Source organism: Dermacentor silvarum, chromosome 10 (assembly GCF_013339745.2).
Source record: "Dermacentor silvarum isolate Dsil-2018 chromosome 10, BIME_Dsil_1.4, whole genome shotgun sequence".
Lineage (NCBI taxonomy): Eukaryota > Metazoa > Arthropoda > Arachnida > Ixodida > Ixodidae > Dermacentor > Dermacentor silvarum.
Genome location: NC_051163.1, coordinates 121578782 through 121644242, shown reverse-complemented (window position 1 = coordinate 121644242; position 65461 = coordinate 121578782). Strand labels below are relative to the sequence as shown.

The 65461-nt window shown below is 42.9% G+C and overlaps 1 protein-coding gene, 2 long non-coding RNA genes and 1 other non-coding gene across 12 annotated transcripts; 1 reads left to right on the top strand and 3 right to left on the bottom strand.

Moving 5' to 3' along the window:
• Positions 1 to 5514: 5514 nt before the first annotated feature.
• LOC119431808 (putative zinc finger protein 702) lies at positions 5515 to 20862 on the bottom strand. 4 transcript variants are annotated; one of them, XM_049657125.1, is made up of 5 exons: positions 20702 to 20862; positions 19253 to 19353; positions 14919 to 15059; positions 11807 to 11860; positions 5515 to 6180 (listed from the first exon to the last, which is right to left on the bottom strand). In XM_049657125.1, the coding sequence occupies exons 3-5, from the start codon at positions 14938 to 14940 to the stop codon at positions 5636 to 5638; spliced, it is 621 nt and encodes a 206-aa protein (XP_049513082.1). In that variant the 5' UTR covers positions 14941 to 15059; positions 19253 to 19353; positions 20702 to 20862; the 3' UTR covers positions 5515 to 5635. The 4 variants fall into 4 exon arrangements, with proteins under 4 accessions (XP_049513082.1, XP_049513084.1, XP_037555199.1 ...); XM_049657127.1 differs by lacking the exon at positions 11807 to 11860; XM_037699271.2 differs by lacking the exons at positions 19253 to 19353; positions 20702 to 20862 and having other exon boundaries at positions 10822 to 11860; positions 14919 to 15835.
• Positions 20863 to 29564: 8702 nt separating this feature from the next.
• On the bottom strand, positions 29565 to 41011 carry LOC119466549 (uncharacterized). Of its 5 annotated transcripts, XR_007463892.1 has the most exons (6): positions 40556 to 41011; positions 39655 to 39947; positions 38198 to 38275; positions 34123 to 34321; positions 32134 to 32341; positions 29568 to 31067 (listed from the first exon to the last, which is right to left on the bottom strand). It is a non-coding gene; the product is annotated as an uncharacterized LOC119466549 (long non-coding RNA). The 5 variants fall into 5 exon arrangements; XR_007463890.1 differs by having other exon boundaries at positions 29565 to 31067; positions 32134 to 34321; XR_007463894.1 differs by lacking the exon at positions 38198 to 38275 and having other exon boundaries at positions 29565 to 31067; positions 32134 to 34321.
• Positions 41012 to 41978: 967 nt separating this feature from the next.
• Trnaa-agc (transfer RNA alanine (anticodon AGC)) lies at positions 41979 to 42051 on the bottom strand. Its single transcript has one exon. It is a non-coding gene; the product is annotated as a tRNA-Ala (tRNA).
• Positions 42052 to 42601: 550 nt separating this feature from the next.
• Positions 42602 to 63546, top strand: LOC119466548 (uncharacterized). 2 transcript variants are annotated; one of them, XR_007463895.1, is made up of 2 exons: positions 42602 to 43132; positions 57520 to 63546. It is a non-coding gene; the product is annotated as an uncharacterized LOC119466548 (long non-coding RNA). The 2 variants fall into 2 exon arrangements; XR_007463896.1 differs by lacking the exon at positions 42602 to 43132 and adding an exon at positions 56940 to 57024.
• Positions 63547 to 65461: the final 1915 nt, after the last annotated feature.

Genomic DNA, 65461 nt, shown 5'->3' with positions numbered 1-65461 from the left:
CTGTATTACCGCGAGATTTCGAGTGGTCAAGCTCTCGAGTTTAAGTATGAGAAACAAAAACAAGATCCAACATCGACGAAACCAGCCCTTGAGTGCGCATTGGTTGTGTAACAAGCCGGGTCAGCTCAAAGCTAAACATCGTAATTAAAAGTGCTTCACAGCTCGAGGTTTCCTTATCCCTAACTGTCAGATTAGTCCAGTCTATTCCCGGTAGGTTAAAATTGACAATGAATATAATTTTAGTGCACTCATTTACATTAGCATTAAGATAGTCACGCAGCTGTAATAAATATTCGTCAGGGGCACCAGGTTGTCTGTAAACACCACCAACTAGTATGGAAGAATCGTCATCGGCAATGCTACACTAAATGCTCTCATGAATGTCGGTGTCAGCTTTACGAGGAGGTGGGCTTTACTTAAGAGCTACTGCAACACCACGAATGTGGCGATCCATATGAAAAACTGAGCAAGAAGAGGGGAAAATGTCCAAATTATGTATGGAAGGATTCAGGCGCAAGTTTCTATGATCACCAGAACATCAGGAATGTAGAGTAAAAGCAGTTCCTTTTATTTATCAACTTTATACTTGCAATACTTCTGGCATTAAAACTATTTCTTTGCTGCCTCAGCATTTCATGACGAAAACCCCGAAGGTTGTTGACCTTTTATTTAAGCACAGCAGAAGGCACCACCATCTTGCCTGCAAATTAATTTTGATGCAAAAGCATCAAATGGCCCTTTGAGTGAAAAAGCTGACGTTTGTAGTCTGTAGCAGCAAAACAGCACTTAAATTCCCATTGGCTGCGACGCCATGTCACGAGCGCGCCTCGACAGAGCAGAGCGGGCGAAAGGGGACTCCTGCTGCCACGATAGTGCATCAGGTGTTGTGTGAGGGGAGAGGGCCACATCACTCTCGTTCTCAGAAGCTGGCGCACAGTCCACATCTCTCTCTCTCACCCCCCCTGGGCTTAGCTGCTGCGCGCACCTGCTGGCCTTGGTGGCCGCTGCTGCTTCCTTGATCTCATCGAGTAGGATGTCAGTGGCACGCAGAGCTGGCACCGCAGACTGCTGCTGCTTGCTGGTGCGGGCAGGGCAGCACGTACTGCTATGTTACATTACTCGGAACGCAAAACTCAAAGGACCGCTCAGGGGCATTTAATTGGACATTAATTCTTTCGCATTCACAACTCATAAGAAGTGCATAGGTGTCCTCAGATATTTTAGCTTTCTCTCGTCAATCTTCGTGCAACCAAATTTACATACATGGGGGTGTTACAATATATGATGCACACCTGCCAACATTAATGTTTGAACAATAAGCAAAAAAAGTTTGAAGCAACAGAAACCATAAGAATTCGGCAAATAAAAGTACAAAAAATTGTTTCAGTGGGTACTTCATATACGAACAATTTATTAAAATGTTCTTATTTTGTTCGGCATGGCCACTCGATCAGAACGGCACTTTAGAATGATATGTACCAAAGACAAACAGAGATACTAATTAGGTTTATTCATGAAATATTTATCTTCCGGCAACCAAAATTTTGTTGGCATGGTTCATTGGTTCTGTGGTGTGGGTGGCGCAGTTCTGGATAGGTACAGTGCATTGAGTTGGTCCAAAAAATCGGGACCCACCTTGGTGGCATAGTGGCTTTGGTATTGTGCTGCTAAGCCTGAGAGCGTGGGATCAAATCCCGGCCATGGCAGGCGCATTTCGACAGGAGCGAAATGCAAGAAGGCCGGGGACCTTGCATTAGGTGCACGTTAAAGAACCACAGGCGGTCAAAATTAATCTGGAGTCCCCCACTACAGCGTGCACTTCATAAACATATTGTGGTTTTGGCACATAACCCAGAATTTAGTTAGTTGTTTTAAATCATGTTAAAAATTGGTTCGCTATCGTAGCTGGGTTATTCTATGCTAACTCTCCCAGCCATGGCGCTCGAGCAATATCCGTTTCGCTAAGAAAATTAGAAATTACACGTATATAAGCATTACTTGCACAGTAGTTTCCCAGAATATTTTGAGTGGGCAAACATTTCTGTGCCCGTCAGGGCCATTGGAATTCAATGAAGCGGTGGTAAACCAGGTATGAAACAAGACCTTGCCAAAAATCGACCGTTTCGTGCATTCTTTCAAACATTGCATTTTTGTGTTGCCCAACACATTGTCCTTTCATTATAAAACAGTTTTACAAAATGCTTTTATCTTTTCCAATCCTTAGCCCCGAGGTAAAAATGCACAATTATAGCGTTTTTGAGAAATTGTTCACGAAAATCGGTCACCGAGTGGAACTAGAATGGCCCCTTTCGAGATGTGAATCCACCCCACGAGAAGCCGAACGCTAGGCCAGGGAACATCGCTACCCATTAGAAAAAGACGGTGGGTTTCCGGTGGCATCAGGATTTGAACTCGGTGCGTCCCCCGCATACGAGGCAGGTACTCTACCGCTAGGCTGCCTCGGTGGGCGCGATCTGCACAACGTGCACTAGCACTCATAACCATGCTATTATGGCCTGACCTTCTTGCAATATTTTATTTATTTATTTCAAAATATACTGTCAATCCTCTAGTGAGGATTGTTACAGGAGTAACAGGATATATACTTGTTTATAAGCGATTACTGACAAGATACTGTCCACCAGGAATGTTCTGGGAATTTGTGAAATGAATTTTACTGCTGAAGCTTTAAAACCTCGAGTTAACAAAATTAGGCACTTAATGGAGTTTTTCAGCTGCAATTACAACTTCATTATATCGAAGTCCGACTGCATATATAAGCAGCATCCTCAAACCTAGCCTGAATGAATGCTCCACACCGTCAGCAAATCTTGTTCTGTGTTATCACTCACACGAAGGTCAATGACACCAAGTCCAACATTCCTAGACTAAATTTAGCTTTAAATTAACATGTTCACTGCAACATGGGCCACGGGTGGGTCGTGGCAGCCATTCCCCAGTTCGGGTGTGCAGGGCTTTCCTGCAGTGTACAATTAACTGACAGCTGTGCTAGAAATCAACAGAGTGGAAAAAGATTTGTTGCTTCTTACTTGATGCATTGTGGTGCCATCTCTTTGCACCTTGAGGAAGTTTCAAAGGAGCAAAACTATCTTGTGACTCACCAGTGGGTCACGTCGCACCAAAGAAATATGACAAGTGATCACCCATGTTGATATAAGTGCTTCCCTTGTTCCGTCCTATATGCATTGGCCTGTTTGGGCAATACAGGGTCACATTGCCTAATTTTTTGCTGAAAATGTTCGAGAAAAAATTTAGCACTTACCTCTGCACTGCTCTTCCTCAAATTTCGCAGAAAGATCATATTTTGGAGTCTGTCATTCAGTGTAACACTTGGCACAGTTAATTGCCTGGTCTTTAAGGGGAAAAAAATGCAGCAGATCCAACGAATTGGAATCTATATACTAGTACAGTGAAGCTTTGTGCGAGTGCATAAAGGGTACAATCATGCATACACACACACACATATAAGTGCGAGCACACACACATTATACCGAGTCTTTCTTAAGCGGAGTTGCTGACTAGCGACCACCCCTACACGGCCTGGCACCACCGCTGCCGTGAATGCACGGAGGCGAGCGCCATCTGGTGGTGGTGCAAAGAACCCAGCGACGCGCCTGCTCCACTGTAATTAGTTGGTTTATTCAGCGAGAGAACAGCCAGGCTGCAGCCATGGTCATGAAACCCGGTAGGTTTGCAAAGAAAAGCTTCGCTTTTAAAATGCAAAGATGACTTCGTTTATGAGCATGCAAGTTGCTGCAGCGACGGTGCGAGCGTAAACTCTTGTGCCGCCATGGCAGCAGCTTGCGTACTCATCAACGAAGGCAACTTTGCATCTTTTTTTCTTAAGAACCAGGCAAATAACTGTGCCTAGTCTTACACTGAGGATGTAGACTTCACAACACAATCTTCTGGCAAAACTTTAGCAAGAACACTGCAGCGGTAAGCGCGAAATATGCACATCCCTGTATACTACACACTCCCGCAAGGGGAATTCTGTACACCGCACAGGCAACATACGACCTAGCATGTTGCAGCAAGCTGGCATACAACTACGTTTCTAAGTCAATTACCTCAACGCACTCAATACTTGCCAGAAATGTCTCGGAGCATAAGCATCCCACCCTCTTTTTTTCTATACCCTGGAGAGCGGGACTGCGCCACTGCAAGAACGCCTTGCTATACAGCTCTACTGCTGGTGGCCCACAGAAGACACATCAACGGGACAAGTGGCAATGCGACTGGGAAAGTAGCTGGACTCCAAAAGCGATGACTCGAGACACGAGTTATTCAAAAGAAATTTTGTCTATTTCGTATGTGTCTCCCTTTGTGCACGTGTTTTTCTGAACTGTGCGCAGCCAAAATGAATGCAAGCTGTAGCAAATAGCTAGCCCACCTCTCTGCCTTAAAAGCTTGGCTTCAATTCTGCAATTTGTCAGATTGTTCATCTCGCAGAAAATGAGAAGATATCAACAATTTAGCACTTTGCAATGCCATGATGTGTATCAAAAGCACTGGTGAAAATATATAAAGATGTGTTGTACCTCTGATTGGGCCAATTCTGCAAAGTTGCATATATGTGCAAAGTTCTTTTTCTTTTTTTTTCGTCATTTGGGCATTACATATATAGAACAGCTATTATTCTTGTAGGCAGAGGGGTATAGTTACGTCAATAATGGAATGAAATATGTAGTCTTATTAGTGTTCAGGGACGTAAGCCAAGTAGCACACCAGTCTTAAGTATGAATGAAATCATCCAGAGGGAAGAAACATCAGTGAAGTTATTGAAAGGGTGGTAAGGAACCCAAGCATCGGCAAAAATAAGGATTTTAGAGGTTACAGAAAGTCGCATGCCATTAGTACATAATAAATGAATTAGTTCCAGTAAAACGAGGTGGAAGGTAGATGCCTGTGTCTTTGGCCTCTGTATATCAGTAAGGCATCATGTAACAGGTTAATTTCTTTGACTGTTGTTCAGTGCTTTACATCCAGCATACATTTGAAGTCGGAATGGGTGCTTTGAAAGTATGCTAGACATGAAATAGTTAAGGTTCTCATATGTGATCCTGGAGAGGGTTCCCGCATAGAGTCTGCATCCTTTAAACTTGACAACTCTTGCTGAAGAGTTGAAAATCCTTAATTCATTCTGTAGCAGTACGCATTTTCCCGGTTCTAAAGATGAGGAAAACGTGGCAAAACTAAATTTTCAATGGACTGAATCTAATTGCCGCCAGAAGGGGATATGAAGCAGACAGACAGTGAAGAAAGATTGCTTTTAAATGTACTGTCTATTGTTAAATGCATATCTGTTCTTTCTTAGAAACATACTATACATTTTAATAGCCCTGTGGCTGACCTACAGTGACCTTCTTGCATTGGGCCAGATACTAGCTGGAAAAGCTATTGGTCCAAATATTTTTGTAGGCTTCTTTTCAACATTGTAGAATAAGGCTTTAATTCAGTGATTGATTGAAGCCACGGGAGGCATAAGGGAAATTGACTTATTTTTTATTGAAAAGGACTTTCTGTCAGGTGGGAGCCGAACTCACAAGTTCCACATTACACGTGCAGTGCTTTGAGAAAGTTCAGTTGGGCAGGAGCGTCACAAGCCTCGAGATTATGCGAGGTCTTTGTGCTGTATTGTATGGCGATGGAGCTGCTTTCTGTAGGTGAAGGCCTTTGAGCAGTGGGCGCACTGAAACGGCTTCTCGCCCGTGTGGAGACGCATGTGGGATTTCAGGGACTGCTTCTGTACGCAGGCGTACGAGCAGACGCTGCACTTGTACCGCTTCTCGCCCGTGTGGATGCGCCGGTGGTACTCGACGTGCTCCTTGCGCTTGAACCCCCTCCCGCACACCTCGCACAGAAAGGGCCGCTCATTCGAGTGCGTCCGCAGGTGGAATGCCAGATTGCTCCTGTCCTTGGCCACATAAGGACAGTACTGGCAGCTGGCAGTCCTCCGGCCCACCAATTCAGTGCCGGCAACCTCCCCTGAAAGGACATCGACGGTCTCGATCGGAGTTTCCCCAGATACTACTTCAGCCATGTTTGCTGGCTCTGTTTCATTTGGCAAGCTTGACGCCGGAGCTGAGAAAGGGCTACCGAGCACATCATCGACGACTTCCAGGGATAATGATCGGCTGGAGACAATGACGGGCAGTCCTGCAAACACGGGCAAGTTTTGCTCAGTAGGTGAAGCCAAGAATCTTGCACAAACAGTTGGAAGGCAACTCAACCTTCAGTAGGAAGTCGATGAAAGACAATGTCTTCCTGAGCAGGTTGGGAATGAGAATGAGGCGGAGTCAATGTGCATGGCATTCTTCTTTTTAAAATTAAATTCTGAGGTTTTACATGCCAAAACAACAATCTGATTATGAGGCACGCCATAGTGGGAGACTGCAGATTAATTTTGACCACCTGGGGTTCTTTAACCTGCCCCCAATGCACGGGACACAGGAGTTTCTGCATTTCACCCTTATCGAATTGCAGCCGCTGTGGCCAGGATTCTATTGAGGGACCTCGTGCTGAGCAGTGCAAAGTCATAGCCACCAAGCAACCATGGTGGGTATCTCACTCTTTGCGTCACCTCCTTGTGTGAGGGGAGTAGAAGTGTCGGACTGCTTCAATTTTTTACCGCACTATCATTGAGATCGGCCCTCAGTTTTAGACTGCACATACTCATGGAAACAGCCCACCTTTTTAGAATATTGCACTACCTTTGAGATCGGTCCACATTACATTTTTAGCTATCTTCAGGGTTGGCCGACGATGGCCCACGAAAAGCATTTCCTGGCCAACCCAATACGGAAAAGTGGGGCAACTTGCCAAGGAAGACACTGTCCTCAAAAAGCAATTTGAGGATTGGGGCGGTACAGAAACATAGACATAACAAACACAGATATAACAAATTATCGAATATAACAAAGTCAATCTGACATTTTTCTCGTCAATATCAGTAGGTAACAAATGTATGCTTGCAACAAATATCATATATAATGAGGTTCAACTGTAAATGGCTGTGCAGTGAGTAAAGATGCAAGTTACATAGGCAATTAAGCTATAAAGATTAGTTCTGGGGCTTTATCCTCAAGTGATAAATTACAGGTATATCAGTTGAAGTGCACACTGATTAACCAAGCCAGCAGAAGTACATGCAATGAAAAGAAGTGTGCAGCTAATGTCAGCATATTTTCTATGAAAAAAGCCTGTTCTATTGGTCCACTTCGATTTCAGCCCCAAAACATAATTCCAACTGAAACAGATACACAAAACTAATAAGAATCAACTGTGACATAAATTTGCTATAAAGTGTGTAAGAAATATGCTGGCAACGTGTATCAGCATTCCGTTTAAAGGTACACCTTAATAATTCTTGTGGTAGCAAAGCACTCTTTTGAATAAAATTACTTTCAATTGATGCCTCTTTCAGGAAAGCACAAATACTCTAGCACATATCACGCCAATGAGGCACACCAAAATGTGAAAACACATAATGCTAGCCACAATGCCTCAAACCATCAGTAAATCCAGCCTCATAACATTCAAATGTTAGAGTAACAAGAGCAGTTGACTTAGAAAGCACACACAACAACAGTGGTGGCATATGATCAATCACTGTGAGAATGATTAGACCCACAAGCAGAAGTGAGCAACCCAGACAGTGCACAATGTGTCGAAGTGATTCGTGAAGCCTTGTAGAGCAACTAAAATAATGCTGCTAGCCGAACAAACCATTAACCCCTTAAAGGTTCTTGACGACCTCACCTCGTCCTGAGTGATCATCACATTTGGGTTATGACAAGCCCGCTTCGGACAATAGACAATCTATCATTGCTTTGACAAAATGATATTTTCTATACTATCTGCAGGCATATTTCTATAATCTAACCATGTTATTAAAGCATATCACATGAAATAATTAGCAATTATGGCAGTTTCTATTTTAGAAAAAAGTAGGCCTTCAAGGGGTTAATCGGAAAGCATGAAAACAGGGTTTGAAGAAACTCGAAAACCATGCATGAGTAACCACAACTCTTGTATTGTGCCTGCAGAAGGTTCTACTTGAATATACCCACATAAAGCCAGCAGACCATGACAACAAGGAAAGCATAGGGTATTACTTCTTTATATAATTGAAATGTGGAAATTATAAATTAAAATAAAAGTGGACAAAAACACAACTGGCCGCACAGGAGATACAAACTCATGTCTTAGCATTACACATGCGATGCTCTTACCAATTGAGCTGCTGTTTCGTCGTTTTCCTGTCCACTTTCTTGGTTATATACGTATGTGTACTAGAGTTAACCCTGCGAGTGTTAGCCAGCGCGTGGGTTTGTATCTCACCTGTGGCCAGTTGTTTTTTCACCCCACCTTTCATTTATTTATAATTTTTACATTTCAATTAAATAAAACAAGTAATTCCCCCTACACTTTCTTTGTAGCCATTGTCTCTTGGCCTTATGTGGTTGTGACATGAAACTGGGCCTCTCTGTTCCCTTTCTTCTGGTTCATTATATGAGCATAGTAACCAAAAGATTCCTACAAATGTCACAATAACTAAATGAGCCAGAGTACATTTATAAAGCAAGATAGCCAACAGTACTTAGTCAAAAGCAAATAAATAGCAGGTCCATGCTGCAGGCATTTATGTTTACAGTAATGTTTAGGCAAACCATGAGAAAACTTCAATAAGCACCTTCAAACATGGCACATGGTCAGGCCTAGCACTCCTCAAACACTCGAATGCTGAACACTTTATCAGCAAGAAAGTCTTGCACAAGTAACAAGAGAGCTTAATACAAATAAATCATATTTTCAAGTCACAAGAAACAATAGTTGTAGCCTACCAATATATGAATCACTGTACACAAAATACCACAGGCATAACCTGGAGCAACGGTGCTCATGGTAAATCTTGCCACTGTATTCAAGAACAACCCATTAGAAATGTCGGTGCTGCATGAGTGTTGCCACAGAAGAAAAAAAAAAGCAATACGCCGATACAAACAAGTTGTTGCTACCAAAGCCTTTATGCCAGCAGCTAACAAAATAACAGCTGGTCATGGCACTACTTGGTTTGTCTGCTTTCATTGAACTCAGCATCATGAGATGCCAACAGCAGTACAATTTCTCCGGTATTGCCAAACCTTTTACTGTCAATCTTTTGCTATTCAAACTTCTGCACTAAACACACAAGCAAAAGTAGTTTACACAGCAGCACTCATCATATCAAGCCACAAAACTCTCAATGAAACCTTACATTACTGCTGGTCATGGCGGTTTTGGTCTGAAATGCTAGTTCACAAATCGGGAACGTACCAGAGGGACCTCGAGAGGTCTGAACTGAGGAGCTACAATTGGTGTAAGTACATATTACAATGATTATGGCCAAATGGCAAAAACCAATGATGCACTAATTATGTGTCATGTTGACCTTCTTTTGCGACACAGAGGTGGGCCAGACAAGTCGTGAATAGAGCTACAACATTAGACTTTTTTTCAGATAGAATGTGCAATTAGAGAGTAGTGCCAGTAGTTTCCCCGTACTAGCCTTAAACAGCTCACTGTGCGCGCTCTCGTGTGCTTGCTACCTTAACATACCGTAAGGAAAAGTACGGATACAGGAGCCCTGAAAACACAAGCTCAACCCATTTCGTGGCTCACAGGAGGCAAAAAAGATAGAATCTGAGTCACTTTTCTTTGCTACAACAAAAACAGTGAGCTTGGAACGCAATATGAATGTAATTTCGATTTTATTATTAGAGCTACACAAATCGTAGCAATGAACATGCAGGGTTCTAAATGTAGGCTCAATTTTTCTGTGAAAAAAAAATATATTGCAACATGTTTTTGCAGTACTAGACTTATTAGTTCTGCGAGGGCATTCTTCAAAATTTTAATGAAAGCCAGGGAATATTGTTGTTGTAAATGCCCTTAAAATTGGCCAATTTCCGCTACTTTTGCAATTTTGGCATTTATGGGGTTTTATTACAAAATAAATATGTAATGTAGCTGCACATTTCTTCAGTAATTTGCAAGAAATTATTTGGAGATTTGTCAGAAATTTTTATGGCTTCATTGCCTTAGCTGAAATGGCCCCACAAAGCCACCGATTTCAGGGTCAGTGAGAAGTGCTTGCTCAAAAAGTAAAGTTTGGCAAAGTTTCAAAAAAATACTGTGGGTGGCATAAGCCTAAGTTTCCTAGGGCCAATAGTTCCAACAGTTCAAAATTACCCAAAAAAATGTTTGGTGATGTACATTGTTTTAGTGTTGGAGTGATAGGTCTTGAAACTTGTAAAATCTGCAAGTTGCAAAAGTGCTCACAATTTTCTTTCTGAAAATTGGCGCTGCGTCTCGCAACATAAAGGTTGATTCCTTTCTGCAGAGACATTTGCACAACTCGTACAAAATTTTCGCTGGTAACAAAACATATTCGGGACTCCCCTAAGTCTGTCCTTATCTGAACACACCCATTGCACATACACAACACAACAAAAGGGCCGCACACTGTATATCAACTGGCATTTAATCATACAGAAAGGCTACATAAACAGTGTACATACAAACTGCGTGATTTAATGGCAGAGAATTACATTGACCGTCGAGAGGAGGAAATTGCTGACTTAGAATGGAGCCAGGTGTCGCAGAATAGAGGTAACCAAAAATTTCTGAGGGGCCATTGCACTGCATTGGAATTGTAAAGATTATTATTATTATTGCAGTTGGTTAAAAATTATGCTTACAGAAATAATTCACAAAAAAAATTATGCAGGTCCCATGCAATGTGTGAATAGATCTTACCTGAAGCATTTTGAAGGTGCCTGGCTAACCAATATGGTTTGTGGTTCTGCAGAGCGTTGCCTGGTGGACCAAAGTGTTCGTGCAAAGCCAGCAATTGTGCATGTGACACCAGCATGTGTGTGATGACAACAGCAAGTTCATGACGGCAGAGGCGATGATAGTATGAAAGTGACAGTGATAATGGGATGACCAACTTTTTTTGTACTCCGGAAAAGAACCATTTCAAACATTTATTTTACGACCTATGCCGATCTGGAAGGCGGTGTAGCAGCATAGCGGATGACTGAGCAAGCCAAAGCGAGTGTCAAAACATTAATATGTCTTGCTCTCACATGACCACATACTGCATCATGACATCACAACACAGTAGAAATGAAACCAATACTGGCTGCAGACAAGCTATTACATTACACTATTTAGGGCGTCGTGAGGCTTGACAGTATCTTTTCTCGTGATTAGAGGTTCCGGACCTTCATAGCAAGGAAAGAAGACTCGGAAATATAGTATCAGTACCCCTTTAAGTTGGAGCACATCAAGCACGCGAGCCTCTAGATTGCTCTTCGGTCTCAAGGACCGAAGCATATGAGACAGGTGAGGTTGAATATCCAGGTGCATGGAGGAGTGACTGTGACGGTCCCGCTTGCCATCGACTGGCCAGTTGCAGGTGGGGCACTCAAGCGGCTTCTCGTTCACTTGAGACTCCATGTGCCTCGACAGGTTCGGCTTCATGATAAAGCAGCTTGAACAGACGTCGCATTGAATGGCTTCTATCCAGTATGGATCCGCAAGTCTGTTGTCAGGTGTGAACTCCACGCAACATAGGGGCAATGTGGACAAGAATGTATTGTGCTGTTAACACCGCTTGGCTGCTGGCTGGCTTCACTTGTTACAGCACCTTTGTCTGGCAGTGCACTTGGTGCAGCATCTACAGATGTGGCATTGCCCTTGGCTTCTGCGGTACAGTCACTGGAATCTTCACACTTACTTTGAATGTCTAAGTGGAGCGAAAATTGGACTGGCAGCTGAGGCAGCGGTGATGCTGAAAGAAAAAATTGTAGAAATGAAATTGAGATCCATGCTGATTACTGTTTCTTTAGACCACAATGCTACCACACTGTTTCGCCTCTTTCTTTTCTATTTAGGCAGGCACCAGCATTCAAGACGATGGCCTGGTGCTTTGAATTCACCATTCAACTATAAGAATAAGAAAGTTCGAAGTGGCCCTAAAACACCTTTCTTTGTAGCTTCAAACCTGTCCCGAAATGAGCGGGGTACCTTCCAAGGCATATATTAACAAATTCATTTATCAGAGACCTAAAACGATGAGATACTACAAGCATAATGTTTGCCTCTCGGGTTCTTCCTTAAAGTAATCCGTTCCGATAGAGCAGGGCACCACTGCCGGTGATGCCCAAACTACAATTTTATGCCTCCTGGCTTCAATGTTGTTTTTCTTCTTTACTTGCAAACCGCCAGATGCTGTTGGCAACCTATATTTCCGATCGCCATTACTGTGTTAATGTTGGTCTCACCAGTTTGCTGCACATACCAGCTTCTTCTCATAACGAGTGGCACTGACTACAATATTTCCTTATGCACTTATATATATGGCAATCGCACACATTTCTCGGCTGTAAAGAAACGTAGTTTCATGTTCATTTGCATATGCAGCACCTCCTCTATTTTTTCAATGCCAGCCAGATGCGGTCGATCCAACGGTTCACCACCCTCTCCGATCGCCCTTTCCTACTCTTCAACCGTCGGCTAGCGTTCGCGCCTGCTTTACGGTCATGGGGGAGAGTGCCCTCTAGGTGCCGCCTCACGACGGAAGTCGGAGTAAGTAACCCTGACAGACGCGTGAAGCGTCTACCGCATCCCCTCCGGAACAGCAGTGGTACGCGCTCAGTGGCTCAGACGCACGTGTGACGCAAGCAGTCGTACCGTCTGGGTAGCGCCACATCGCAGCAACTCACTGAACTAAGGCGCACCAACGGCTCCCATTGCAGACCGAGCGATTGCACCGGCATTGAAAAAATAGAGGAGGCACTGGCATATGTCAGCAGCACGCCTATCAGCTGAGCTACGAATGCTGCACTTTGGATTCCCATAGAAAGTATTCCTATTCTATTGCTTATTCCTATTTATTGCTTCAACCATAAAGGCAACACACCTCAAAGGCATGGAACTGGGGAAGCAGACGACCTTGAGCCTGCAGGACCTCCTCACCACAGCGGCCATGACATGGCTTGATTTGTAAAAGCCTAACGCACTGCATGTTCCCCACTGAACAAACAACATTTGTTCTGTATTTTACGCTCACATCTATGTCGCCCCATTATCTGAGTTGCAGCTGCACACTGAGATGACACCTCGAAAGGTGCCCTCACGTAGCACACCCAAGCATCCCACCCCACAAACTGACAGTTTCACGACACCATCTGTGGCAGCAACATTGGCTCCCAGGCTCATGTCTAAGCATTTATGAACAAAGGCACTGCAGGTTGTGCATATAAATCACCTTTCCTGCCGAACCCGCCTGTGCCCTACTGCAACCACAACTTCATGTTTTATGATGCAGTTTGGGTATGGCATACTTTTCCTGCAAATGAATTTTAATGGCTGGCATGCACACTTCTGATCAATACCCTCAAAAGGGTGATTTATAAAATTTCAAATTCATTGTAGTTGAACATGCACTTTCGAAGTGCCCCCAACAGGGCTTTTGTTTCCAATGTGTGCCTTTTCAAAAATGTGTTGCGCCCTTAGTAGTCCACAATAGTCATCACTCAGCAAGATGGATAAGCGGGCTGGTTGAATGACATCCATCATGAACTATTTAGTGCAATGAATAGATGGAAGACGGAGGAATGACAGGACAAGGCGCGCACTTGCAACTGAAGAATTTATTGAAAGAGTTTCACATACACACACACATATGAAAGTGATTGCATATGCGAAGCAAGGCAAGGGATAGAAACCAAAACTTATGAGGACTGCAGTCTGTAACAAGAGCTCAGATACTGAGAATTGTGATTCTTACTGTCTGATCTCTTGTTACAGACTGCATGTGTGCAGACACGGGTCTCAAGAGTGACATGATGTATATTGATATAGTCCTGTACCCAAAGGGCCCGAGAGCATTTGTACATGGGGGGCGGGCATAGTTGACATTCCTGCAATCAATACAGAAAGCCAAATATACAGAAACAAAAAGTATTTTCTAGTGTGAACAATAGAAACTATTAATTGAAAAGACAAAATGCACCAAGTAGAAAGAGAGAACACAGCACTCAATCATCTAGCTATACTGAGCATGTCTATAAAAGGATACAGAGGTAATCGTTCAACTGCGCGCCCAGCCAGGCCGGACGCCGTTGTTGCGACTCCGAGGCCACCTTTAGGCGCCCCAGCGCACTTCGTTTTCGCAAAGGGTAGCACTTTGCAGTCCGAGATGACGGCGTTCGAGCTCGCTACAGCGCCCTCCCCACAGGGCCAGGTATCACCACGCGGCAAGAAGCACGCACACTCTCGATCGATTCTTTGTGTCGACTCGGTCATGGCTTGCGGTACTTTCCTTCAGACCGCAGCACTAGTGGACCGACCGACGCTTGCAAAGTAGCCGAGACGGCAAAGCTGCCACGCGACGGGTCACGCCCGCGCCTTCGGCGCTTTTGTGCTTGACTCGTCCAAGGACGATACGGAGCACACCTCGATATCGTGGAAAAAGGTGAACACTATAATACAAGCATAAGCCACTGCTTCCATGTAATAAACTCAATTCGTAGCCAGCCCATGTCCTGTGTTCTCTTTTCTTGTCCCTGCCAAAAGTGGTGTGGTTGATGATGAAAAACCGAAACTATACTTATGGTTAATCATGAAAGAACCTGCAGACTTAAAGCCAAACATACACATGTGCCAACAATCGAGATTTGCAATCACTTCAATATATATTCTTCCATTGCGAATAAGCACGTAGTCCTATCGTTCCTCCGTCTTTTCGTTACACTAAGAAGTTTTTGAGATGGATGTCATGACTCAAATTTCGTATTCCATCTCTCCTAACATGACTTTGCAAGAATGAGGAGAGACATCATTACCTTGCGCAACCGCAGCAGGCATCGTGTCTGCACTCCCGTTGCTGGGATTTCCCTTTATTGACAGGTGGGAGTAGACCTCTTCTTCAATTCTTAGCCCCAAGTCTGGCTGTACTTAGCCAGATAACTGACACAAGGGCCACTCTGAAAGAAAACAAAAAATGTTGCTCAAATCTAGGCGAGGGTGGCAGTCACTTTAGAAAATTAGTGCTCATAGAGACATAATCCCAGCTTTGATTTGCAGCATCAGACGCACGACTACCGTCTTGGACAAGCGACCACCAGAGTTTGGCCTAGTCAGTATAATATAAGCAGCAAATCTTTGTTCTCAAATGAGAGGGGTTTGTTACATCCATTTCTGCTGGATTTTTTGCACCAGTTAAAATCAGATAATTCTGTGGGTTTCTGCGAAAACTTTGAGAACTATGACCAGTTCCTTATACCAGCAAGTTTGTTATAGCCCATTTGGTTATGATGAGACTTGACTGTATACTGCATGCCTTTTGCTTTTTCCTTTGTGCTGTTGCTTAGAGCCACAATCTTTCTGCTAAATTATTCAACTCCAGAGTGAACCGAAAGGAGACTGGTGAATAAGCTGAAGGGAAAACACTACATTATGATCCCTTTTTTTTTTCCAATGAGGACTGCTATTCGCAGCCCAAGATCCATGTAGCACTGATGGTCTACCACATGCAACAGAGCTAAAATGTACTTAACGTAATGCGTCATTCACAGGAAATGAGGGGGGGGGGGGGGGAGGTGCATTCTGTAAGGGTCCACTGTTCATTTCAGCACACACTGATTGAATAGAGCTCAAAGCTGGTAAGGAAGGTGCCAATCGTCACTGCCGGCTCTCAGGCTCTATACATGCAGCACACACTGAAATTGGCATACCACTTAGTGGACACTTACAGAATACCCCCCCCCCCAGGTTACAATAACACAACAACCATCAGTGCATGCATAACAGCACAAACATATTTGCATCAGTATCATCAGTGCATCAACAGTATCATCAGTGCATGCATAACAGTGCAAACATATTTGCATCACTCATTATCATGCAATTACATTCTCCCAGTATGACTAGTTGCTAGTATAAAAACATGAAATATGATAACAAGCTTTGTGATACACCATATCATACTTAGCAAGCAAGTAAGAAGCTACCCAAGTAGTGTAGTCGTAGAAGTCTCACTTTGCACATTTCGCAGTGTGGGTGTGTTTTTTATCCATGACACCTTCTAAGGAAAAACTACTTATCATATTACAACTACAACTTGTGGACATAAGATTAAGTCAAATCATGTATTACAATTGTGCAAGCACACTCTTCAGTATGCAACACACTATGTTTTGGTCACAAGTGCGAACAGTGCAATGTGGTTGCTGGTTACAGAAACACGTCACTCCTCCCTTACAGTGGTAAATAGGTTCACATCTCAGATGTCTTCCACATAATACATCCCATTTTGTGAAATGAATGTATCAGACAATATTACATTGAATTACACGATGCACACCTACATCTTTCTTTAACATGTGGGACACAAGTTTTTGGTTGCAAAGCAAGCACTGAGAGAAGTAATATCTAGCCTTTGTAGTGTTGCCTGCTATGTGTGAAACAAAGTTTAAGTAAATCACTGGGGCACTCAATACTGCCATATGCAAATCTTTCCGTTCTCATGAAAGTTCACAAATATATTCATCAGTGCGATATCAAGCAAGCTAATGTTACAGCGGGGCTACTCCCAAAATGCAGTGTCATAAGATTCTCTTAAGTAAAGATAGTTTGTTGTCTGGACAACTCTTGCAGATAAGCTAAAGTCATTCATGGTTTCACCCCAGCATACGATGTAAGGTGCAAATGTGAAAATGCATTGCTCATAAGCAAAATATCCACAATCGGAAATTTCACCAGAACTGTTCAGTCAGCGAATGTTATAAGCAGAAAATAAAGATTGCACATCTATGCTAGGTGCGCCGTTACAATCAGTTGTTAAAAAGAGACGGGTTAGGTAGAGCTTCGGTCCACCAGTCCAGGGTGCCACTTTCTAGCTTTACTGAGGGCACAAATAATCTTCTTCTTTCTGGGGTTTTACATGCCAAAACCAGTTCTGATTATGAGGCACACCGTAGTGGAGGGCTCCGGATCAATTTTGACCACCTGGGGTTTTTTAACATGCACTACAACGCAAGCACACGGGCGTTTTTGCATTTCGCCTCCATCGAAATGCGGCCGCTGCAGCCGGGATTTGATCCCGTGACCTCGTGCTTAGCAGCGCAACGCCTTAGCTGACTGAGCCACCCCAGCAGGTGGCACAAATAATAAAATCAGCATCGCTGTAAATATAAAGCAGCCCGTAAGTGACATATTTTACAGCATACAGAACACTAATGATACATACTTCGCAACGGAGCAATAAGCTGGTGTCATGCAATCCATAGCTGTACCGAGTGAAATCGCACTGACAAAGGGTTACACAGTTTGAGCAAGGTACCATAAACAGACAGAGCCTCGGTACAAAAATGCACAATAACACAGCCAGCATCTAGGATGGTCATGCATATGCAGATTGTATGACTGTAGGCCACATGAAATAGAATCAAACAACGCATCAACATATTCATTTCTTACTATTACAGGGTAGCTTGACACACCAAAGTTAGGTCTGCAAAATTAGGGATTACATAATACAGTGGGGTTTAATGTGTGTGCTTATTAGAAAAAAAACCAGACTGCTGTTCAAGTAACTGGGACTGCTAGGACACTGCCAAAATGTCAAAGCAAGCACATTCGAATTAAAAAAGACACGTGGTTACACGGTAATTATCCCTTGTTTGCACTATTTACGTTCATCACATACTCACTTAGGTTATGTTTTGGTGAACATTAATACTCCAAAAATACACATTTACTGCAAGCAGAATTGGGTAATCCATCACAACATGGGATTAAAAAAAAAAAAAAAGTCAATAAACACGGTTCTTTAATGCAGCTACAAGGTGCTGCATATAGTACATGTTCAGTAAAAGTACCCATGAATATTGCTTTTCTTGTTTTTGTTTTTCTTACCATGAATTTGCTCACTGCATATTTATTTCTTATGCTTACTATAAGATCATCTGCCACAAGTGTTACGTGAGTTATGGGGATCTACCTACATAAATACCTACATGTATACTCTCTTGACAATCATAATAAACTTTCTTGACTTCTGTTGCACAGAAATGCTAAATTATGTGCCCTGCGTACAATGCTGCAACATTTATGTTGCCACCTTTGGCCAATTGTTCATATGTCACATTGTACTGACAGCAAAGAACCGAACAACTACCAAAAGCGCGAGTTACGAATCTTGCTCTTCATTGAACGAGTCTGTGCCTAGAAGAGCAAGCAGCACTCGAAATGCAATGACAGCAGCTAGTATGGTTGTCAAATCTGATCTCACGGGTCAAGTTCGTCCGCTGTTTATACATCACTCATCGTAAGGGGTGCGCAAATATTTGAAAGTTTTTAATAACAAATCAAATAGTCTCCTATTCAATGAGGTCTTTGAATTGAATAGTCACTATTCGTAAAAAAAAATTAAGTTTCAAATAATTTTAGAATATTTCAAAACATGACCTATATGTAATTAAACATAAAATTGTAGCAAAAGTATGATACATTTTATCCCCACAGGTAGTATTGACATAAATAATGATAACTTGCATCGCCCTAGGAGGCAGACCTTACAGGGCATTCAACGTTGATTCACAATCTCCGAAGAGCCCTTTGTTTGGAAACAAACTTTTTACTTGTTCCTAACGCGCCATTTGTGTTTTTAAAGAACAACGCTTCATAATGTGCAATGTAATGACACAAACTTTAACGTTATGAATACATATGAGCATGTGAACATCATTTTCTATTAATTGCAAGAACAGATGTTCAATATTCAAAAACTATTTGAAAAGTATTTGATTACTATTTGATGAATGACTATTATAGCACATTCGGACGGATGACAATTTTTTCCCTTTCATGATACTCCCTCCACCTTGTGGGAGTCCACGGAACTCATTAGCCAAAAGTATTTGATATTCCATTCAATTTGATTTGCTTCTGATACTATTAGATTCATATTCGATTAGGTCTCAAAAATTACTATTGAGACACACCTAAGTAATCATACATGCCAGAGTAATCACTGATTCTTGCATACATTTGAGAATCTGCAGCATTGCTTGCAATGGTTAGACAGGCCTCTTTCTGGTGGCAATGTTTGTACAATTTCGATACAGTAGGCGCATCCAGTACAAATAGAGACACCAGCAAAAATAAAACAACACACAGCAATATGGCTGCCAGGCAGTAACACTTTTGATTTTTAGTGGGGTGATTCCAGCCACTACTGGAAACAGTCCAAACATAAACTTTGTCAGCGCTCTCCACCTGCAATAGAAAACAAGTACATCTTCACTGAAAGGCCAGGTGATCACATGTCTAGCACATTGTTCTCTTCAACAGCTCCCATCACACATTTATTACTTCACTGCACCATAACAATAAAACTGAGAAGAATAAAAAAAATTGTTGGAGCAGCGGTACCCCTCAGAGTGCCATGAACAATTTACTACAGCCGACTTCTGTTAATTCAACCCTGGTGGGAGCACAAGTTTCGGTTGAATTGTCCGAAAGGCCGAATTCTACAAACGGCGGCAAAATGAACGGAGTGAAATGTTTTGTACTGCTTGAGGTATGTTGTCATTGACAGACTACTTTAGTATTACAAAACTATACGAGTCGTCGCAGGTCAGTGGCCCGCAGAGCTCAACACTGTCGTCGGCGCTGACAACATCCTGAAAAGGAGACGTCACCAAGGCACCGCGCATCACTGTTGTCAGCGTCACTGTCGTTGCCTAGGAAATCTGGAGCCCTGTATGCCGATTTTTTTGTGTGTGTGTGTGATTACAAGCTTTAAGTAACCATTGCGTGCATGAGGCGGCGCCAGCTGAGGTCGAATTAACCGTAGCAACAGGCTGTCACGTACTAAGCAAGTTTTCCTCCTATAGCATGGCTACTCGCCGTGACTTGCCAGCGTAATCGAATTATCTGAAGGGTTAACAGCGTCTGCGTCGTCGACCAGAGGCGCAGCGTCTCAACGACAGTATATCCAAACGCTGGCAGTCACGAAGGAAGAATGCGAGAGCGTTCCCGTTGCCAATGTGCGGTACCGCAGAATGGCAACGGGAGCGGTAGCAGTACCGGTGGTTCCGTATTGTATTTGGGATAGGACCTGGAAACCGGTTCGACGCGATAAATCGCGGTTAGTATGCAAAGAAAGCGAAACACTTTAAAAGCGGTACTCTCAAAAGCCGTAGGAGAGGGCAAAGCGATCCTTGCGCTCTCAAGCTCACAAGTAGCAATGTCTGCATGTGTAGTTAGCGAATGTGCCTTCCGCTGAAACCACGCTTATTCTTGAGCTTCAAGCACTATGGGCGCAGTATGGTGCAACCGAATGACTGCACTGACAGTCTGCAAACACTACAGTGATGAAGCAGTGCTACCTACTTACCTCACATATGACGTTGTACCTTTTTTTTTTTTTTTTTGCACTTCGGAACAGTATCTCCTCCCCATGCGGGTACTATTCGAGGTTTCTGCTACAGCCACTGTATATACGCACACAGGAGGCTATGGTTTGCACAGTACATAACCACATCACCAGCTTCGAGCAACTGTTCCCAATGCAGCCAAGCACACGCTACAAATGTAGAACGACAAGGACGCAGCACAGCACCTTATCGGCGCAGGTAGCCAATGGATCAAAGCTTGTCTCAGTTCTTCTTCGTTTGTGGTCCATACGTAAACGTATAAAATCAATCAGCCTGCCAGGGCAAGCAAGCACTAGCATCATAAGCACATCTATCTGGCTCATCTTCGTTTACAGACAGCGACATATTTGATTTGGGAGCTACTGAGATGTTCATGTTGATCGGGCTGTCGCACTTGGAACAGGTCGCCAAGCGCGGCGTAGCCAAATCAGACGCAAACGCACACAAAACAGAAAAAAAGAAAAGTAATAACAACGAATAAATACTATTATTGCGTTTGTTTTATAGAAGTGCGCCTACTACGGGCATCACATAGCGCATTTTCAATCGCGATCGAGCCCGATCGGAATCAAATTTCTCCGTCGCGATTGGCACTTTTGCGCAAGCGAATGTCCAGGAGGGACAAATCGCGGTCGAGAATTTCGAACTGTATCGCGTTCGATTGCGATCGAAAGTGGCCGTGTATATATATACACATACCACATTCGGGTCATTTTTGATCACGATAGTATGCCCGGTAACACGTGATGGCCGATCACGATCGAGCCTAATCGTGGTCGAAAGTTCCCGTGTTTTGTTCCGTAGATTGAATAGATTGTGAATATAATTCCCCCTCGAAAGTTGCGCAATTCTTTTTTTCTTGACAAAATGTTTTGACAACATAGTTGCATGAATTAAGTGTACTAGCTATGCAGAGTTCTGTTGTTGCATACGTTTTATTGAAGCTTGAGCTGTGTACTTGTTGCTGACTGCTATAAAGGCTCACAGAATGACATTAATAATGATATATATATATATATATATATATATATATATATATATATATATATATATATATATATATAAACATGAGACCCGATTTTCGCACACTAAATGTGAATCCTAGCTTCTCGCTCTCCAGTCCAGATATATTAGCAAGCTGTTCAATACTCACTCAGGCTATCTGCTAATAAGACAAATGTCAGCTGTCTGCACTGAGCCTCATAGTCATTGCAATGCTTAACCACTGCTCAGGTCTGTTTAGGTGCGACGTTAATCCATAGTTTACTGCCAACTTCCTCTCCATTCCCCTTATATAGACCTTCTTAGAAAGAAGCAGTGGCAATGGAAGCTCCTGTCGCAGTCCTTTATTTTTTATAATATCTCCTGTTCCCTCCATACTTTAGGCCTTGCCTTCAATTTGAGCTTTATTCTCTCTATATATTACCTTCAGTGGTACTACATTAACGCCCCTTGTCTCTCGGAACATTCCACAAACGTTTTCTATTCACATTCGTTCATACAACGCCCACCGGTTCATTTTTTGCATGCCTAATTGTTGTAAATACTAAGTACATTTTGGCAGCAGAGGCGGCAGACAGTGCGCACACTGACATTCTACTTGTCTCACAGGCAATACCAAGCCAGCTGCGGCGATCGCGCACTACGTCATCGATCAAGGGGCTGCAAAGCTCAAGCACCGTTGAACTGTCAGCACTATCACCCGCCATCGTCCAGACCGAGAGCATTATCTACACCTACGTCGACACTACTAGGCCATTTCTGCGCCTGCGTGGATCCTACTACAGCTATAAAGGAGTGCAGAGCCCGTCTCACGGCCATTTTGGCAGCAGAGGCAGCAGACAGTGCACACACTGACATTCTACTTGTCTCACAGGTTTGAATATTTTGAAGCTATTACTTTCTTCGTTCTGTTGCCTCTGCTGCCAAAAGTGTACATTCCTGCATTGTGCCACGTGAATTGTGCCTGAATGTGGGAAGTGAGATAGAAAATTTGAAGCGAGAATTTCAAAGGGAAATCAGGGACCTAAAGAACAGCTTAGACTTTATAAATAAGGATTATGAAGCTCTCAAGAAAGAATGTGCGGTCATCAAGAAGGAAAACACAGTACTAAAAACAACTCAAGAAGCCATCTTGCGAGAAATTGAGTGCCTCAGAGAGACAACACAGGAAAATGCAACGCGCATCACCGCGCAAGATCAGTATTCACGAAACAAAAACATAGAGATTAAAGGCATCCCACAGGTAGCGAATGAAAATCTTGCGGAGGTCCTTACTAAAATTGGGGATGCACTAGGAGAGACCATTACTGAGCATGACATTGAAGCTTGCCATCGTGTCCCGGCCCGCAGCACAGCTGCTCGTTCGAATGCCCCCGGCAACCAAGACGGTTCTCTAAACGCAAACATTGTTGTGTCCTTCAACTGCCGGGTGAAACACGATGCCCTAATTAACAAGGCAAAATGAACTAGGATTAATTCTGAGGAGTTCGGATTTGCCACAAAGCAGCAGGTATACATTAATGAGCACTTATGCCCACAGCTGAAGAAATTGTTTGGATTGACAATTGCAAGGAAACGGGAACTAAACTGGCGCTTCTCATGGACCAGGGGTGGCAAGGTGTACACTCGAAAAACGGACACTTCTCGTGCCATCCAAATAAGCAGTGAAGCAGATCTAGACGAGATGCACGAAGCTAGCGTCGCTTTGTAAAGCCGCGACTACTCATCAGTTTTTTTTTTTTTTTCGTTTACTGTTACTTTTTTGACATGTCATCACCAAAAGATATCGCCTATTAAAACGATGGTGGACACTTAGCTTTCTTGCATTGCAATGCGCGATCAGCTCGAAATAAGTATGACGAGCTCACTACATTTCTAGACGAATTTTCCTTCCAGTTTGACGTCATTATGGTTACGGAAACATGGTACACATGTGAAGATGAAGTGCTGAGATTACCAGGCTACAATAGTTTCTACATGAATAGATGTTCCCGATGAGGGGGTGTTTCAGATAAACTTTCTTGTAGTTTGCTCTCTGATTTTACAATAATTACACCAGATTATGAAGCTTTAGCTCTAATCCAAGATAAGCTTGTTTATGTTGTTCTTTATCGCCCACCTGATGGGTGTGTTTAGAAGTTTTACGTTTTCTTAGAAAAACTGTTCACTTTTGTAGGTACAAATGGATTGCGTGTCGTAATAGGTGGTGACTGTAACATCAACCTTTTATAAAGTAATACAATGTCACGTTCGTTCCAGCTATTACTTGATTCTTTTGCGTGCACATGCAGTTACCTTAAATAAGCCGACACGTGTTACCATTCATTCTGAAAGCCTTCTCGACATATTTATTACAAATAAAAAAAGTGACTGCATGAAATCAGGTTCCATTATATCGGCTATGAGCGATCACTTCCCAATATATATGATTTATAAAAAAAATGAGCTTTCTGGATGCCTAAAAGCTTGTCGCTCTGACTCCTACCAAATACAGCAAATCAATTCAGACAGTTTGGAACAATTTAGACATGAAATTGCAAGATTAAACTTGAGTACATTGCATAGCTGCACAAATGCTGACAAGGCTTACGATACCTTGATGTATCTTTTAAAAAACGCTTATCACAACTGCTTTAGGTTAAAGACTGTGAGAACTTCAAAGAAAACTCGAAAGCCATGGTTAACAAAGGAATGCTATGAGATGATTCGTAAAAAGAATGCTTTATATTTCAGGTTTATCAAAAGTAGAGACAGCAATGATTTGGCAGAACTTAAGAGATTTAGGAACTGTTTAAATAAAACCTTACGTAATAAAAAGAATGCTTATCTTTTAAATTTATTTGAAAGAGCAAGCAGTCGTGATATTCTATGGCAGGAAATTAATCGTCTACTATATTCTGGCCCTAGCCACACGAAGGAATTAGAGCTCATAATCCATAACAAAATACTGTCGGGTGAAGACCTAGCAAATAGTTGTAACAAATATTTCACTACTCTGGTCTCAAGTAGCACGCCAACTGCAGATAAGCGCTCTACATTGCAGTTTATGGGCACACCAAATGCGTTTCTTGAACCAACAACTCACCAGGAAATACATTTGACTTTTATGGGCCTTAAGAACAGCAAAGCGTGCGATATTGACAAGCTTCAAATTATGCCAATTAAATACGTACTTGACCTTCTAGTACCTGCCATTACCTTTGTATTTAACTTGTGTCTGTCCACAGGAGTTTTTCCTGAGGAAATGCAGCACACTAAAGCTAGCATGTTGCACAAATCAGGAAATAAGAATGATTTTTCAAACTACCGACCAATCGCAATATTGCCGGTTCTTTCAAAAGGATTGGAAAAAGTTATCAGTAAGCAAATCCTCTCCTTCTGTGACAAGCATTCTTTGCTCGCGGCTGAACAATTTGGCTTTCGACAAGGCTTATCAACTGAACACGCCTTATTAGCACAAAAAGAAATAATTTTAAATGGGTTTGAAGAAAAAATGTTGACATTGGGTATATATATTGATTTTTCAAAGGCGTTTGATAGAATACATCATGAAACTCTGTTTACTAAATTAGAGCACTATGGTTTATTTATTTATTTGAAAATACTGCAGGCCAACTTGCAGGAGGGGCAGATACATGGTACTAAAGGCAATGATAAAATGATACATACAATGATACAATATTCAAGTAATAGATAACAATACGCTATAGATACAAAGCATCAAGGACAGAAAAAAGCTACAATAAATACATATTAAGTAATAACGCATTATCACGTAGTTAAACCCAACATCAGCAGGAAAAAAAAACCTCACAACTAACATAAAATGTGCTCCTCCAGAGAATGAACGAAATTTGGCGACATTATTACTGATTCTGGAAGTATATTCCAGTCCTGTATAGTTCTTGGAAAATAGCTGTTTTGGAATGCTTTAGTTCTAGCAAAAATTGGTTGCAAAAAATGAGCTCTCGTGTGTCTTGTTTGCCTTGTTGTTACAGGGCGAAGGTATGGAAGATCAGTTAACTTCGTGTAACCAGTCATATTATGAAGAAATTCCGTGGTGTTGTCCTTAATCTAATAAAATCTTACTTATAACACAGAAAACAGTGTGTAAACATCAAAAGCAAAAGTTCTTCCTTATTAGAAACAAGTACTGGCGTTCCACGGGGCAGTGTGTTAGGCCCCGTGTTATTCGACATCTACGTAAATGATATAGTACGAGTTAGTCAGAGTGCCCAATTTTCAGTTTACACCGACGATACTAGCTTGTTCTTTCAATCCGATGATATATATCATCTCTAAGTATTAGCTCAAGACACGCTAGAAAGGTTAGTGCATTGGAGTAGGGCGAATTCTCTGGTTATCAATGCTACAAAAACGAAGGCTATTCAAACCACCTCGTAAACAAATTTTCCATTGCTTAGACCTACGCCTCGGGGATTAAAAGATTGAGATAGCAAAAGATGTTAAAATATTGGGGGTTACTTTCAGTGAAGACTTAAACTGGGATTCCCATGTGCAGAATGTTTCCAAGAAAGTTGCCAAGGCGTGTGGTGTACTTTCAAGATTTCGAGATGTAGTCTCATCCAAAATCAAGTTACTCATTTATAATGCCATTTTTCAATCACATATTAATTACTGTAGCCTTGTCTGGGGAAACACCACGCAAAAGAATAAATTAAAATTGCTCACGCTACAAAAAAAGGAAATCCGACATATTGCAGGTGTCCCACACGATGCTCATACATCTAACTTATTCTAAACATTTAATGTGGTTCAAATAGAACAGCTGTACAATTTTAACCTTTTCACTAAATACACGCATGGTCTGAAGAATAAAAGCAATCACTTTCTTAAACTATGCAAACTAAGAAAATCACCTGAAACACCTTATGACACCAGACAAAGAGACACATGGTATATACCTTTTTCACGAACAGGATACGGTTTAAAAAGTCTACAGTACATTATGCCAAATTTTTTAAATTTCTTGAACAGCAAGGGTATTAATGCTGATACAGTGACAAGGAAAGTGTGGAAAGAATGTTTAATTAGAAACGCCATGTAGTACCGCTGAATGCATTAGATCTTTTCAGTAAAGTTCCTCCCTTTTTGTGTAAGTGGTTTGTGTGTACGTTTTTTTTTTCTTTAATATTTGGCATATTTTTTATATATGCTGGTATTTTTCTTTCACTCATTGCTGATTCTCATTTTTACACTGTTTCAGATTTTTTTTGGATGTACATGCATATTATTTCACTCTATGGATGCCTACTTTCATTTACTATCTTTATAAATATTTCTTTTACATGAACATGTATTGTTTCCTCGCACTGTTTGCTGCCAAAACTGCTTTAAAATATTAGGGTCAGGAATCCTGTCAAGCTGCTATTTCAGCAGCTTTTAATTCCTGTCCTTGCGTCTTTTTCACTGTTTCATTGCATTAGTTTTTGTGTAACCGCTATCATTGTATGAATATTGCATCATTGTATTTTAACCTATCACTGTGTGAAAAAGAATGCTCAATAAATGAAAATGAAATGAAATGAATATGTAAAATAATTTTTTTTATACCAACCACAAACACGGGCTGGAACCACATTCCTACCTCCATCGCCTCCATCATTGATGACAATTTGAAGACTGCCATTTTCATTCACTTCAAGTAATTGTACCGATGTTACCCCTCTCTGTAATGTTAGTAAGCCTGAGAGTAAATAAATGAGATGTCCAAAAGAGCTTGCATAACATAACAGGCTGCCTGCCATTACAGTCTAAATTCAGCCTTTGCTATTTCTATACACTGTGTTAACACAAACAGGTTATCGCCTGCCCTCTCTACAGCCGTTCTAATTTTCCATTATATCCCACTTATCTTCCACATTCGTTGTCATACCGTCATCATCATGCTGTCGCGGTGAATAAATTCTCGTCATTGTAACTTCGTCATGCGACTCTCGTCATGCCGTTGTTGTGAGAGCCATCGTAGTCAGCCCTCATACCATTATCATCCTTTCATTGCCGTCATTTCAGTAAATTAATCCCATTGTTGTCATCCCGGTGTCGTCATACCACCTTCGTCGATCCATCGATGTCCTTCCTTGCTTGTAATTCTATCGTAATCACGCTGCTGCCATTCAATCGTGATTATGCCCCCATTGTCATGCCATCGTTGTTATTGCATTGTCATCGATAGATGCTATCATGCATCAATTGTCGTACCATCATCATTCCAGCTTCATCCGGTTGTGATCATACCATTGCGGTCAAGCCGTCGTCATCTCATTGTCCTCATGCCGTCGTCATCGTCACAATCTTGTCGCTACACCGTCGTCTTAATTTAGGAATCAACATATCATTGTGCTCGTGCCATCGTCGTTACAGCGCCTTTGTCATTCCATCGATATCATTCCTTCTTCGTCATTCTATTGCCTCTGCGTAATGCAGTTGTCGTCATGCTGCCATGCTCATGGGTGATCTTGGCAAGTGAGCACCATAGTAAAGTGGGACGATATCGGAGTATGTGGCATATAGCCGAAGCAATGCAAGTCTCAAACAAAACCTCTACACGTGTTTAAAGGGACCCTGAAGGGGAAAATTATTTCTTCTGTATCAGTAGATCACCCTTCCACAATACCGAAAACACCACTGTCACCGCGAGAAGCCACTTGGTAAGCCAGAAAGAAAAGAAAAACGCAGAAGGCGAGTGGCGACACCACATTAAGTTCCCGCACCAGCTCACTGTGACGTCATGGATTTTGACAGCGACTTCTAGGTCTCAGTTAATTCTTTAGCGGTAAAGATTGGCTACATTGTGTTCTACAGGAGCCCAAGACTGAATATGGCAAGTTTCGCGAACATTTACTGAGGCAACGTGGCCCAAATACGAAACATTACTTTAGAAGTCGTGACGTCACACTGAAGTGCTTGCCGACATTGGGGGTTCCGCGCGAAATTAAAAAAAAATTAACTTTGAGCTTCATTTTCTCTTGTAATGATTGACCTAAGGCAGTGTAATTAACGACAGCAGAGTTTTTGAAGAATACTTTATCAGTTTAAGTTGATTTATTGTTTTGATTTAATAAACCTTTAATAAACGTCACTTCAGGAATACGGTCTGTCACTACATTGCTCGAATGCCATTCACATCACCATCGACAGTCATCGAGAGTAGAGCTCCACCGTAACTTTTTTGATGATATTCCTTAATATATAATATCACTAAGCTATAATGTTGTTATTTACATGAACATTAAACAAGTTGACCTGCAGGTTGCATCTTTTTTCAGATAGTCAGAATCGATGCTACATTCTTGTTATAAAATCAGGTGCGCATTGGACTTGAATACGCATGGTTCTTTATTTTAAACCCTCCAAAAAACTATGTGCATGTTATTTATTCATGTCAATACTGGCAAATGAAGCAGTGGCATGTTTGGATGCCTCATCTTTCCTTAATTTAAAGTGAAAATTTCTTTGCATATCCTCCCGAACTTTCTTAATCGTAGCTGCTGCTTCAGTCCTGGCGAATAGCTCACATTGAAAAAGTTGACATTCACTTTAGCTTACGCTAAAGAGGATGGAGGCTAAAGCCTGTGCGCTCACGAGACATTGTGTAAATTATTTGACATTCTCATTCAAATCCGTTATTTCCTATTGTTTTCTCCCACCAAAGGTTTGAGTGCCTTTACTCTATCTTAATTAACTTCACATTAACTAACACAATTAGCTAGCTATTAGAAACAGCTCCAAAAAACCAGCTTTACCTGTCAGATACTGGACAAGTGACTATTCTGCACACAAGGCACAAGTTATGTGCTAAAGTTAAGTCTAGGGGCAGCCATACGCAGTCAATGTGACAGTTGAACAGAGAAGTTGCACTAACCAGTGGGCGAGGACAACTTGCTGAAATACTGTAAATAATCATGTTGCATTTACTGCAGCACATTTATCATCTACAACATGTAGATAGAGCTTTTGGTTAAAGCATGTTTTTTGTTTTTTTTTTTCACCATTTATCGGCAAAAGACTTCCTATACTTGGCTTTGTATTCGACAAAAATTTTCATGCTGTCGCAAAAATTGAGGGGGCACGAAACAATAGGGATTGAGCAAGTGCTTTTTCTCACGTGCAGCCATGCCTCAATAATATACTTTTCTGCATCTCCACAAGGATGTCAGTGTACAAGACAACAAGCTTTTTTTTCATTACTGAGCAAAATGCAACACATTTTTGCAACTGAGTCGAGCACTGTGCCATGTGACTCCTTCTTTAATGCTGCACCTCCTCCCCACAGAGTGCGCAGTACCTCGGCAATCACACCTTTTCGACCACCTCTCCACATCTTGTACTCCGCCATCTACTCCATACTTTCACTCGACAACCCCTCAGGCAAGCCTTGTCCATTTTGAATTGTGAAATACGAAACGACTCAAAGGACACACTTTGAAGTCCTTGCTTTATTTCTCAGCCTTCATTCATAGGTTCTGAGAATTTTTCAGTGCAACTCTTTCACTATGCTTTCAACCATTTCCTCACAGTAGAACAGCATGCTTTTTAACAGTGTTGGCGAGCCAACGAAAAAGACCTTGGCTGTGGCAAACATGAACTTTTTATCTCTGATGCATGTGTACACAGAACTGTATAAGTGATGCATTTCGAAATTGGCATCCACGTCACCACATGGAAAAACATATCCACACTAGCTCTTCCCACAAACTGGAGTTCCAAACTGCTGCAACTTAAGTGACATCTGCGTCAGCGCATCCAAACACCACCGAGCGCAACGGACTCACCAAATTACAGAAACAGCAACTGTTTCCTACTTTAAAACTGCCTGGCACAGTAAAACATTGCACTGCAACCAAAGGGGTCCTCACAGCACAGCTTGAAGCACCACACCTTCTTCACATAAGTGGTTTTCTAATAAACAGTCTATTGGTGAGCGTCTTTGGCAGATACTTTTTATAATGTCATGCTATTACACAACCACTCCACGAACATACGACTGAAATGCTTGTTCGAAACTTGAGCCTTCTTTGCTGTTCAAGCACACTCGCAGTTGATGGCTGTGTGAACAGGCCTTGCTGCCACCCAGCACAGTCCACCTTCTTTCAGGGAGTTGGAACACATCAAGCTAATCACTTCTTGTGCACTTGGTGTTGAACCGCTAGTTGCAGACGGATCATGGAAATGGCTTTCCGCATAGTTGAGCCCTCACGTGCCGTGACAGGTTTGATTTCGTGGTGAAGCAAGCTGAACAGACGTTGCATTTGAATGGTTTCTCACCAGTATGGACACGCATGTGTGCAGTCAAGTGCGAACTCCGTGCAACGTAAGGGCAATATGGACAAGAATATATGCACTTGTTACGGCGCGAGCGCTCGCTGGCTTCACTTGTGATGGCACCCTCATCTGGCAGCACAGTTGGCACTAAATTCGCACATATGCCGTTGTCGTTGGCTTCTGCTGTAGAGTCATGGGAATTTTCGCACTTAATTTGAATGTCCGAGTAGAATGCTTGATGCTGCAACTGGGGCAATGGCAATGCTGAAAAAAAAGATCACAGAAACAAAATTAAGATCAGTACTGGTTACTGTTTCTTTAGATCATAATGCTACCCCACTGTTTGGCTTCTGTTTTTTATTTATCCAGGTACCAGCATTTCAGATGATGGTCTGCTGCTTTAAGTTTATTACATGTACCATGCAGTCACAAGAAAAAAGAAACCGAGGACACTTCTAAGCACTTATGAGTTGTGAATGCGAAAGCATTAATGTCTAATTGAACGCTGCCCGAGCGGTCCTTCGAGTTATTTATTTTATTTCAGTACCCTAAAGGCGCAAAGGGCATTACATAGGGGGGGATTTTTATACAATCATAATGTACAACAAAGTTGCAAATACAAATGAAAAAAAGCAAGATACAAAAAAAAAAAAAAAAGCAAGAAACTAGAGATGGAGCGTTTGCAAATCAACGCAGGAAAGTATGAGTTATGAGTTATGAACTACTCCTCGCGGGCAAACGAGCCATTGAGACGCTTGGCGTGTTTTGATTTGGCCTCATCGAGGCGCAGTTAGAACGCAGGCGAGAGCTGGCGCGGACAAGGAATGCGCGGATAACCTAGGCTTCCGAGAGCGAGGGTGACGTGGCATTACGGCAATGCCCTCTCCCCTCATGCTACCGCAGCAGCAGGCGTTCCCTTTCGCCCGCTCTGCATCGTTGAGGCGCGCTCGTGCCATGGCGTCACAGCCAGTGGGAATTTCGGTGCCGTTTCGCTGCTACTGACGACGAACGCGAGGCCTTTTCGCTCAGTGAGCCATCTGATGCTTTCGCATCAAAAAGGAATAAGCTAGGAAAAGCTACAGAAAGTCAGCACCGTGCTAATTTAACTCCGTCATGCAGAAAACCCATGATACACAAGACATTTGTTTCAACATATGCTAAATAATAATTGAAAGCTGTCAAAAAGTCAGTACGTGACACATGACTGATTTTGGTAGCATTTGCGGTACTACCAGTAACACTTATCAATGGTACTGCAATATACCGATCATAAGAGCTCCATAAAGCAAACTTGATTTTCTTCATTAGTAATGTTGAACTTAGTACTCACAAACGGTAAGTCGTCCTGTTTATAGCGAAGTCTGCAGTACTTCCAGTGCATGTTTACGTAATTTAGACAGATCCACATGTTGCTTGTCGTATGCCTGTATTTTCTTATATAGATCATGAACAAGCTGACTTCAGGCATCGAGTATTCAAAACTTCACACTGAACTTTTAGGGAGAACAGCAGAGGAAGAACACAGAGCCTCCAAGAAACTGCAGCATCAAGAAAAAGATGAACCAGGAAATTGGCTTTCTTGTAATGAAGTCGTTTACATTATACCACGGCACATGGAGTGAGAAGTAGATAGAACTGCATTGCTCCGAACCAAAACAAGTACTCTTAATCTGAAATTGCACCAAAACTGTTAAGAGATTGTAATAAGCATGAAAAATGGTTACAAGGCTATGCTAGGTACACTGTTAGGATCAGTAGTTAAAGAGAGAGTCAGGTTAAGTACAGATGTGGTCCATCAGTCCAGGGTACTATTTGCAAACTTTGCAGCATTATTTAGGGCACAACTATTCAAATCAGCACTGCTGTGAGCATAAGGCGGCTGCAACTCAAAGATTTCACAGCGTACAGGACGCTAACAATACATACTTTACAACGAAGCACCATAAGCTGGTGTCGTGGAAGTCGCAGCTGCATCAGTAAGATCGTACTGACATAGGTTGCAAAGATTGTGCAAGTCACCATAAACAGAATGAGCTTCAGAACAAAAAGACAAGATAATACAAGCAGCATTTAAAACAGGCTAGCATGAATGGCACACAATAAGGCCACATGAAAGAACACCAAAGCCAGCGTCAATGTATTAAACTTCGGACACTACAGTGTTATGTTTAAACACATCAAAGTTGGGCACTGCAAAATTCGGTATAACATAATACAGAGGGAGTTAATATGTGTGGTTATATATATAAAAAAAGAAATTCCTTTTCAAGTAACTGAAACCGTTAGGATGCTAAGTGTCAATGAAAACAAGCACTACCCGATTCAAAAAGCCACATGATCACTTTGTAATTATCACTTGTTTGTGCTGTTTCCACTCATCTTGTACTCATTTAGGTCATCCTTTGGCTTTATACAGCTCCAGACGTACAGTGCTCAGCGATTGGAACTCCATACTCGGAGCAAATGGCTGATGGCACATTTTTGCACTAGGGGTGGCTGTGGGGTCACCAAGCCGATGTATTCTTGCCATTACATGAAAATGCGAGCCTTTTCAATGCATTTTGGCTGTGTTCGGTGGCTGATCAGCGATCAAACCAGAGCTCACCAGTCGCGCAAAAAGAACCGGCCACCAGGTGCTCCAAGTATCACGTTTCAATCCTTGAGCGCTGTACATTTACAGTATACTGCAAGGAGAATTTAAGTCATATTTATTTATTTATTAAGTATCATGTGATGCTATTACCATGCGATGATATTATCATGACATGGTATTATCATGTGATGCAAAACAAGCACAAGACAATAAACAACATTTAATTTTTTTAGATGCAGCTACAAGGAAGACAAGCTTCTATTGCGTGAAAGTGCTAAATTATGCTCCATGTGTTGACACTGTAACCTCTGCACGTCCACATGGTGCAGTCAGTTTACCATGTTTAAAAGGACACTATAGAAGAACACAGGTTCAGCTAACACAGACAAAGCATCCTTTCAAAACAACATTTTCATTAATGTAACTAGCAAGAGGTTGATTATTGGACAAAAAAACACTATGGCCACATTAAAACCTTATTGCTTCGTCATTGATTTCAAAGTATTTTCTCGTAGTTGGGTCGTGGTGACACAGCAATAAATGTTCTCCAAACTTGCCAAATTCAGTATCTGCCTCTTTTAGGACACAATGTAGCCCATTTTTAACAATGAAAAATTAACTAGGCCCAGCAGACGTCAAAATCTCTGATGTCACAATGAGCTGGTGCCAAAACTTCAAGGCTGTGTCGCCACCCGACTTTCTTTTCTTGCGCCTTTTTTGGCTTACCGAGCATCTTCTTGCGGTAAGAGTAGTGTTTTTGGTGTTGTAAAAGGACAATTTACACTAATGCAGGTCAAATGATCTTTCTCATTAGTGTCCCTTTAAAGTGCAGCGGCCAGGCAGTAACGTGTTTGTTTAGAAAAGTGGCATGATTCCAGCCACCCCTTGTAAGAGTCCCAAGATCAACTGCATCGTTGGTCTCCACCTGTCAAAGAAAACAAGAACGTCTCAAATTCGTGTAAATTATCAGCTTGAATACCCAAAGGCGTTTCTTACATTGTACCAGATCACATTTCACAATTTCAGGATTCATTGCTTCACAAAGTGGCTACAAGTTTTGATAAATATGAAATACACAATGAGGTCCCATAGTCAAAGACTGTATTGGGACCTCCGGTCAAGGTTAGATGATGAGAGGAATGATTATATGGCAGCAAAATAAAGCAAAACCATGGTATTAACGTAATGCTCATATAAGAATAGGGCAAGTACCAGAGAGAACAAGTTAAATGAAAATACACAAAGAAATTTAAAAAATGCACGTAAAAAAATACAGGAAGGTGAGTACCTACAGATGTATATCAAACATGAACTACACGCAAATAACAAGCATAACAAGAAAAATGCACATAGATATATTCCAATTACAAAGACATCAAATGATAAAACAATGACTGAGCAATATACGTAAGATGTATACACAAAACTATGAGCAATATACGTGAAAGTAAGCTAAAGTGCCAACCTAGAAAGAAGTTTCAAAAACAATGTTACAAGATGAGCAAAACAAAAAAAAAAGAGAAGACGCACAAGAATCTGTACAGAAATTACAGCAATTAATTCAAGAACATTTTATGATAATTTTAATTAGCATGTGGTCTTACACTTTTTTTTTTTTATAATTAGAGCCAAATAGTTCCAGAGTGAAATGCAAGAAAAATGAAATCTGAATTTGCTATGATTAGTCCGCACTTTGGGCAAGATAAAATTTTTTGTTAGATGCAAATCTTGTAATGTTAGCATTCAGTAAAGATGATTCTGAAATCAGGACTACTGGGAGCTGATTGCCTATCAGCTTACAAGATGTCTAAATTATAGTTTATTATCTGAGGTACGGTGAGCATGTTATTAGTTCTGAGCAGTTCTCTTGCATTAGCGTTCTAAGAGCTGCAAGTTACTACCCTGATGGCTTGATTGTGAATGAGTTTACACGAGTATTATATTTGTTTCCCCAAGATGGCCACAGCGTAGTTATGTGAAAAAAAGAAATGCTTAACAGAGTGACAATAGTGCATTAGGGATGAAATGAGCACACGCTCTGGTGAAGACTCTCATGCCGCAAATCATTTCCTTTTTTTTTATGCATGCAACTTGATAGTGGAATTTAAAACTGCGGTCTAATTTGACTCCTAGCTATGTGGCATAATCACTCGCGTTAATCAGATGCTGCCCAATTGAAACATTTATGACATGTTGGCCAGAGCTGAAAATAACAAATCTTGATTTTAGAGAGTTTATTTGCGGTTTACTTTTATTGGGGCCATCTTGATGTAGGCTCATAGCCTCCTCGAAAAGTTATAGAGGAGGCTATGGTAGGCTTCACCGACTTATCTTTTTCTTTGGTTCCTACATTTGAGCAGAATCACTGTCCTGTGGAAGACAGGGTTGCACTTGCATGAAGTGCAGTGCGTGGCGAGGTGCCCATGTGCTTGCATCTTTCCATTGTAATAAGGGGGATTCTACATGGCTCATGTGTCAGTGCACCGTCAATGCAAATGGACCCATTGCGAGGAAAACATCACTGGTTGCAATGTAAAGATAAGACTGCTACTTTCAAGTACACTAAATAACTTACTACAAGCAAAAATAATGCTTATCCCGTAGGCTTCCACTCCGAAGCCAAAAACAAAGCTAGCATTACCCATTTTGTATCTGCAGTGCTTCAAAAACTTTTGTCGTTGTTTCCCTTCTGATAATTTGCAATACTCTGTTTAACAGACCAAAGAACACTATCAAGACTTTAACAGTAGGTTGTTGCAAAATGCTTCATTAGTCTCCAGTAGTCAAAAATATCAAATATTAATTTTGACCACTAGGTGATCTTTAACATGCCCCCAATGCATGGGATACTGGCATGTTTGCATTTTGCCCTCATCAAAATGTGGCCACTGTGACTGGGATTTGATACCACGACCTCGTGCTTAGCAGAGCAACACCATAGCTGCTAAGCCAACCACGGCGGGTCTAGCTAGTGTGTAATACAGTTGAACCTGGATATGTCTGATCTGAAGGGGATCACAAAAAAAAAAAAAAAGTTCAATATATAGGTTATTCGATACATAAAATAAAAATCTCATACAGAAATTTTCAAGGACATTTACAGCTGTTCCATAAACATAATACAGTGGTGGTCCAGCCAGTTTAAGAATTGGAGCAATTTTTGGAGCAGGAAGAAAGCTGTTTTGTAGCAATTTAGGAGCAGCCATATTAGCATTTTGTAGCAGTTCTGTGGCACAAAATTTTGCGTTTTGGATCAGTTGGAGCAGGAGAAAAGCAAGTGCATGATATTTGGTACAGCTTATTACTACTACACAATTTTTAAGTACTTCTTCAGAGCAAATGGACACAAGCAAGACAGACTGACGAAGCCATTTAGCTCGCGTGCCCAGAGCAGAAAACGTTGCAAACAGACTTTATTTGCCTATGTAAATAGCACTTGTGCACTACTGAGAATAGTTTTATGCCATCAGACATAATACAAAACCAACTAGAAATGCATAAAAACAATTTTGTGCAACAACAATGGCTAGCTGCGGGCTCGAGGAGACGACGCTCGATGTGCTTAGTCACGAATTCCGAAACATCGAGTGCTGAAAGGCAGTATTAACTGCGTGTCTAATCGAGGATTCCGTGCGCGAAGCTTGGTCCCCAAGTCCACGTCGCTGATGCTAGGAATGCTTAGCCGCGGGTCTGTCCACAAAGGGAGGGATCGGCCATGCTACTGCGATGTCCGCATAGCGCCCAAGGCAAACGTGGTGCTTCGGCGCACTTGCACTTCGGTGGGCGCAGCAAGGCGCAGACGAGTATAAATCTAGCAAACTGGTGCAAATGGCGCAGTTGGACCACCACTGATAATATTTCGTTATATGTGGGTTTGATAACTCCGAGTTCGACTGTACCCCTGTCACACTGCACATAATAATGCCATTTGAATCGAATGGCATTAGCATTGGATGACATTAGTCAGCTGCAACACAGCAATGTTTAATGCCATTAGAATCGAACGATTTTTGCAATCGAATGAGTTCAAGAAGATCATTCAGCTTCACACTTGAAGCGAATGTATACTCTCCACACGAGAGACAAGGTAAAATATGACATTGAGCGGTTGTTTATTTTGTCTACATCTGTGATACTTATTTGGGGCTGGATCTCAGAAAAATATGACTAAATACTGCCACAATGACCGGCAGATGTGTAATTGATCACGTGTTCACAAAACGCAAATAAAATCTGAAACTGGGTAGATGTTCATTGTGCATGCATACATTGTTCTTTACTTGTCATCACGGGCAGCGAATGTCTCCAAAGCATCACCCACAAGCTTTGCCCCATATCTGGTCACAATTATCATATGCAAACTTATAAATCTTGAAGTAATGCAGTGTAATGATGCTATCACATTGCCATATATAATCATCAGAAATTAGTCAAAGCCATTGCAGCACAAATAAGACAAACACAAAGAACAAAGGACTGGACACCATGCCCGTGGTGTGCAGTCCTCTGTTCTTTGCATTTGCCTTACTTGAGCTCAATGGCTTCAACAAATATCAACAAAGCTTCCCAAGAACAAGGTGTTCTCAGAGATTCTGCTATTTTTTTATGTGCTTAATTTGTGATTTCCTACCATTTCGCTTCTCGTTTCCGTTGCAGTCAGTGCTACTTTTGTATAGCTCTTGACTCGCAGACACTTAATCATTGATTTTTTGGGACAAAGTCATCAGGTCACAGCCCAACATGCTGCAGCAATAAAGACTACGCCTGGCCTCCTAAGCACATGACAATACGATTGGCTCACGCCATGCTCTGCAGGTCATCCATAAATCAGCACCAAGTTGAAAGGATATAAGTGAAGCCAGTAGGAAGAAGTGAAAGGCTGGAAGTAAAGAGGGGGAAGAAAGGGTTGTGTCACTCTGCTTCACCACTTGGGAGCGCCACCTACACAAACAAAGACAGCATGTACTAGAGCCAACATTTAAGAAAATTTTCTTTGTCTTCTCGAAAGGAGACAGAAGATTTATTATAGGAGAAATGCCCAGATTACTGTGTTCTAACCTTATATGCTTACTTAGCCCCGTAATAAGAAATGTGCCTTAACTTGAAGCCCATGCTTAACTCGATCTAGGAGAGCCTGACGTGAACATGCCAGGTGTCATCTAGATCGAGTCAAGCATGGGCTTTGAGTTAAGGCACATTTCTGGAAACAGGCATTAGTATAGGGGTAAGGGGGGAACGGTAACATGAAGGAGAGTGAAAAAGTGAAGGTGATAGAAGGAGAGTAGATGCGCATGAATAAAAAGAAAAAAGCTCTGAACACATTTATTGCTCACAGGAACCTGCAGATATTTACTCCAACCCGCACTGCACGACGAATAGTACTGCGCATAATGTTGCACCAGCTACTGCATCACTGCTTCAAATTGAGGTCGAAACTGCGAACCGAAAGGTTACGAAGCGATGATGACGGTTTGCTCAAAATTTTGTCTTTTTTTGCTTTGTTACTGGAAGTAATTATTAATTCTTAAACTAAAATTTAATTATTTTCTGCAGAGGCAAGTAAATGGTCAGAATGCGAAAAGAGAAAACCCCATATTTTCTAATACAGGTGTCACACGACCACGATCGAAATTCTCGACTGCGATTGACTCCATCGCGCAGCTTGCTCAAAGAAGCCAATCAAAGCCAAGAAGTTCGATCCGGATGGGGCTTGATCACGATGAAAAGTGCACCGAGTGACACCCGTATAAAGTGGTATCAGATCTCAGGAGTGTGTTTTGCCTAGAAAAGCAGCTTTGATGCTCCCGTATAGCTCACTACTAAGTTCTTCTATATGTCTTTAGAAGTAGCGACAAACCAGAAATGCATATATTCCTCTTAAGGTGAAATGGGCATGAGGCATTGAACTTAGCCAAAGCCTCTTAAGTAATTTTACCAGGGCAATTTACTGGCTATATATGTATATATATTTCTAAAAAACAAAGCATTTAGACTCCAAAAAGGCAAAACAGTTGTTCAGGCGATTATAAACTCCCTAAATTAATTAAATTTCTAGCTAAATTACCAACACTGCAACAGACATTCTGCTTGTAGCCTTTGCTACCATCTGAGATGCAGTTTTTAGCTGTTAGGTTGGCAGTCTCTAAAGCCATCAGAATGAGCAAGTTAGGCGAGATCAGGTTTAGCAAAAAACAGTTGACTCAAAATTAAAGGATTTCATTGATGCCAAAGGCCATACTACAAAAAGGGGAAACAAACCTTATTCGTACACATGCACTGGAAAAAAGTGAAGTCTCCTTCACCTTCGCTTCAATGTCTAGAAGCTAAGCAGCTGCTTAGTTGAACACATGCTTCATGCTCTTCGGGTGGCTTTTTGGAGTTGATTTTCCCATTGTAATGATGTCAGTCGCCTTCCACCATGATGGTAAATAGTGTTCGGCTTCAGCCAAAGATTCGCATCGTGTTAAAGCCAAATGGCTGAAACCCTTTCACCAGAATTTAGAGGGCCTAGGCCTTGAAAATGGTGCCATGATGGCTGGCCTGGGAACCAACTAGCAAAAGAACAAGAACAGTGCCACGGCTCGGTCACTTGATCTGGCAAGTTCTAGTTCCACGATTGCAGTGGTAATTTGAACAATTCTGCTGTCGGTGCCTGTGTACATGGCAAATTGCATCACTTAGTGACACTCTCAAAAGAAAATATCTACGATCGTTTCCTAATAGACAGTGTCCATGGAGTAACCCCGATGTGGAGTTTGTTACTTTGAATGTTTGAAAGTCACTAGCTCCCAACCTGTTTTTAAGTAATTCAAGGAGCATATTAATTTTCAAGGAGTTTTAAGGGCCCTTCAATCTTGTCTAAATTCAAGGGTTATTAAGGATTTCAAGGAGGTGCACGAACCCAGCGAGCTGTGGGTTGTTCGCCAAATGCGCTGGGATATTTGGCTCGCATGTTCACGGAAGCACCGTTTACAGATGCGTTGAGAATGCATTGTGGTCCCTTGTGCTTTTTCGCTGGAACCACCGCGCGCGCATTATCGAGCTCACACGAAGCGATACAGGTGGCCACTTCGAATTACGCTTCCCACACCATGGGCACAGTGTGCTGCAATCTGACATCTGCAGGCGCTACGGTGATGGGATGGTACTGCCTGCTTACCTCACAGACGTAGGGATGACGAAGTCAGACGTTTTTGTGCCATTTTGGAACATCACCCGCGTAACTTGGCGAGTGCTATTCTCAAGTTTCTGCCATAACCTTACCTCAATCAACTGTTCCCATAGTACGTATAGCGCGCCCACACTACGAACGTAGGACGATAAGGGCGCCGGTAATCAGCGACAAGAGCTTGTCTCTGCTGTCCTGTTTCGTCCCTGGTAATACATGCACACATGTACGAAAACTCTGCAAGCCGGCCAGGCTGAGCACTGGCCGCTTTAGCGCTACAGTGGCTTTGCTGTCAGGAAATATGCTAGTGCTGAACTGTGCTAGTGCTCCAACTGTAACCACTGTAGCGGCGCGTAGCAGTGCTCCAGCCCTAGAGTTTTCTCACAGGTTTCCCCATAGTAGACACTGTACCCATAGATCCGACAGCGACATGTTTGAGCGATTTGAGCCCCGAGATGCTGATGTTTATCAGGCTGTCTCATTTAGAACAAATCGCTTGCAAAACACAGACGCCGCACGCACACACGCGCACTACACATAAAAAAAAAAAAAATGGTATTGCGTTTACCTTACGCGGAGGTTCGTCTGTCATTACACGTGGTCTTGTGCATGGTCATTGCATGTGCATGTCATTGCATGGTCTACATTTTACTATTTTTGGGGGGAGTAACTGAATATGTAAACACCGTCAACTCTAGCAAAATGCTGGAAAGGGTCAGAACTTCCTAAATGATTCAATACAACACACTTTTTTTTTACAAATTAGTTTTGGTTTCGGTAGCCAGAAGAGGTGGATGATAGCCTTGGATGGTGCGTGCAGCTCTGGCCCCCTCAAACCGCAGTGCATTCCGTGTGCATGACCGACCCTGTTGGATATTCTTGCTTGTTGTCCAGCTTGAGCGCCTACAGATCAAGGAGCGTTGAGCCACAAAGAAGTGGTGTCGGCTAGATAAAATTCAATAAGTGGGCGTAAGAGTACATTCCATTTGCGTAATGTCGTACAAAAATTCCCGTAATTGCATGGGTTGTGTACCACCAATTTTCCGTCACCGAAGTGTAATAAATCTTAATCAGGACACTGTTCAGAACCTGTCATAATAACCTAACAAGGTTTTCTAGCAGTCTAGAGCAAGATCCTTAGGGACCTCGCGCCCCGTACAGATGCTGAATGCAGTTTTTTTTTTTCTCATATATGAAGTGGAGGGGCTGCGTTGTGATTGAAGCTTTTTTTTTTTCTTCAAAAAGATGGTTCTTTTGCCTAAATTGCCAAAGTAGCAGTCAACTTCTATATGGGTGTACTTTTATGGTACCATTGCAGGTTTTTGAACCTCTATCGTTACACGCAAGTCGATCATAAGCAGTTGACACACCAAAAAAAAAAAAAAAAAAAGGGACAAAGAAAAAAAAAAAGTCATGGAGGTGCGGGGTATCGATCCCCGTACCTCTCGCATGCTAAGCGAGCGCTCTACCATCTGAGCTACACCCCCAATACGTCTATAAATGGCATTTTGAGTATTATAAGAAGTATTCCTAAAAAAAAAAAAAAAGTTCATTTCAGATTCGTGGTTGTATACACATTTTGCGGTTCCGCTATCGGTAACCAGGGCCGCTCTAATATTTCCTCCTGTCCACTAAACGCCCCCCTCCTACCAACACTGGGTGTCAAGCCAGGCCAATGCCTCCTAAAAATTTTTTAGGAGGCATTGGCCAGGCCACGCACCATGGCGTCAAATCACCACCTGCTCGTCAAATCCCCAATCGTGCTCTCCGATAGAGTTTAATACCAAAATTATATGTTCTGTGGCTCTCACAATATAAAGGACAGAGGTAAGTGAGATAGCGTTATATGCTTAAACACCGTCAAACTGCAAGTTATTTGTTCAAATTTGCCGCCTCTGAATGCTGCTGCCATACAGCGGCATTGATTCGAAGCACCGCGGAAGCGTGAAGGCAGCGAAGGAGATGTGAAGGTGGATGGTAGTGGTGAAGGTGTGTGAAGTCTCGTAGCCCGTGGCAGTTGGTTCTTCCTTCTATGGTGCCCGTGGCTATGTCACAGGTAGACACTCTAGTCATAGGCTATGTATTTCTGCGGCCCCGCTGCGCACAAGCCGCGCCGCTGTCGTAGTAGTTTCACAGTAGTTCGTTGCGTCTGCATTATCTAAGCACCTGTGTACTACTTGAATACTTATTTCGGAACTCTTGTTTCGTGCCTTTGCTTAAGTTCGCGCGCGACTGCATTCCCTTCTAGCTGCTGGCGTCCGTTCTGTCACGGCTTTGAAGACAACTGCCGTATGATCCTACAGTTTGCCAGCGCTCCAGCGACGTTTGTTTCTCGTGCACATGTGTGATAATGCTACGAACCAGCGATGAGTTGTGAAACTTATGCTTACAAGGCGTGTTTCTACTTGTGTAGCTATCGGGAACCTTGGAGTGTGTCGACGCACCTCGCTTCAAGCATGGCGTCCAAGAAAGCAAGCGATCGTGCAGTGAAGTGCTGCGTCTGTTGTGTGTGTATGTGTTGTAAAGATCACGGCATCGGTGCGCTTGCGTGAAAGGTTGGATGCCACGGTGAGAGATCCCACGCCTCTGACGTCGGCCTTTCGTTGCGTGTAGTGGATACAATTTCCATTTGTAGATTCAGGGAACGGATTCTCGGACAGCCGCTTTCGGAGATATCACTTTCAGTGGGCCTCTTCGATTATCCCTGCCTGACAGTCCCAGACTCTCCGAAGCAGTGCTTCAGTCAATGAGCGTACTTAGATTTAGGTGCTCGTTAAAGAACTCCAGGTGGTCCAAATTTCCGGAGTCCCCCACTACGGCGTGCCTCATAATTATATCGTGGTTTTGGCACGTAAAACGCCATTTTTTTTAATGAGCGTTGCGAGCACGTGCAACTTCTCGGACAGTTGTCAGGGACGGATAATCGAAGAGGCCCAGTGTGCGCTGATTGGCTGGTTGAGCAAAACCGGATGACCTGATTTGCTGACAGGAGTTATCCTCCGACGATCACTTTTGGAGATACACTTTCAGTGCGCGCTAGTAGGCTGGTTGTGCGAAACCGCTAGAATCATAAAATGCGCCGCGTACTACGTCACGCGAAAGGAATACCGCAGTCAGACGCGCAAATTTAGGGACACTTCGAGCAAGTGCACTATGCCCTTAGTGTCATTCGCAGGCAGTCTGACGAAAATGTTTAGTGACACTTGTTGGGGAGTGCACTTGACAGCGAGTGTGTTCGAGCCATCGCCTCCTCTAGAGGAACCAACGATTCGTCCTAGAGGAGGCGATGGCTCGAGGAACTCGCTTCGCTGCGTTCAAGTGTGTAGACTGGATAGCAATGCTTCAAGGATAAATAAGTAAATGCTCTCAGAAGAGTTGAAACTAATTCTCTAAGACCACTTTTTCTTAATTTCAAATGTTATAGCGCCTTTGTGACATCAGTGAAGCCAAAAAAAGCTTGAAACGTTCAGTTTTGGGGGATTCTGTCAATTTGACCCGGTAGATTTTGGATATGTTCCTTGCTTGTGTTGGCTCAAAACAAATTGATGTGTTAATGGGATTACAGGATTTATATTTTTGATGGTGGAGGCTCTTGTATATTTAGAGTAGAAGAGTGTGGGTGTAGGCCAGTTGGTGATTCATGATTTGGGAAGTTACCTCAACAAACACGAGATGAAGAAAGAAAGAGACAACATGAAGTGGTACTGACAACTGTTGATTTAATGAAATGAACGCCGAGCTTATATAGATCAGACATGTGCACCTGAGAAACAACGAGAAAACCAATAAAAACACAGAGTGACCTTCAACAGGGGTGCGATACAAATGCTAAGATAAGCGCTGGAAGACTGCTGAGGCACCTAAGACGTGTGTATCACATGGAAAGAAACAAAAGTTATTTCTGAGTAACACCAACCGACGGTGAACTAATGCAATCACCATCCTTAAAGTGCTCCTTCCGGTTACCTGCCTAGACAATGAAACAATTCCTGCTGAAGTGGAAGCAGTACTGCAGCATGGTCCTAAATACAGCCTGGTGCCTTCGGTGGATAAGATGGATTTGCTTGCGGCTGTGCACCGAATAGCTAACAAAGCCCCATTCGAAAAGAAAGAGTTGCAGCCTTGAAGGTGTTGGTAGTCTCCGGAGGATCTTCACCAAGAAGGCCAACCCTAGTAAAGTTTTAAGAGAAGTTGCTGGGGGGGGGGGCATTTCCGAGAGCACGACCTTGCTCTTGTCTTGGCTGACGAAGAGGGCAGTTTTACGGTGCTTCCTGGGACTTTGTTCCGAGAAAAAAGCAAAGGCCGCAGTAAGTAAGAACTTCATGCTTTCAACCCAGGGTCCTTCCAAGGTCAAAAGCGGGGCCATTGCTCTGCTGAAGGAATCCAATCTGACGAAAATGGCAAGACAGGTGTCGAGCAGTAAGTTGAATACGCTTTGCATCTTTTTTACGGCCAAGACCACGGTGTAAGAAGAGCAGGTGATCCGACGGAAGCGCGCGGCGTGTCTCACTAATGTTGGGATACCGCTAGGTGGCGCACGCGACTAGGAGGCTGGGCGTCGGGGGCATGGGGGCTGGGGGCAAACATACCCCGAGCGCGCGCATTTCAGCTGTTTCAGCCTGCGTTTTTCAGAGCGCCTGTTAGTGTTAACGCTCTCATATTGAAGTTATCTTAATTTCCCGAAAGCTTAAAGAGTTATTTGAGAGTGTCGCTAGGCTTGCTGCATTTTTAAATCAAAAGCGTATATTTCGCTCAAAGCGGCGCTAACAGTCCGTATTTTCTTGGAGCAGCTGACAATTCATTTTGCAAGTTACGTTTCGATGACGAGTTGCTATCTGTTGTCACTATACGCTGCGTCCCCGTTTTCATTTCTCATGCGAAAACAGTGCGTAGGGGAGTACCGCGTACAATGTCCTCCTGAGTGTATATATAAGCGCTTTCGCGTAATGCGGTGAACTGTGCTATAATTGTTCTGTAGGCTCAAACGAAAATTTTGTTTGCGCGTTTCCCATACAGGCTCCGTGCATAGTATTGGGTCCATAAAGCACCAATTTAAAGGCTGTTTGTTTCTTATGAAGCATGCGGCACCTTGCATGCGTATATATCCTTATACGCATGCTCCTTAATAAAATATTCATGATAGAAGACGCCGATCGTTTTTCTTGCTTTTTTTATTCAAAATTACGAGGCAGCAGAAAAACAAATGAAAGCAACTTGCAAACCAACAGAAAGGAAGTCCATCGATGTAGAATATACATACCCAGCTGTGGCATTATTCCTGGCGAGACGGATTTTCAAAGAGCGGGTTGAAGTTGATGCTGTCGTTACCGTCATGTGATGCTGCACTGAAGTCCTGAATTTTGTGAGGTCTTGTAGACTGCTGAACTGCTATGGCTAACGTTTTCTTGTCCACACGAGAAGTCTCTTGAGCTCTTGTCTCTTGCATCACATATACTTTTGCCTGTGGTTCTTGTAGTTCACTGCCTTCAGGTTTTGATTTGCGCTTGCCGTCAGCTGGAGCCTGGAGTCTGTTCTGTGTTGGCTACGTTAATCTGGTTCTGGCCGTCTTCTATTTGCACATCAGTTGCTAGCTCCAGTAACTCGTGATTCACTACATTTTGCTTTCTGATTCTTTCTTTTCGCTTGTGCTTTCTGCCTATTGTTCTTTCTTTCGGAAGTCCTTCGCAAGCGTCAGTTGTCACGGAACACAGTTCTTTGAAAGTGGATTGTGAAGTAGCCGGAAAATGAGTCGGCACAGCATCTCTAGCTAAAGAAGCTCTTCCGGTCGTAATGGCTAAAACAACTCTGTTGTGCAGTGCTGTCCATGTTTTTAACACGTACATTGGGTCGAAGTGCTTTTCGCACACATAGTCCCCTGGTCGCAGGACTCGGTCTTCACGTTGTATGGCATCCCGCCATGCTTGCAGTCGACTCGCCTCTTTAAGGACACTAAACATACATACTTTGTCTTTGCACGAGTCATATCCACTCTTGCAGTTTGGAACGAAACACTTCTTGCCCATAGTCAGGCTAGATCCGTCTCCGCCAGGTAACGTCGCGGCTCAAACGGCAAATCTCTTCTTCCCTTTCTTGCGATTAAACGGATTCGTCCTTTTCCATTATTTATACCACGGGAAAACTTTATTAAGCGCTTCCCGAGAACAAGGGTGACTGATTGCTCAACGGTAAAGCAAACGTTGCAAAATATTAAGAAAACATAACTTATCGTCTGCCCGCACCACTTTTCTGCGACTGCTTCCAGGCATTGTCAAACGCCGTCTGCTAGATCCAGCCACGCGACCGCAATGCCGGAGACATTATCGTCTGTTTCGGCGCCTGAGGGATTTCAATTAGTATAGTGGCACACAGAAACAGTAAAAAAATTAGTTTTAATTATTTTAAACGCGCTTTACGTACAGTTACAATTATTTACACGTTCGAATTTCCCGCTTTTTCAGCCTCCTAACGTGTGCTGCCGTGCAGCGGTGCAGACGTGAAACTCCACCTTAGTGAGACGCGTTGCAGAGCAGCGGCCGCCGTGTCGTCGGATCACCTGTTCTTCTTACACCATGGCCAAGACCCACAAGCAGTCTTGTCCACTTCGGGCTATTGTAACAGAAAGAACATGTCGGCAAGTTTCTACAGACACATCTGAGGACACTAATTTAAGTTGATCCTTACAAGAATAGCGGTTCTGACGTTTTGGTTGAAAAGCTAAAGCCAACACTTTGTCCATTGATGTGGAAGATCTGTGCTGTTCGGTGCCACATGATGGGGGGGGGGGACTTTTGGTGCTGTTAGGGAACTTGCTGACCTTACAGGTGCCAACGATTTCCAGAACTCCTGTGGTGTGTTTTCAGAAACCGTTGTAGAGCTGCTGAGTTTTTACCTCAATTCCACAATTGTGTCCTTTGTTGATAAATTGTATGTCCAGAAGAAAGGCATATATGCATTGGGTCTAGTGTCGCACCAGGGCATTGTGAAATTTTCCTTGCTACATTTGGACCATGCACTGAAGCTTAAGCTGACTCATCCTTCCATTTTGCAAATCTTTAGATACGTTAACAATTTTTTATCATACTAAACCTTGCACCGGACGATGACCTTGCAGAAGTGGCTCTTGAGATTTTGTCAATCTTTTCCAGTTGCTCAAGCCAGCTTAAATTCACTCACGAGCTTCTGCATAATGGGTCAATCCAATTTTTAGATCTAAAGTTAGATTTTCCTTCCGCTGACCATGCTTGCTGGGCATTCAAGCCCAGGTCGAAAGAAGCATTGCTGCCTTTTAATTCATTCCATTCAAAGCTTATAAAACGTGCTATAGCTTCATCATGTTTCAGATCAGCGCTTTTAAAATCATGTCACCACAAGCAGCTTTCCAGTTTTCAACTTCATGTGGGGCCTCTGGAAAAGGTGGGGTTTTCCGAGCTCTCTCTTGCTTTCGGTTGCCAAACCACCACTTGTTAAGCTTCGGAAAAAGGACAAAGAACCATCAATTTCTAGTGAACAGGCTAGTTGGAAGAATTTTGCAGTACTTCCCTACATACATAAGGTTTCCCATAATCTTAAAAAGAATTCTGGTAAATATGGGGTCGATGTTGTCCTTTCAGCACCTTGTAAACTTTTTAAGTTGTGCAGCATGGTGGCAAGAGGAAGCACAGGCTCGCCCCCCTGTAAAATAAAGCATACAAACCCCCTTGTGCCCTGCATGACATGTGTCATATATAAGATTCCACTTAAGTGCGGCAGATATTGGACAAACTGGTAGGTGCATTAACATTCGCTTGTGTAAGCATGAACATTCTCTGGGAGCTGCTGGAGGGTCAAGCTTGGCTATTCATTGCTGTAGCTGCATGGGCTGCTTTTCTATGCCATCAGACACCGAGATTAACCGCAGAAAAAATGGCCAGCTGGAAAGAGATGGTAGAGGCAGTGGGCCACGCGACGCTTTAAGGATGGTGATTGCGTTAGTTCGCCATCAGTTGCTGTTACTCAGAAACAACTTTTATTTCTTTCCATGTGATACACACGTGTTAGGTGCCTCAGTAGTCTCCCAGCGCTTATCTTAGCATTTGTATCGCACCCCTGTTGAAGGTCGCTCTGTGCTTTTATTGGTTTTCTCGTTGCTTTTCAGGTGCACATGATCTATATAAGCTCGGCGTTTGTTTCATTAAATCAGCAGTTTGTCAGTACCACTTCGTGTTGTCTCTTTCTTCGTCACGTGTTTTTTGCGGTAACCTCCGAAATCACGATGCTTGTACATAATCATTCTTTTTATTGCTATAGCAATTATATGGACACTTCAACCGGATTTCTGCCGTCGCCGCGAGGTTCCCTATAGATAAAATCTTCGCCGCGCGCCGTATGCCCGAGCGGAAGCGTGCGGGTATGCGCGCTATCACGGAGAGCGAACGCACTCAATCTCCCACGCGCAAGCAAGGAAGCGGGAAGCCAGCGCCGGAGGGAGCGGAGGGGGGGGGGCGCACTTCCTCTCTGCCAACAACCGCGCTCGTCGCTCGCTCGCAACGTCGCTTATCTCCACACGGCTCTTGCGCCGTGCATTCGCCGCTCAGTTTCCGTTGAAGCGATAGACCGCACGTACCTTCGCCCGTTGGTGCGGCGTATGCGCTTGCTGCCAGCGTTTTGACAGTCGTTGTCTGCAGTCATTCAGTGTGATCTATTCATGTTTGTTTGTGCGCGCTCACACCACGCTTGTTCAACGCTACAGCAAGCCATCCGGAATCAGATATCGGAAGCGCTTCTTGCAGCTCCTACAACCTCCCCACCCAATCCTATGAGTGTGCCGCTGCCCGATACCGACTTTCCCAATCACCCTACGTCGCTACCGCTCAATGCGACGAGGTTTATTGTCGTCGTTGCAAGAACGCTACGTAAAGGTAGGCACTGCAAGGGCACGGGGCTCACTCGTCTTCCTCTTCAGTCGGCACATACACAGGGGCGGCCTCTGCTTCATTACAGAAGAAATTTATCGGCTGCCAGCTGACAGTCACGGTGATATTTAGTATTTTCGTGTATAGAAGATTGCGAGCGCGTGCTTCCATCTATGGAACGGCGTGAATGCGAGGGCTCCAGTGTGCGCATATTGGCCCAAGTTTAAAAGAACACTAAACCCGTAAAGTTCCAAAATTGAAAATCTGAAGCACGGCTTTGGAAATGTCAATGCACTTTTCGCGTCAAAATTTTATCAGAATTTTATACCCACAAAGTTCGGAATTGAAATCCGTGCGCTCCGTAGATTCCACGGCCGCTGCGAGATGCCGCGACGCGCCCGCTCGCTTTCGAAAAGCCCTTGAACCTTTGTGCTCGGATGGCGCTCCTTGCGTTATGTGACTCCAAGCGCAGAAGCGTTGCCACGAAATCCAGCCCGATTTCTCAATGTTCGTGCCGAAATGTCTTTTCGAGCGTGCAATAGACATTGTAGGCAAAATCCCTAATGCTTCCCGGCGCCGGTGGTTGTTTTGGTGGGCGCCGGGAAAAAATTTCGGGGGGGTGGGGGGGGGCTGAAGCCCCATCAGCCCCCCCCCCCCCTGGCTACACGCCTGAACACTAGTAACTTTTCTTTGTGTTGATTGGCTGCATGAGCACTGCAAGATGATACTCGCATTATCATTGGCCGCTTTATCATTGTTGAGAGCGCGGTTGTACACTTGCTATCATTTGCACTTGCTTGATGGAAAGAAAATAACTTTGGAGCATGCTTAATGACAAAATGTTGGCTCTAAACAGTGTGTCAGTGTCTTGCTTGCTGACAGGGAACTTGCTTTTTTTTCATGGCGGTGTGAATATTGAACACGAACAGATATGCGTGCATTCACTTATGTTAATATGTTTCGTGCGTGTGCCACCGTAGAGACTTATCACTGTACAAACTTGACTAAGCCATCGGTGCAACAGAACTGCTTGAGGGAGCTGCTCAGACGTGTTTAGATGAATAAAGTACAAAAAATGAGGAAGAGAGAACACATACCAGCCAATCGCAAAAAGCAAGGCCGAGACTGAAAGCAAAAATTGAAACTTTGCTAATCATTGGGCTGATGCGGGTCAGTAAGGCATCACAGTCTCTCCTAAATAAATATTTTTTGAGGGAAGGTCACGTACCTAGGTGGTATTTAATGCGTGCCAAGGTTTTCATTGCTTTTCAAGCGAAGCTTCTATTGGTTCACTTGTGTTGGGGTCGGTGTACGCGGAAAGCTATCATCATTAGCATGGGCTCGAGCGTCGTCGTCTTCTGCAGCTGGTTCATTGGCGCCCTTCGGGTTGCGCTCGTGCTCGTGCTCAGTACGCGCTCGTGCCACTGCTCCTGCATTTGCTGTCGTCTTCTTCCACAGCGGGCTCTGTTGCTGCTCATCATTCCAGCATAGAATATCACTTCTGTCGTAATGGGGAGGCCGCGTTTACGGTGGCATAAAGGGGTATGAGCCATTCATTGTCTTATGTGACGGACAGATTTAATTTTGAGGCAATTTATTTCTAAGAATCGCAAGCGGCAGTGGTGGGCGAACTCTGCTAACCATGCTGCCGAGCAAACTTGAGACATCGAACGCAGATAGATGTGCCGACCCGACCATGAGGGCTTCCGTAGACGAGGCTCGAAAGTTGCACGAAAGGGAAGAAAAAGTAGTAGGTCAGGTATTCACATGACAAGCTTCGCTTACCCCCATTTTCTCGACAGGGGAAGAGCTGGTGATTTTTTGATGTTTTGCTCCTGTTGTCCGGGCATTGTTGGTAACTTAGCAAGAAAGTCGCCAAATTTACAATGTTTTTAGTCGCCTTAATGACAGTTTTGGCTTTTTGGAGCTTTAGAAACATTTTAGTGATGTAATAACCAGTTAATCGGCCTGATAAAATTTCTCAGTTCACTCTGGCTAACTTCAATGCCTCATCCCCATTTTATGTGTATCCGTTTGCTGCAGCTTCTAAAGACATGCCAAAAAACTTAATAATGAGCATCCTTAATAATGCCTTCTGCATCAAAGTTACATCTTTAGGCAAAGCATTATATTCAGATCTGATACTGTTTTAAAAAAGCAGAGGTTGTATTCCTTTTTCACATTCCATCCATTGACTTGCCAATGCAAAAGGTCATTTAAGACTGTAGTTCAGAAGGTAACGAGGAGGACGTCCAGGGGGACAACTAGCATAAAAACGCAAAATTCTGAGCAAGTCATTTTAATCATCCCTTTGTTACTTTTCGCTTAAAATTTAATCTTTTCAAGTGTGACCTGGAGACCTTATAAGAAAAAGATTGTCTTCAGTATGTGATATTGTGTGAGAATGCAGTTATAAGTGGTTCCCGTTTCTTGAAATAAAACTTGCAATCCGTACATGTCCTGTTGTTATGAGTTCTTTTGTCCTCATTTCTAGTGCTCTATTTCTAAAAAAAATTCCTTCGTAAAGCTAGCATGTGACCTCTTTGGATGTGCTTGTGGCCATAAGTTACCTTCGTGTTGCCTTAGTGTCACCTTGGTTCGAAACTTAATCACAAACAAGGCAGTGAATTAACCAGAAAAGCCATGCACACCCAGAGCAGCTATTTTTGGACCATTCAATAGTTGTGTACAAAAACAGAGGAAGCCTTCATGAAAGGTGTGATTATTTTTCTGTGTGAAGTTGGTGGCTGCTTTTGCCTAATATGAAGTAGTTCAGTGACACTTGGCATTGCCTGCCTCTAAAGCTGGCTCATCAGTCATCTGATTATCTGCTTTATGGGGACACAAACGTTGCTAGAAGGGTTGCCATGCATATTTTGAGGGAGCAGCTGTATTGCTCAATATTTTTTTTCCTGCTCAAAACATTTTAAATGCTCACTGTTTCTGTCTAGTTGCATGTGTTGTAATAGTTTGTATTTCATTTGATTTATTCAGTACGATACATAAAACACAGGTAGATTATAAATTTACTATTGGAGGTCCCGAATAGGAATAAGTGGGGGTTTGTGCAATTGTGACAAACAGTATCAGCTCCCTCGCATACATACGAAGGGTGTGTTCATCGGCAATAATGCGAAAAAAATCAATGCTCAGAAAACAAACTGGGTGGTAGCATGTGGAACAAGCAATCCGGAGAAATATCTATTACAGCAGAAAAAAACAAAACAATGTACATGCATATATATTTATTATTGCTTGTCATAGTACTCATTAAACATTACTTTGAATTCTGTAATGTGTTGATAAAATATTCCTTAGCTTTGCACTTGAAGGACTCGCAACTGGATTCTTTGATGTCAGATGTGATTGAATTGCACATATTGCTGCAATCTTGCTCTCATTTCACACTTGAAGATGTCTAGGAACGTTGCAGTGTTTAAAATTGTATTTATTTGTGAGATTAGACGTGATGGGGAATTCGAGCACTGAAACCTTTTTTTTAGCTGAGGTAGAATTTTAGATATTTCCAAGCATTTTAGGTTGACTGAAAATACCTCCTTTCAGTAACTTGGATTATGTTGCTGTTAGTGCACCTGGTAGAGTTTTATTGCGATAGCAATTATATGGACACTTCAACCGGATTTCTGCCGTCGCTGTGAAGTTCCCTATAGATAAAATCTTCGTCGCGCGCCGTATGCCCGAGCGGAAGCGTGCGGGGACGTGCGCTATCACGGAGAGCGAACGCACTCAATCACCCACGCGCAAGCAAGGAAGCGGGAAGCCAGCGCCATAGGGAGCGCGGGGGGGGGGCGTACTTCTACGCTGCCAACAACCGCGCTCGTCGCTCGCCTCTTATCTCCACATGGCTCTGACCTTTCTGCGCCGTGCATCCGCCGCTCAGTTTCCGTTGCAGCGATAAACCGCACGTACCTTCGCCCGCTGTGGCGAATGGGCTCGCTGCCGGCGTTTTGACAGCCGTTGTCTGCAGTCATTCTGTGTGATCTCTTTATGTTTGTTTGTGCGCGCTCACACCACGCTTGTTCATTCAGTTAGTAATAGTCGGGCCACATTTTCCAACGCATGCTACACATGCAATGCTGCCCGGATCGGCAGTGCAGCACTACAGGTGTGTCCCTTCGCACGCGCTGCCCACGGGAAGCGCTTCTCATCAACACCACCGTTTCACACGCGCCTTCTTGTGGTCATCGAGTCTCTCTTCACGTCGGTCTACTTACGCCGCAGCACACCTGCTTACTTAATCAGCTCATGTTTACTACAATTCATATTGCTACCAGAGCCGCTCACCTTACTTCGTATGACATTGCTGTGTTGCTATCGCATTCATTGCTTCGCACTCAGGGCGAAACTGTGACATTTTTTTGTAGTATCCTCTGCCAAGTAGTGCTGATAAATGTCTCATAACATTGCATCTTATCTTCTCTTTCCAGGTCATTGTTCAAAGGATTACCCGCAACTTTGTTGCATATTGTGCTGAAGATTGATTGGCCAACCCTCTTTATTTGAAGGACGACATTCTTTGTACTTTGTTTGCTTAGCTTTTCTCACTGCTTCTGCTGTAATTGGGTAAAATTACCTTGTATGTTCCATTTCATATGTAAATGGAGCAGTGGGGACTGGGCACATAGCACATTTAATGGGGTAAGCATAGATTGTACATGGTCTTGCATTTATATATATATGTGTGTGTATGTGTGTGTGTGTGTGTGTGTGAACTAATGTTCAGCTGGTCTGCTCACAACTGCTTATGTTTCCTGATGACTTGTAATGACTTTTTTTGATGTTTTGAGAAAGCTTTCTGGGTCCTTCCAATGGCTAGCACGGCAATTTGCACAAATACTGTTGGAAGCACTGGGGTTGGCCTGTTTTAGCTACAGCATGACCAGTTTCATAAGCTAAGGATGGGCCATCTGTTATGCAGCCAAGTAAAAGTAGTCAAGTAGTACAACTGTTGTTTCTTCACAGCTGTGACACATTGATATGCGGTGTATGTGAATGTTTTGTTCTATTACAGTATAGACCACTTATAACGTAACCGCTTTTAGTGCAGGACCGGATATAGTGCGGTATTTTCAGACTTCCGTTAATTTTCCCATAGCACTCCATGTATACACGTATCGCTTATAGTGCAGTTGCGGGCAATGAAATACTGGTTACAGTGCGGCTGCCTGGGAGTACGGAAGTCAGCGAAGACGGCGGACGCTCCCCTTAAACGGACGCCCCAAGGAGTGCTTGAGGAAGAAAGAGAGACAAAGTGGAGGAGAAGGGCACATGGTGTGAACGAACAGCCAGTGAGACTGAAACCAGAATCTTGAGTGCGAGTCGTGAAATGTCACGGCGCGCATAGCGAGCGAGCGCCATGAAACTGCCAACGCCGGCCAATGCTCGCTTCACGATAACGGCAGTAAACGAAACTTCAGGGAGTGGGCGGCACCGGCACATCATGGCAAAGGGCGCATGCGGAGACCGTGGAATGTGAGGGAGGAGGGCGGCAAGGAAGCGGATTTCGCCTTGGCAACTCCGCCGCTTCGGTGGCTCCCCTCGCCCTGCCTCGTAGCGCCCTCCCTCGTAGCTCCCTCACGGCCAGCTGTAGCCGCCACTACAGCTGGCCCTGTGCCAGCTCCCCGAAGTTTTGTTTTCTGCCGTTATCGGTAAGCTGGCCTTGGCCGGCCTGGGACAGCGCCGCTGCTTCCCTCTGCGCCATAGTCGCAGCATGCAAGGCTGACACGTGACTAGAAAGTAGAGGAAGCATAAAGGAGAAAGAAGGGTTCACTGCCATTTTCTACGCGTGGAAACGTTCAACCTGCATTCCTGGACTGTCGCATACACGTGGCGGCTCACTGCACATGTTTTGCATATGTGCGGGCCTTGAAAATTGCTGCTTTGGTTATAGTGCGGATATTCGCGACTCCGGAGACTTATGTTATAAGCGGTCTACACTGTATTGCTTTCTGGACAACAGTATTCTAAGCATAGAATTTTCTATGTTTCTCCTTTTTTCAGGTTTATGAGGTGGACTGCATTGTAGTGCTATAGGCCGTCCTTGTTGTACTGTGTAAAATGGTCACCTGGCCTGCACAGATCGGAATGCACTTTATTTAATTCACAATTTGGCAGCTATTTTTGGTTGATTGCTTATGAATATAATTGCCGGTTTTGTTGTATCAGTGGAATTTCTTTGGTTGAGATGAGACATGATTTTGTGCATTGTATCACGTGTGTACAAGAGTTAACTTATGGGTGAGTGAGTGAGTGAACTTTATTCGGTCAACAATAGACGCGAGTAAACCCGACGTCACCTGGCTAGGCCCACTCGGGGACCATCAAGTCAAACCTGACGGCTGTGTCGCGGGCCCTCTTAACTTATGGGTGTTTTTTTTTCATATTCTTTAATGGGGAATTTTTCACACTAGCTTTTGTATTTGAGCAACCAGTAAATGAAAAGTTACTTCCGTATGAACTGCTAACTTGTCTGTTTCAGTTTCACTTAATTACACCTAATAATTTGTTCTCTCAGTGTTTGTTAATTATGTTTCGCTATATTTGGCGATATTTTGGATATGCTATTTGTGGCAGCAGTTTTGTTGTGCCAACAGTTCGAAAGCAGATTTGAAGTTATTTGTCAATGAGAAATTCATAATAGCAATAATTGGGATGACAAAAAGATTGAAGACAGGATGGGCTGCTCTACCCACGACTTCAGTGGATAAAGCCTAGCATATATGGGCTAGACTATGTATGCTTACAACAAATGAAATGTGGAAAGCTGAATTATTGGTTGTACCATCAGCAAAAATTTTAACACAAACAGAAAGACACGGGTCACAATATGACTGGTTGCTCATGATTACATGAGAGTGTGAGGTGTAGTTGCTCTGTAGCCCATTTATAAGCATGCTGTAGTCTCAAACATATGCTTTATGGCCTGGATTAGGCTACCATTACAAATGCAGGCAAACCTGGAAATGCAGCAATGCATTCTAGTTGTTTTTGGCTTATTCGCATTTGAATTTATGCAGATAGCACGTGCATTTTATGTTTGAAAGCTTATCACAAGACGGCCGAAAGTGATACGAAAAAGTGACATCGTCTTATTTATTACGTTTTATCAATAAGACTTATAAGACTTGTAAAATGTTTCTTATGGAGTAAATCTGGATCGATTTGGCAGCAGGAAGATTGATTATAACTCTCAGAAATTAGTGCTACACATCCGTTTTTCTGAACAGTGCACCAAAATCTAGTTTGGCTACAGTGCTGTGTGCATTTGTGATGTCATAGATTTTTAAATATTTATTTTTGCCATTTTGCCGTAATAAAAGTTCACTAAACTAGTTAGGTTATTGGTTCCTTTAGAATTCAATGCAATGCTTCTTTGCAGTTAAGTAATTAACTACACTAAAGTAGACACTGTCAGAAAGCATGAAAATAACTTATGTCAAAGATTGGGCTAGTTTGTTCTCCAGCACAACTTCATGAAGGAGGCCAAGATCGAGCAACGGTTAGACAAAGACGCACTGACTTTCAGCTGGGAATCATTGCAAACGAAAGGTATAAACATCTTGCAGAATGCAAACAAACAATGAAGGTTAAAATACCAGTGAAACATGACTTGCTATCGCCTATATTCGAGTTACTGTATATGCTGCCATACTAGCCTAAACCACATACCGGCGTTCCCCAAGAACAGCCGTTCTTATTGCGATAAACTGTTGGATGGTTTGCCGACACATTGTATGCATTGCTGCGCCTTATGGGCGCAAGAGGGCATAAAAGAAAGCTGGAAAAGCCTAATTAATGAGCAGCTGCTGCTGTTGGCGTACGAGCTACTGTTTTGTAACACAGCGCATCAATAAATATTGTCATTATTGATAATAATATCGGTGGCACCGGTGTTCATCCGCTTTAATTTTGAGGGTGGGTCCAGAAATTAGTGGCACCCATTTAAGACCAAGCAGAATCAGTGGTTTTATAAAGCAAAACTTGTATCTCTTTCTGAAAGAGTGCGGTACACAGTTCTCATGATAAGACGTATTGCTATTTCAGAAACGACAAGTGGACCGAGCTACGACAAAGGTCTGAGTTCAGAGGACGACAGCGAGCTGGCAACAGACGGGAGCCAAAGCCCGCACTTCATGCCAAGCATCCCCGCGTGTGAACAAAATGCTGCCTGTGGAAAGGGAAAACCTTCGAAAAGGGGAATGTTCCAGTGTCCCCTCTGCCCGCACATTTCACATTACCTGAGCGCTCTGAACATTCACCTGCGTAAACACAGTGGAGAGAAGCCCTTCAAGTGCAGCTTCTGCTCTGCAGCTTTCGCTCAAGCGGGAACCTACAACCGTCATGTGCGCACGCACACCGGTGAAAAGCCGTTCAAGTGTGACGTCTGCCCCTTTTCGTCGGCGCACAGCCAGGCGTTGATCTACCATCGGACGACCCATGCGCGTTGCAAACCTTTTACGTGCGAGATTTGCTTTTCTGCGTGCGTGAACAAGGGCATGTTGTTGAAGCACATGCGCACCCACATGGAGAAGAAGACCGAGGAAGGCGACGCCACTCAGCCACGTAGTAGCAGCCTAAATGACTAATCAAAAGGAGCACTTTTTTTTCTATCACACTCAGTGAGACTGCTTGGGCACTTTGCATGTTTAAGTTATGTTTCATTGCGCGATAGTGCATTAATTTGCTTCCTTCTTATGCTCTTTATGTACAGCTCTCGAGGTACCTGGCGTGGCATTCTCGGGCGATCACTTTCGGAAGTAGTTTCAATTTCTCGAGACTCTGCACCGGACGCGTCTGCATATACGGCCGTCGGCATTTCTGGCACTATGCCAAGCCTGCTGTCTTAGCACAGAGTTGCCTTTTCTCACGAAGGTGGAACTATCTTTGAAAGGGATTACTCGATTATGCACTTCCGGGCAGAAGACTTCATGGAGGGACGTTTAAGTGATTTACCAGTGGTAAAGCAGCGAATGTTGCTGAAGCGAACGGTCCAATAAAGGGGCTTGTTTTGGTCAAATGAAAACAAGACCCCTTCTCGAAACGATGGCTTCGCGACATACCTTGTTCGAGTACTGCTAATCACTCATCTTGCTGTAAACCGCTCTCATGTCATGGAGGGACTCAGTGTCATAAAGTGCACCTGCCAAAGTAGGCGCATCCATCACTGACTGCTTTTGGTAACCATTGTGTCTGCAACGAATGCCAAATGCAGCAGATGGGATTTCATATTTAAAACAGCGCCAAAAAACATGGACAGGGAGAACACTGGATGAGCGCTGACTGCCGACAACACTTTTATTGAAGCCTGCGCAAATATATACAATTCAGGCCTGTGGCCTGTGTCTGTGGACAGTGGCCTGTGTCCACTATATGTATTGTTACATTTGTATTGTTTTATGTTTTTGACGCGTGCGCAGCAAGAGTTGACAGACGATGACTCGCCTTCCCTTTCTTCTTTTTCTCTCTTTCTGCCCGTTGCGAATTGTATATATTTGCGCAGGCTTCAATAAAGGTGTTGTACAATTTTGCTTAAAAAGGTTTCACTGTACTTTCTCTTGCAGCCAGAATTATATGGATTTGCACGTTGTTTTTTATGTAACGTGCGAGCCGATAGAAGTATTGAAATTCGTAGCTATAGGGTTCAGCATTCTTTAGGGGTGTGCGAATAGTGACATTTGAGACCGAATCGAATATGAATTGAGTAGTGCCACACGCAAATTGAATTGAATATTCAATAGTTTTCGAATAGTGAACAGCCATTATCACAATTTATATAAAACAATATTCACATCCTAGTATTCTTAAAGTTAGCAAGTTTCCGTCATTACATAGGAGCGTTGTTTAATAAAAGCTTTGTGTGCACAACACTCTTCCTAGAGTGCGAATGATCGCTGTATAGCCTTAAAATATGGCTACCTAAGTGACGTAGCCTGCTCCACTATGCAAGTTCTCATGTTTTATGTCTATACTATGCCAGTGGGGGTGAAATTCTACTTTTGCTCCAATCTTATCTTTAATTGGCCGTTTTGAAATATTCGAAATGTATTAGAAAAATATTCACATTTACAAATAGTGACTATTCGATCCGAAGACTAAATCGAATAGGTCACTATTCTATTCGTTATTCAAATGTCTCGAACATTCGCATACCCCTAGCATTCTTTATTAATAGCCTTACAGGGGAACAAACATTTGCAATTAGTAATCAGCCTCTTGAAGCAACAAAAGAGGCTCATTAGTCACGAGGGATCCAGATCATGAGTAAAAAACCTGCAGACGAATAAATGGAGGTCACACGGCAGGCAAATTCAGATTATGCATGACAGCTTACTGGTATCCTTGTGAAAAAGGGCGTAGAATGAGTGTATACTAACCGGTACTAAGCTATGGGACCAACCTGGAGGATAAAGAAACTTGAGATTCGAGCAACGACCGCACGATGAGCTGTAGAATAAGTTCTCATGTATGAGAGGAGATGGAAAGATGGCAGCATGTATTAGAAAGCTAACAAGGATGAAAAAGTCCAGTTGTGCAGGTGACATAGTGGAAAAAAAAATATGCAGTCGAAGGAGGCAGAGAACTATACCGTCGAATTTTGATGTAATGGACACAGATGTAATGATGTAACTAAAATGTTTCTCATCGGTATCAATGTCTATCGAATAATGCTTGTAGTAAATAACAAATTAATAAAGGTATTCTTGGTTTGGATCCATTCTACTGTAGGAAAGGAGTTAACAAATTATAGGGCCCCCTAAAAGAGGTGAGCTCTGTGGTGATAAAAAAATTTTAAAAATGTTATAAGAGAAAAAAAGCATTTCCTCTAGATAAACACCGAAATATGTGTGCAATATGTTAGAAAAAATAAAGTTGTACCCTAGCAACGGTATGGTGATGATTTGTTCTGATCATGTTTTTGCGCTATTATATAATGCAGTTCACACTTCATGTTCAGTCATTCCTTTTATTGCGCTACTTTTGAAGTCTGCTTTATTGTGTAACAAATAGCTTCTTAAATTGGTCACACAGTTTTGTGACCATCCCTGCATTTTGGCTACTGTTACTCTTGTTGCATGTTGCTGATTTTATTAGAGCTAACGTTCGTTTGTCATATACCAAGCTGTGTTATATAATATACCAAGCTGTAATTACCGCAAGTTACGTTATTCAAATGCAGATGACAAATGATATATGTTTAAAAGTGCTCATACAAAGCACATTTCTCTAATACGTTATGCTAAGCTGTTGTTTCTCATTCAGAAATACTGTAAGCTCACACCTAAGTACTTGCGAATTTAAACTTTAGGTGATATTCCTTTGAAAGCTTTATATATGTCGTGAATTGTTATCGTTGACAAATTACAAGGCCGCAACTGCTACCGCAGCATCTCAACAAGCACCCGTGTATTTGTTCCCCTTGTCATTTTGTTGATGTGATCAGTAAAAGTGTTTAATTCTTGCATGCCTTTGATCAACCGTGAAAAGAAGTGAATATATATGATGTCGTCTTCTATTGCACAAATAAAGCGGTGTGCATATTGAGAAAATCGCCAGTGTGTACAGTGTGCATTGCGTCATCCAACGCAGTGATGATAAATGTTCACATGTCTACTGTGCCTAGGAATAGGCATTGCTTTTATGAACGTATTTCCATTTCTACTGTTGAGTAAAATGCATTGTTTGCAGACAAGTCCCCCTGTCGAAGCGTTATAGCTCCAGCCACAGACATCTCTTGTTCAGCTACTGTTAGTTTCTTCAAATCGTAATTAAAATAAGTTCTAAAAGCACAGAGTGATGGAAAAGTTTCAGGTGTAAATGTTGTTGGTATGGTGTGTCAGGTATAGCTGTTGAGCTATAGGTTCTGCACCATTGGCCCCTTATAATTGCATTGGTGAACCCAGCCTCGGATGAGGGGACACTGACCTGGAATTTAGTAGCATGCATTAAGGGCCAGAAAAATGGGAGCAATTCTTTTGCGGTTCCGTTATTGTAACGTCAAAGATTGAGCTAGTTGGTTCTGCATGGTTCAAGGTATAACAGCGCGACCTCTTGAATGAGTACAAAACCGAAGGACATCCGCTGTATTTCCTGAAAAGCCATATAAAGTCAGCGCAAGTCTGTCCCTTGCTTTGTCCTCGTTCAAGAAGTCACAATATTAAACCTTGGATCCATCTTTGTGTTGCCATGGTGCAGGGCGCAGCTCTCATTATAAAACACTGCTGTTTCAGAAATGAATAGTGGACCGAGCCACGACAAAGCACCTGTTCGTTCGAGTTCGGAGGATGACAGCGAAGCAGGAACAGACAGTAGCCGAAGCATGCAATTCATGCCAAGCGTACTCGTGAGTGAGCAAAATGTTGCCAACGGAAAGGAGAAACCTTCGAAGAGTGGAGTGTTCCAGTGCCCCTATTGCCCACACGTCGCACATTACATAAGCACTCTGAACATTCACCTGCGGAAACACAGTGGAGAGAAGCCCTTCAAGTGCAGCATCTGCTCCGCGGCTTTTACTCAAGTGGGAACTTACAATCGTCACCTGCGTACGCACACAGGTGAAAAGCCGTTCAAGTGTGACATCTGCCCATTCGCGACGTCACAGAGCCAGGCGTTGTTCTATCATCACGCGACCCACACGCGCTCCAGACCACTTACGTGCAGGATTTGCTGCTTCACGTGTGTGAACGAGGGTATGCTGATAAGGCACATGCGTACTCACGCACAGAAGACTCGGAAAGGCAACGCCAGCTAGTCAGCTAGTTGCAGCCTAAATGAGTAATCGAAAGAAGCGCTTTCTGCAGCACACTCAATCAGGCCATTTAAGGTTATGTGACGCACGTCGTTGATCCTCTCGGGCTTTTAATATCCCACAAGCGTCGACTGTGCGGCATGTCAGCACATGCGCACAAAGCACCATACAGTGCGAGAATCGTCTGCTACGCTTTTCCTAGGAATGCACATGCCCTGCCTTCGTTTTCTGTGAGGTCCCATCAGTGACATGCATTTATGGCGATGCCTTGCGGATACTGACAAATTCCCCATTGTTTATATATTAGTTCCTTAGCAAATGTGCACATATTAAGGAAAAATGGAAAACGCATTGCATATGAAACATCTTAGTCACCCACGTGTTCTGCTTTTCGTCAGTTTTTGTAAAAAGGATGGGGGAAAAGATACCTGTGGTGTATCATCATCATCAGCCTATATTTATGTCCACTGCAGGACGAAGGCCTCTCCCTGCGATCTACAATTACCCCTGTCTTGCGCTAGCGTATTCCAACTTGCGCCTGCGAATTTCCTAACCTCATCATCCCACCTGACTTTCTGCCGTCCTCGACTGCGCTTCCCTTCTCTTGGTATCCATTCTGTAACCCTAATGGTCCACCGGTTATCCATCCTACGTATTACATGGCCTGCCCAGCTCTATTTCTTCCGCTTAATGTCAACTAGAATAACGTGGTGGCGTGGAGTAGAGGTAGAACACCCGACTTCAAATCTGAAGGTCGTAAGTTCGAATCCTGCTCCATTCCACTACATTTTCAGGCATGGAGTGGTGCCTGACACCGGCAAAGAAAAAAAAAAACGTACATATTGCCGAGAGCTAGTGGGGCTATACTAGTTCAGGTGCAACCAAACTAGGCAGGCCCACTAAGCTTCATCAAAGTCACTCCCTCACCAGAACAGGAATTGGCCTCCCTGGTGCAGTATTCGGCCACTACCTCCCTCATGACTCCGAGGGAACAAGAATTCAGGATCGCCCGTCAGCCTGTGGTGTATAGGGTGTGCATACTTATGATGTGAACAGCACAGCAGACATTTTTTCGCATGCTTGGAGTGTACTTTGTGCGATCACACTTACTGTCGATGTTCTTGCCGTTCCTCGCATGCTGTTGTAATGCGCCGACATGCTTACGGTCTATGCTCATGCAATATTAGTGAAGATATTTTCCTTTAACCTCTCTCCCTGTTCGTGCTCCCTTTAACCCTATCCCTCCACTGCTGACCTCAGTTCAGTTGTCAGCAGTGACTTCTTTTCCTTCATATTCGACAAATAAAACACATAGAAGTTGGGCATTTATTTTCAGTTCAATTTAGTTTATTCAACATCATTACATGATATTAGGAGCACGAAAAAAAGCCATTTTGATGAATGACTTGAAGAAGTGTGTCCCAGTGACATGCAGCAGGGTACAACATTGTCGTCCCTGCAAATTAGCAATCTGGTAACGTAAGCACAATTAAGGCATTGCATTGACAGTGTAAGTGTTGTTATAAATGATAGTGTGTGTATATATATATATACAAGAACAAGCACTCATTGCAGTATTCAAGGTACATCATTTATTGATGAAGTGTAGTGGGATAGAATGTTATTGCAGAAACGGCTACCAAAAAAGCATGTTGTTTTGTGGAAGGCAATGTTAACATAATTTTGAATTAGCCAAGCGCAATCATGTTAATGTCATACGCTATAGAATAAGAAATGCCTGACATTACAAGAAATACCAATACAATGTAACAAAATCGAGTAGCAATATCATTGTACTCAAGTCGGTGCTTTCGAATGTGTTTTTATTACATGATGTCAAATAAAAAAAATTGACAGCACAGGTTGTCATACAAAAAAAAATCTCTTTGTGGGAAACGGAATCCACATGGACAGTTCCTTGTTTGGAAAAACAAACAGCAGCAAAACATTCAGCATATGTTGGCAAAGTAAACTTACAGCATCTGTTTGCCATATTTCATTCAGCATCCATCAATTTTCCAGGGCTGTGGATTTCGGCTGTGGTAAGGAGTGACATTTCCAATGAGTTGAGCCAGCGCAGTTAGTGTGCTACTTTGAGCATGAAATGCTTTTGGCTCCCGTTGTCGGCGACCTTCAAGTGAACTTGAGCCAAAAACCAGAGCCATTATTCGGGCACTTAAACGAGAATATCCTATCCGTGCACTCAAAACGAGAACATGCCGGCAAGTGGCAAGAACAAAACGAAATCATCCGGACAACCAGCCAAAACTTAACAAAATGCGGTCTCTGGCCCCCAACCCTTTGTACGGGGCCGCATTACACACGCTAGTTACTCTCCAAACAAGTTACAAAAAATATTGCTTCCGAGTTCTTCCTAATGTTTCTTCACAATATCACTCAAGCTGTAACTTTTAGTATGCTGAAGATTTATTTATTTCCAATAGCGATGTTCAAAAGGCAGATACGTACAAGGGACCTATGGCCGTACATTTCCCAAGGCCGCACTTTTGCAGCTGATCACTTCGATGAGACAAGAAGTGGTGGCAGACGCTGAGCGTGTTGGACTGGTGCTAGAAGAAACGCAGTTGAAGGCGGCGGCACTACAGACAGCAAAAGATGCCATATGGTAGCCATTTCATGCTTACCTATATATACTCTCGATTACGGGAGAGCCAGCAATTTTTTTCTTGTCTTTTTGAAAAAAATTGTGTATTTACATTTCCTATAAATGAACAGCGACTCACATTTAACTATATTTTACATATTAAACAGTGGATCAGTGTGGCAGAGATATGGTAGCATGCCTTTTATTTGCGTCGCACATTTTTGTAAAAGTAGTAGTTTCCTTAAGTTGCTCGCCATTGTAGTCCAAACGAGTGTGAAAATAATTTAATGTGGCGGAAAATAGGGTGGTATAGAGTAAAGCATTTGTGGATACAGGAAAGGGCAGGCAATGATGGCGCATACAACCTATTGTGCGAGATTACGTCTGTGCAAAATAGCCTGAGTGGTTATCCCAGGAGTGTGTGTTTTGAGAAATAAATTCCTAAAAGACCGTTAAGACTGCACAAATTCTACACGCCCTCCTTTATTCTCAACAACCGGATGTTCTACAGCTTTATTGAGTGTGTGAAATAAAACACCTTTTGCTTTCTCGACATTTACTTCTATTATTGAGTGTCCAGATGTGAATGCTGCCATTCATTTGTTTGCTCGATTACACAAGTCGGTACTCGTGTG

What these genes read in the sequence shown, in the direction of transcription:
- LOC119431808 (XM_037699271.2), bottom strand. Translation starts at nt 10,936, where the DNA reads ATGCTGGTGTCACATGCACAATTGCTGGCTTTGCACGAACACTTTGGT. An exon ending in GCACCTTCAAAATGCTTCAG is followed by an intron (nt 6,181 to 10,821) that starts GTAAGATCTATT and finishes CCGTGTTTGCAG; the next exon opens with GACTGCCCGTCATTGTCTCC.